This window comes from Aegilops tauschii, chromosome 3 (genome assembly GCF_002575655.3).
Source record: "Aegilops tauschii subsp. strangulata cultivar AL8/78 chromosome 3, Aet v6.0, whole genome shotgun sequence".
NCBI lineage: Eukaryota > Viridiplantae > Streptophyta > Magnoliopsida > Poales > Poaceae > Aegilops > Aegilops tauschii.
The window spans coordinates 588,177,030-588,249,118 of record NC_053037.3 but is presented as its reverse complement, the minus strand read 5'-3'; the positions used below and the strand labels follow the sequence as shown (position 1 = coordinate 588,249,118).

Below are 72,089 nucleotides of genomic sequence, written 5' to 3'. Positions count from 1 at the left end.
TCTGCCTAAGTTTAACAGTAGTGAACCGAACACCCGAACCCTAAACAACTCACGATCCCCCTGCTCCTCCCGTGTGTGCGGCGGCGGCGCTCCGCCCAGATCTTCCACTCGTCGCCGACTGCCTCCCCGCTCCTGCCCCGTTCGCGCCTTCCTGACGGCAAGACTCCTTTTTGCTGACCTCTGCTGGCTGCGGGTTGCAGCTGAATCCATCGGGGATTCTTCCTCAACTCTGCAGCACCTCTCGTTGTCCTTGTTTCAATCTTTTCTTTTGGACCTGAAAGAGATCTTGGACTGATGCAGATCCTTTAATCCCCAAAGCTAGTTCGGTAAACATTTATTTACGTACTCCTCGGTGTTGTTCAACTGCTATACTTTTCCTCTGCTTGTTTTCAAATTTTTCGGCCAAATTTCGGCCAATTTTTGTCAATTTTTATTTAAAATTCAAATTTTGGTTTTGTAATTTCGTCCGAGATTTTTAAAATAGCCGAATTTCGGCCATCTCGTTTGGGGGCGAAAAAAACGCAAACCGAAAATCAAAATGCAGCCTATGGAAAGGTTAAGAATGAATTTAGCAAGGCTGTGTGCCTCGATATTGGACGAGGCTTGCCTACTCCGCCTCCCTGCTCCCATCCTTGCTCCGTGCACGTTCCTTCTCATCTAACGGTTGAAGAAATTTTCCTCTACCGGGGCACGGATAGGAGCAGGGAGGCGGAGCAAGCAAGCCTTGGTCTCCCGTTCTTCGTAGATGAAAGAGCAGGATTGAAACTCGGTAGTAGTCTTAATGATCTCTCTGATAATAGTAGCATGCTTGCCACCAAAAAAATATTGTATGTCTTGTATTACATCCTTCCAATCAGATGCAACTACTATATTGCCAAGCCACAAATCCTTTGCTAAGGCCATTGCCTCACGGCAAGCTAAGGCCTCAAAACTTGCCGGCTCAAGCACATCAGAACATTTAATGGCGGGTGATCCCATATATAATCCGCTTGAATCTCTGCATACCGCACTATACGCGCTAGTATTCGCTGATCTTGCCACTGTCCCGTCCACCTTCAACGTTTCAAAGACAGCCGGCGGAGGGATCCAGCCCCGTCGACGTTGCTTAACTGCTGCTGGGCGCCGTTTGTGTTGCTTCACTTGAGAGGCCTCAAGTTTTGCTATATACCGTGTGATGAACTGATGCGTTGCAAAAGGACTTTGAAAAGTATGTTCATGAGTGGCCTCATGTCTCACGTACCATATCGCCCAAACTGTGACTAAAACAGTCACGAAATCTTTTTGCGGCAGTGATTCCATCAATGTGAAGATCCATCATTTCGCTTTAGCTAGGTCCCGAAGTTGTGTTTCTGATTTCGACCAAACCAGAATCCGCCAATGCCCATACACAACTGGACATGTTACACTCGATGAGTGAGTGCCACCATGAATCCTCACTCCCAAAAAGTACGCAGGTACTGACAGGAGACATCTTCCGGTGATGGACCAAATCGGTCGTCGGAAGTGATTGCCGAGCCAAACGCCACAGAAAATTATTCAGTTTTGATGGCACCTGAATCTTCCACATCGTGGTTCAAGATTTCTCTCCCGCTTCTATATTGGAGGGCCCAGAGCGTCCTTCCAACCACGCCTCTCGCCGAGTATCAACCAGCATCCTGTAGGATGATCTTACACTGAAAATTCCATTCTTCTCATGATTCCAAGACCAAAAGTCATCAAGTTGTTTAGTCCAGGGTGGTATGGGTAGAATAGCTTCAGCATCAAAATGAATAAAAGTGCTCTCAATCAAGTCCTTGTTCCATGTTGCAGAGTTGGAGAATAACAATTCCGAGACTAAATTTGGTGGGTTTGCGGAAATACATGCCACTGGCCTCATTGACTGATTTCTGGATAGCCAGTTATGGCGCCAGATCTTGGTGCTTTTTCCATCACCAATCCTTCGGATCAAACCCTGAACCAAAATGTCTATGCCCACAATGATAGCCCTCCATATCTGGGATGGACGGTTTCCCACAACAGCCTGCAGAATATCAGTGTCAGGGAAATATCTAGCTCTCAGAATGCATGCACTCAAGGTAAGGACCCTGGTTCCTGCAAAATTCGCCAAGCTTGGCGCGCAAGGATTGCCAAGTCAACTAACTCAATAACCTTGAAACCGAGACCCCCTTGATATTTGGGTCTGGTATATAGAGTAGCTAAAGCGTGTTGTACGAAGCGCCGCCTGCCATTTTCTTCGTTAGGAGCTGACTAGTTGTACGTGGGCTCGACCCATCTCTTGTTTTGGTTGGTTTTATTCGGTAGGCGATGTAACGGAATAGTGGAGTGCATAAAGTGCGCTATATCTGGATTTCGAGATGGTTGTATTTTTTTTCTATCTCGCGAATATAATGAAAATTCAAGGCAGTTGAAAATTGTTCAGGAATTTTAAATATATTATACAATATTACAGATAGTTCATGAGTTTAGTGTTTTCCTTGATTTTCCAAAATGTTCTTCAATTTAAAAATATTTGGTACCTTTTTAACAGGAATTTCAGTTCTTGCCAATTAAAACATCGTTGAAGAAAATTTAGAAATATTAATGAATTTAGAAACTGTTCAGAAATGTGAAAAATCTTCATGAGTTTTTAATGATTGCGAATTTGTAAATTTTCACAAATATATTTTTCCAGAACTAAGAATTTTTTCACAAATTCTTACAAATGTTCACGGATTTTAATATTGTTCGCAAATTTTAAAATATTCTCAATTTATTTTCTAGATTATAGAAAACATTCGCTAATTTAAAATGGCACTTTATATAGTGTGATCTATCATTTATGGTAAACCCATGCAGGAGGGAAATCACGAGTAGAGGAGAGCAATCTTTCACTATAAATATGAATTAGGTATAATGTGGAAGCCAAAAAGGAAAGCTTAAAAATTCAAATTTCAACATTCAGATTTGAGAGAATTTATAGACCAAATAGTATAAAAACGCATTCCAGAGTGCGATATAAAGCCTAGACAATGTTTCACATGATAAAATAACCATCATGGATTTCATATGTTGAACAAGTGCTACACTTACAAACCATAATGAATATACACGTCAAAAGGGCTATTATCAGTACGACACAAACCGTACTTCTGCGCTGTTCAGCACATGGCAAAAGGGCTATGATTCTGTTGGACCATGACCTAGTAGAATCTTGTTGTGTCAAGAAGTAGGGATGTTGAGTTGATTTTGCATGTTTAACGTTTATGCAAATGATTTGTTTCCGTATGCCTCCCATTCATAATGGATTACATAGCTCTTATCAGTCATAACTCCCCCCCCCTCCCTCTCTCCCTTACTCTGTCTGCCTTTATTCTTGTTGGTTCGGCACTCAATATTATCATGATAGCATGGCTATGAGGCTACCAGTAAAAGACTATAGAGGCAGAGCATCCTTTGTAAGGATAGTTATGTTGAGTGTAGAGAAGGTTGGTGAGTGTATCGGTTATTTATCTTTTTCTGTGACCAACCCTCAAAATTTGCGTCATACCGAAGCTTTAATTCCTCTCTTTTTTCTGCGGGTTTTAAGTCCACTTTATCCAAAGAGATTTGGCTACATACGTATGTGTAATCTACTCCATTGTCCCTTTCTTTCAACCCAGAGACTACAATCACACCCATCTAACAAACACAAACCTTGTATAAACCTTCCTGTCTAGACCTACGAGACTGGACATACATGTTTGATTAAACAGATAATGCTACTATATTTTTGCAATAACAGATACTGCTACTCTGTTTGCTACTGTTTCTTGAGTTTCCCTGTTCTTTCCACTATGCATAGAATAGAGGAGGTAAGACGCACAACATGAAGGTTGCCATATCGGGCTTTCTTCGGTGGGAGCTAATGAGTTGCATGTGGGCCTGGCCTATGTATGGCTTTGGCCGGTTTTCTTTGGTAGGCGCTCTAACCGAACAATGGAATGCATAAAAGCACACTATGTCTCGTTTTCGTGCCTTTTTTCTGGAGAAATATTTTTTCTTTTTTCAAAGATTAAAAAATGTTTTATGAACATATTGAAAATCTAATGTATCTAAAAATTTCTCAAGAAAATAGTCAACAATTTTACAAAGTGTTCATGAGTTTTAAAATGTTTCTTATGTTTTTTAAAATTATCATTAGTTGAAATTTTTTATGAATTTTTAAAAATAATGTGGAGTTATAAAAATGTTCACAGAACAAAAATATTCGCAAATTTCAATTTTCACAAATTTAAAAATCTTCATCATTTTTGAAATATTTTTGAGTTGATTTTTTTTTTGAGAATTTAGAAAATGTTCATAAATTTTAATAAACCTTGGAACTTCGAAAATATTGAAAAACCTTATTTTTCATTGAATAGAGAAAATGGTCACTTTTTAAAAAAAGTGTCCATGAATTTAAAATGGTACTTTTATAGAGTGCACTCTATCATCTATTGGAAACTCCAATGGGAAAATATGGAGCAGAGTGAGAACAATCTTCTAGTATGAGGATTAATTAAGTGCAAGGTGTAAACCAACAAGCAAGGGAAGCTTCAAATTCCCAAATTTAATACTGAGATCTTGGTCGGTGTGTAGATCAAATAGTCTTAAACAACTTAGGAGAAAACCCTTTTCTCAAATAGCCTATATACAACCGAAATAATGCTTTGCATGATAAAACAACCAAATTTGATTCCAGGCGGTGAATAAGAGCTACACTTTTCACATTTACACTATGTAATGAATATTTGCTACAATATGCGGATTAGTATTATTTTTTACTCCTAGTACAACACTTGTATCACACAAATTGTACTCCCAATCTAGCCAGTAGATGGCAAAGTGCTATGATTCTGTTGGACCATGGTTGAGTGGAATCTTGTTCTCTCGACAGCAATGATGTTGAGCTAATTTTGCAGGCTGACCATTATCTGCAGATGGTTTGTTTTCGTATGCCTCCAATTCATACCAGATTACATCGCTCCAACCCATCATAACTGTACCCCCCCTCTCTCTTTCTCTCTGTGTGTGTAAGAGAGAGAGAGAGAGAGAGAGAGAGAGAGAGAGTGTGCGTTTGTGTGTGTGTGTGTGTGTGAGAGAGAGAGAGTCTTCTTGTTTGTTTGGCACAAAAATAATATCGTGATAACATGGCTAAGAGGCTACAAGTAGAAGACTATAGAGGTGGTGCATCCTTTATAAGAATTGGTATGTTGAGTCTAGAGAAGGTTGGTCAGTTCATTGATTATTTATCTATTAATTTTATGACCAACTCTCATAACTTGCGTCATACTGGCATTTGAATTCCCCTTTATCCATGGAGATTTGGCTACATGTGTTTGCGTGTGTGTGATCTACTCGATGGTCCTTCTTTTAACCCATTGACTATAGTCACACTCATCTCCCAAACTAGTTGGAGATGGGTGTGTTCATAGCTTGGACCAAGGACCGTGGCCATGCTCACCGTTGTAGCTTCATAAACCATTGTAGTATGTGTCATTGATACGGAAGGACAATGACGGATAGGAAAGACCACATATGTTGGCCTAGAAGAGTAGAGGAAGAAGATTTTATGATTAATTCGGAGGACGTTGTCGATGACACTAAATAAATAGGGCAAGATGTGATCTATCTAAACCATATTATTTCTTGCAAATAATCCATTTAATTACCTAGCAGTCTGCTCATGAGGATGGAAGTTCAACCTGAATGAAGGATGCCCTCAATCCACGAACAACACTTTAGTGGGGTCACTGGGGTGTCTACATTAACAAAGTGATCTAACTAACTAACGTTATCAATCTTCGAAAAGTAATACTCCCTCCGTCTAGGTGAGTAAGTCATCTTAGGTTGTGCACTGTGACCAAGGAGAAGGAGAAAACGAGAAACCTTAATGTGTATTTGCTAACTAATAGCATTGCATGCAATGAACTAACCACTGCATGTCGTGTTTGGTAGTCTCAAGTCATTAAAAGCATGCACACCCCTCATCTCTTATTGGTTGATATGTCAAGAAACAAGAAACGAGGTAGAAGTTAATGCACCGCGCTTTAGTGTTTTGGGATTATTTGGTTTTCGTAAGATGACATACACACCTAGATGGAGGGAGTACGTAGAATGGTCTCCTTTCTTTTATATAACTACCCCAAAATAGATACAAATACTGCTTAATTAGTTATATATAACACGCGTGGTGTAATACACTTATTTACAACACGTTGACATGCACGAATGGTGCACCTCCAAAGTTGTTTAGTCACCCATCTCTCATTTTTCCATGGGTACGTGACAGCATCATAGCACTGTACTACTCCTGTTGAAGCTCAAACGACAGGTAGTATTCCCTAGTGCGTGTATTAATTCAATCATCCATCGTTGGTGGCAGTCAATGCATCCTTTCGTGTTCCGTCTCCATGACTTTTTTTGTGTATGCTGCCTACGCCTCTTCGTTTCTCACGATGCCATTAAGCCTGAACCAGCACATGGCTATATATACGATAAGATACTAGTACTCCAAAGAATCAGAACTCTGCGCAGAGAAGCCAAATACAATAGCTGTATCGCCAAGGAAAAATGGTAGTACTCGATCTGGTGCTACGATCGTTCATCCTACATTTGTTGTTGCTGACTGTACTTGGTTTGATCTTACTTTCAAACTATGGCATTTGTTGCTGAAATGTTAACTAGGTCGACTGAGATCTGTTTCACCTTTCTAGCTGTTCCACAATAGTCAACCTCTTGATCATACCTGCGCTTTTGCAATTTAGGACGGTGAGAAGCAGATCAAGTTCATGACCTACAACGTCTGGTCCCGCGAGGACGTTGTCGTCTACGAGAGGATGAAGGTCATCGGTGACCTCGTTCGGGAACATTCGCCGGACGTAATCTTCTTCCAGGTAAAAAGAAAACTCACTATTACTGGTCATCGCTACTGATTCGCCTGCGTAAATCCATTCTCATCCATCGATGATCTAACTTTTCTTGGGATCGATGCACAGGAAATCACGCCCTACATCCACTTCATCTTCGAGAGCTTTGCATGGTGGAAGGACTACCACTGCTCACCAGTGCCCCCGGGAGAACAAACGGTGAACCATCACTTCTGCCTGATGGTACAATACTCGGAAATTTTCAGTTCCCCGTCCTAGAAATTTGTCTGATCCGGAGAATTAACGCAGAAATTCTGTCGCAGCTGAGCAAGCTTTCAATGGAGAGCTATGCGCGCTGGGAGTACGGTACTTCGCCGACCGGCAAGTGCTACCTAGAGGCCGACATTACCCCTGGATCAATGAAGCCGATCCGCATCGCCACTACTCAGCTCGAGTGCCCCGTGCCACCGGCGTCGATGCACCTCAGGGATCGGTACATGCAGGCCAAGCACTCCGTCTCCGCGCTGAGCAGCGGGGACAACGTTGTGTTCGGTGGCGACATGAGCTGGGACGACAAGGCCGACATGCCGTTCCCTCTCCCTGCAAGCTGGTGCGACGCCTGGGAAAAACTGAAATGTGGGGCTGGAGGTGATAGTTGGACGTACAGTAGTTTGTGGGTGGAGAAGCCCCGGGAGTTCGGTGGCTTCGAATTCCCTCACTTCAACAAGCGCTCAGACCGACTTTTGTGCAAGCTACAAGACTACACTCTGGAAACAATTGAGCTGATCGGGGTTGGTCATCTTGAAATATATTGTTACCATAAGGACCACGGCAACGGCCACTTGAAGATAATGCCGAGTTGTCATCGCGGGTTGGTTCTCACAATCGTCCCCAAATGAGGTTTGTTGTTAAGTGCACAATGAAAGTTACATGCACCTGATCTGGATATCTGATGGGATTGCTTGCTTTTCGCCACGGATGTCACCAGCATATTGACATCTATCTATCCGAATAATTTTATTTCAGTAAATTATGCATCGAGGCTTAATTTGTACAGTTTGTCTAATTCACATCTAGATGTTTTTTTAAGGATGTCACATCTAAGCTTTCATAAATATATGATGCAGCAATAAGAAACAAAAAAACTAGGAAAAAAAATAGACCACAAACAAAGTGAACATCAGTTTAGATGTGACATAACTAGTCACATCTAGATGTGTCCTAGACAGACCCTAATTTGTATATGGTCCCATACATGTATGTATTGTTCAGTTTTTGTTTCCCAATCTACCACTTACCACAATGAACACCATTTTATTTACGCCCCAACTCATCTTTGCCGCTACCCAAGTTGTGGTTGGATCGTTAGGACAATAGTATCTTCGGCCCATCAGGTCCAAGTCCTGCTGCTCGCATATTCTTGAATTTATTTATTTCGGGAATTTCGGCGATGCTTTTTCAGTGTGAGAAGATGTTTCCGTCGACTGCAAGGTGCCTCAGGTGACTTCGTCAATCTTAAGATAATATGTCGATCGGCTAAGTCTCTCGGATGTGCTCATAGAGGTAGGGTGTGGGTGTGTGTATTCATAGGGGGGAGTGTACCTGTGTATATATGAGCACCTGTGTTTGTCTGTTATACAAAAAAAAACTCATCTTTGTCGTGCTCTTGGGTACTCCCTCCTGTATTTACATCAAAAGTTGACCATGAATTTAGTTAGCAAAATACAAGTTATATCTATTAATTAGATTCACATCTAATTTTTTAAATAATTTTTGTTATATACACCCATCGTTCTAAAATGTTCGGTGTTTAAGTTTTTTTAAAGTCAAACATATTCATGTTTGACCAAGTTTTTAGATAAAAATATCAATATCTACAGTACCAAATTTGTATCATTAGGTTCATCGTGAAAAGAATTTTCATATTTATTTAATTTGTATTGTAGATGCTGATGTTTTTCTATAATCTTGATCAAACATTCATAAGTTTGACTTGCATGAAAATCAATTCAACTATAATGTGTTGATCAAATTCATGGTTAAAATATGACCCAAAATACAAGTGATCCTTACGTGCAGGATACCTCTTAAATTGCCGAACACATGTAAGTTGTGTCAGACCGATTTTTTGTGCAAACTTCAAGACTACACTCTGGAAACAATCTTGATATTTATTGTATGAAGGACAGCAGCAACTACTTGACGGTGAAGCCGAGTTGCCACCGCGGGTTGGTTTTGACCATCGTCCCCAAATGAGCTTTCGTAAGTGCACAGCATGATCTTCGAAAAATAATAGTGCTCAGTGAAAACTACGCCCACTTGATCTGGATATCAAATCATGCATGGATGCTGATGCGGTCTATCCATTTATGCACTTTCTTCAGGCCCCAGTCCATCTTTTGTTGTACTCTAATGACCTCTTATATTGCCGAATCCATGAGGTTGTGCCACTGGGTGTAATTGTTCATCATATCATACAAAAGCTTCTTTACTTCAATACATGTCCAGCTCATAAGTCTTCAATTGAATTTAAGAAATTCACCCAACTGAACCATGCACCGCGTTGATTGCTTCACTTGGTTGACACATGTTCCCGTGGGTGCACACATACCTTATCTATTCGCTAGAAACATCTCCTGACCCCCCTCGTTTTACACTGTTCCTCGCCTCACCTCTTTCGCCATCGTGAAATCTTCTCTTCCACCTCGTACTACCCTTCCCCATGCCCTCCACGTGCCTCCCAAAAAAGTGAGGAAGAGAGCAAGTGCCCCCATGGTGGGATCATGCTGCTGCAAACCTTGTCTGTTCTGCGAGCCAGGGGTGGCGGAGTTGCGAACATAGACGTTGTAGCACGGGGCGTCCAAGTTGCGAGCATGGACACCGATGGACGGCGGGATGATGCGAGTTGACGTTGTTGCACAAACCAATGGCCGTTGCTGCAAAGAGGGTCGTCATCATGTTGTCGATGACCCTTGTTTCAACAGTGCCAACGTGTCATTGTGTTGTGAACCAGTGTTTGTAAGCCGGTGATGTGGGGGGTGTTGTCAAGGACCGATGGTGTTGCAAGGGTCGCTGGTGTTGCAGCTGGTGCTGCGGAGGGCCATCGATGTTACAAGATGCCACCGACGAGCCGGTGCTACAAGGGGTTGTCGTATTCTAATGTTGTTAGCCGATGCGACACGACACCACTGGCGAGTCGATGTTGTGAGGCCCCGCTGCTACAAGTGGTACACGCACCGCTACGAGGACTTGCAACAAATGATGCTGACTATCGGGTGCAGGATGCCTACTGTTGCTGCAAAGGGGCACCATTAAGTGATGCATGGGGCCAACCCACCGGTGCTCCAAGCAACATCACTGTACCATAGGAGGATGAGCAGGGACTGCCGCTAAGGTACATGTTGCTGCAAGCCAACAGGTTTGTTGTTTATTGCTAACGGTGCCGACGTCCCGAGCCATGGCTTTTCATGATAGTGCATTGCGACATGCATATACATTGTAGATATCGGCAATACTATCGAGGACGGCGACACTTGACGCTGTGTTGCAGCAGGTGATCTGCATCTTTGCCGGCGAGCACATCTCCAGAGCGCGGGAACATCAGGTGAAGAGCGGGAACGGGGAGATAGGTGATATGCGAGACATAGATGCTGCAAAGGTGTGGGAGAGGGGATGTGGAGAGGGACGACCCAGTACGTCACACAATCACTTTCTGTGACAACATCAAACAACTCACAACCTTGCTGATCCCTTGCCAGGATTAGCGTGAAGATGGGCCAAAACATGAAGTACATCATGTAAACTAATCATCAAGACATGATTTCAATTGCCAAACCTGAATTATTTTCGTAGACTGAACCGTGTAACAGCCCATGGTAATGCCCTCATTACAAATTGATTGTTATTTCTTTTTGCATCAACATCATGCTGCACTTAATTAAGAAATATTTTAGAGATTTTATTAAACCCTAAGCCTTATTTTGTATTGCTATTCTCTTAAATGGTGAAATAATAAACCCTTCACCCTTTTGATATTCTGCATCAAGGCTCACCTTAACACTTCGCAGCTGGCCATGCTACATTACCATGACTAGTGGCTCGGGCGCCACCTTGTGGCGCCTCATGAGGCAGAATGTGTGCACTATTCGAGCTTTCGTACTTGTAAACGTCTCTGTATGGCAGCATGTGTAATTCAACAAAAAGAAGAGGTAGTCCAGATCAGCATACTGGTTAAAAATATACCGTATATTGTGGGTCATCAAACGATCGCGTATACTTGTGGGTCGTCAAACATGAATGAGAATATTCATTATGTTGTGATAGTAATATTTGAAACATATTTTGTAGATATACAATAATGAAACACAATAAATCATATTTGTTTTCAATTTAAGTTATCATATTATTATCCAAATATTCATGTTCCATACAACCAAATTTAAGTAAATTTATTGCAAAACAATCCCGCAACAACGTGCCAGGTATCATCTTTTTTTTACTATTTACTTTAGGGCAAAGCCCCATAGCCTCAAATTATATTAAAAAGGGTCCAAAGAATAGTCTACAAATATATACAGAAAGAAGGGGGTGTGGGAGGGGGTAGTTGCATGACTTACATGTAGACTAGGGCCTATAAAGTTATCTGCATGTCTAAGGCAGAGAAGAAGTCCAAGCCATAAGAGAGGGCTTTATAGCAGATTTTAACCTATGAGCCATAAGAGAGATATGATGAATAAACTTCCTTCTCCATGATGCAAAGTAGGCCTCTCATGTCTGAAACCATTTCCTAACTATCCATATGTTACATGCAGCAACTAGAGCCACTTCCATGAATAAAGGAAATCCCTACTAGCAGCAACAAGACAATTCTTGGTATTACAAACCAAGCCCCCATGAAATTGCATGCAAAAAAGAGATTATCTCTGGTCTCCACCTGATGTTTGGGACACAATACATAGAAATTCTCATCATCCTCAGATCTCCAATGTCTGCGAAGAAGCATATTTCTTGAGTTCAGTCGATCATTGAGTAGAAGCCATCCATATTTGGAAGTCAAAACTATTGGTTAAATAAAAAAATTCATGTGATTTTTGCAGTGAGAGGTAATCCTCATTAAAGACAATCCGGCAAAAGGAAAATGACAAGGATGGAAGAAATGTTGCTTTTGCGATGAAGATAAAACATTACATCGCATCTTCTCTTTCTTGTTTGGTTGCCACATCTATGTGGCGATAAATTTGGGTATCATATAACTTGTCGCCCTCAAGTAGCATAACCAATTTGTTTGGGAGCTGGTTGGTTGGACATATCAGAGTGGGAGTTTGTGCCTTATTGTGGGCAATATGGAATTTCCATAATCACATTATTTTTAGTTAAACAAATACTCAAAAATATTGCTTGTTGTCCTTAGATCTATCACATGGATCCATACGTGGTCATTACCTCATCATGTGGACATTCAGGAGCACATGGCCTTTTAGTTCAACCATTTGGATATGGTCGCACGGGAATTACTCAGTTGATTTGACTAGTGTGCCATTGATAGAATATGTGAATGAGTCATGTAATCTTATATTCCAACAGGTTGTGATCCTTTTTTGTACATTTTTCTTAAAAAAATTCAACGTTTGACTTCTATTCAATAATTATGATTGTATGGATCACAATGATGTAGAGATGGGGCTATCCCCTTTCCGATATTTCTCCAGCTCGATCTTTATTTCTTGTTGAGATTTCACTCTTGCTCAATCCGTGAATACTGCGTGCGATGCATATCGCTAGCCAACGAATAGCCTTGCTAATACCTACTAATTAAACTAGGCCTAATCATTTATTTTGAAGCTACACCGCTAGAGGGATACTATGTACCAGCACATCAGGCCCTTGTAAAAGATTTGACACAATTTTGTATTCTTCCTTTACCTATGCCTCCCATGCCTGCATACTTGATGTGATTTCCCCTTGAAGATAAACAAGGTGAAAATGTCATTCCACCAAGTTTCTTTCATAGCTTTAGCACATGATAGATGATATTGGAAGACTTTAGAGATTTTTTGGCACAACTACAAACGGGACAATAGAGGAAGATCCTTCCGTCTCGATGACAAATGAAAAGTTCCAGATGTATATATGTAGCCCTCAAGTTTTCTTATAAGGTGGAGGTGATGCTTGTTTCTAGGCTAGTTGTTAGGTAGGATAAGTAATAGAGCTACAGCTTCAATGGCACCTACTATCGATGCCATTTCTGCACTTGTTTTGGGTGAGGTTATATTGGTGAAGGTAAATAGATAGTAGATTTAAGGCATGCCACTATATCAATGTGTAGCTCACCGTAAAAATGACGAGGCAGATTTAATCTAGAACAAGGTTTTGTAGCTTCGCCTAGTTGACATTGTAGCAGTGACAACAGCTGCCAACAAGTAGTGTGGAGTAGTCATACTCATAATATATTACTGAATTTAAAAAATGTTCAGAAATGTTACATATCTTCATGAGTTTTTAATGACTGTGAATTTGTTAAATTTCACAACATCTATTTTTCTAAAACTTAGAAATTTTTCAGAAATCCTTACAAAAGTTTACGTATTCTAATATTGTTAACAAATTTTAAAATATTCACATTTTTTTAAAATATGGAAAACTTTTGCTAATTTAAAATGGTACTCTTTTATAGTGTGATCTATAATTTACGATAAACCCACGCAGGAGGGAAATCATGAGCAGAGGACGAGAAAACTTCCACTGTAAAGATGAATTAGGTATAATGTGGAAGCCAACAATGAGTGCTTTAAATTCCAAATTTCAACATTCGGATATGAGAGAACTTATAGACCAAATAGTATAAAAACCCATTCCAGACAACCCTCTCACTTTGCTAACTATCTCAAATATGCCATATAAAGCCTAGACAATGTTTCACTAGATAAAATAACCAACATGAATTCCAAACGGTGAACAAGTGTTACACTTACGAACCATATTGAATATACAAGTCTAGAGAGGATTCTAATTTTGTTTTCCTAGTACGACACAAATGATACTTTTGCCCATATCAGCACATGGCAAAAAGGGCTATGATTCTGTTGGACCATGATCTTGTAGAATCTTGTTGTCTCGAGGAGTAGCGATGTTTAGTTAATTTTGCATGTTTAACGTTTATGCAGATGATTTGTTTCCGTATGCCTCCCATTCATAATGGATTGCATAGCTCTAATTAGTCATAACTCCCCCCTCCTCTTTCTCTCCCTTACTCTGTCTGTGTGTTCTTGTTGGTTTGGCACTCAACATTATCGTGATAACATGGCTATGAGGCTAACATTAGAAGACTACAGAGGCGGAGCGTCCTTTATAAGGATAGCTTTGTTGAGTGTAGAGAAGGTTGGTGAGTGTATTGGTTATTTATCTGTTGTTGTAACCAACTCTCGGAATTTGCGTCATACCGGAGCTTTAATTCCTCTCTTTTTTCTACAGGTTTTAGTTCCTCTTTATCCAAAGAGATTTGGCAACATATGTATGTGTAATCTACTCCATTGTCCTTTCTTTCAACCCAGAGACTACAATCACACCCATCTAACAAACACAAACCTTGTATAAACCTTCTCATCCAGACATACAAGACCGGACATACACGTTTGATTAAACAAATAATGCTACTGTATTTTTACAATAACAGATACAACCACTCAGTTTGCTACTATTTCTTGAGTTTCCTTGTTCCTCCCACTATGCATAGAATAGAGGAGGTAAAAGTAAAACGCGCAACATGAAGGTTGCCATATCGGGGTTTCTATGATGGGAGCTAGGGAGTTGCATGTGGGCCTGGCCTATGTATGGTTTTGGCTGGTTTTCTTCGGTAGGCACTCTAGCCGAACAATGGAATGCATAAAGGCAGAGGGAATGGGAAAAGAAGTGTTACTTTTATTTTCATTTTCCCCTTAAAAGATAGACTTTGAAATAGGAGTATTGGAATAATGCTAAATTCAAAGATTTATTTCTTTCTATAGTATAAGAAAAACAATTTATTTCTATTTCTATAGTATAAGAAAAACAAATAGTATAAGAAAAACAAATCGAATCAAATTCATGGATTTACCACGACCTCGGTACTATGTCTGGTTTTCGTGCTGTTTTTTATTTTTATTTTTGGTGAAATATTTTTTATTTTTTTACTTTCTCAAAGACTAAAAACAGTTTCATGTATATATTAAAAATTTAATATATCGGAAAATTTCTCAAGAAAATAGTTAACAATTTTACAAAGTGTTCATGATTTTTAAAATGTTGCTCATGTTTTTAAAATTGACATGAGTTTAAAATGTCATGAATTTTTAAAAAGAATGTGGAATTATAAAAAATTTCGCAAAGAACAAAAATATTTGCAAATTTCAATGTTCACAATGTTAAAAATCTTTAGCAGCTTTAAATTTTTTGTGAATTGAAGAACATTCAAAATACTATTTTTTGAGAATTTAGAAAAGTTCATAAATTTTAGTAAAGCTGGGAACTTCAAAGATATTGATAAACTTTTTTTGCAAGAATAGAGAAAATTTCACATTAAAAAAAATATCCATGAATTTGAAATGGTACTTTTGTAGAGTTGACTCTATCATCTGTTGAAACCCCAATGAGAAAAATATCGAGCAGAGGGAGAGCAATCTTCCACTACGAGGATGAATTAAGTGCAAGGTGTAAACCAAGAAGCAAGTGAAGATTCAAATTCCCAAATTTAATACTGAGATCTTGATGGGTGTGTAGATCAAATAGTCTTAAACAACTTAGGAGAAAACCCTCTTCTCAAACGAAATTGTTGTGCACACGATTGTTTGACAAACGATTTTTGCATGATGCTCCCATCGATGGCTGCTGCATGCAAAACATACGTGATAAATGGCTGTAGTTCTCGGTCGTCTGAAAATCATGCACAAACGGTCGCCCGTGTAGCAGCGCTCCTTCTCAAATAGCCTATATACAACCAAAATAATGCTTTGCATGATAAAACAGCTAAATTTGATTCCAAACGGTGAATAAGAGCTACACTTTTCACATTTACACTATGTAATGAATACATGGTGCAATATGCGAATTAGTATTTTTTTAACTCCTAGTACAACACTTGTACAATACAAATTGTATTCCCAATCAAACCGGAACATGGCAAAGTGCTATGATTCTGTTGGACCATGGTCGAGTAGAATCTTGTTCTCTCCAGAACCAATGATGTTGAGCTGATTTTGCAAGCTGGCCATTATTTGCAGATGATTTGTTTTTGTATGCCTGCAATTCATACCAGATTACATCGCTCCAGCCCATCATAACTGTAACACCTCTCTCTCTCTAGAGAGAGAGAGAGTGTGTGTGAGAGAGAGAAGAATTCATCTGGCTACTAGCTATGTACACGTCAGGTCTGTGGTGAACTACTCACGCATCATCGGAAGACAACAAGGATGATGTAGCAGCCCTCCGTGATGGATTTCCCTCCGGAAGAGTGCCAAAAAGTCCTTTGGGTGGTCTCTATTGGTGTCTGGGCGAAGCTGGGTCGTGGGACTGCTTTGAGTCATAGTTCGACCTACAGTAGTTCCTGGGTGGAGAAGCCCCGGGAGTTCAATGGCCACAAATTCCCTAGCTACTTCGGCAAGCGGTCTGACCGATTTGTGTGCAAGCTACAAGACTACACACTGAAAACTATTGTGCGGATCGGGGGAGATCATCTTGGGATTTATTGTACGAATAAGGACAACGTAGAATCCTTGCCGATTATGCCCAGTTGTCACCGCGGGCTGGGTCTGATCATCGTCCCAAATGAGCTTTTGTGACTGCATAATGATCTTCCAGAATCCTGAAAATAGAAGTGCGCTATGTTCACTTGACCTGGATATCAGTTGACATTGGTATTGCCTTTTGTCACGTATGTCGCCAACATATTGGCATCAATCCGCATATAGTTATTCCAATAAATCATGTATTTGGTTCATTTGGCGAGTATTACAAGTCGAGCGGTGCTGCAAAGGGGCGGCATTCGGTGCTGCATGGGGGCAACCCGCTGTGGGTGTATTAGCAATTTTTGATTAACTTAATCCATGAATAAATCATGATGCTAGCAAAAATAGCATGAAGCTCATACCAGAATATAAATATGTGAGCACGTACCGAAAATAGAACCAAAACATCTATGAAGACAGTAAGCACGCCTAGCATATGAAGGAAGTAAATAAGGGATGAACATATCATACACTCTAGTAGGCCAGGCTAAAGCGGCAGTGGCGGCGGCTTCCTCCGCATTCTTCTTCTTAGCGGGGCGGCGTCCGCCATGTCCTCATTGCCGGGGAAGTAGTCAAAGATGAGGACGAGAAGACGAACATGGAGTAGTCGCTCCGCAAAAACCTTACCTCACATCTCCTAGTGCGGGGTCGTAAAGAGAGGGGACCCGAAGGCCTACTCTCCCAAACTTCCATGCAGGTGGGATGGGACGGGATCGCCGGAAGCAGCAACGGTGAGTGAATGTCAGTGACGGCTAGGGTTATGCACGAGGAGGCTATGCAAGTGTGTCGGCTAGCTTGGTCAATGCCTCCAATATCATAGTCCATTTGTTAGGGGGTCATGAGCCTTGGCTTAGGCCCATGGCCGAGTCAACAATAACCCACAATCCAAGGTCTTAGATTAGTGGCCTCTCCATTAGCGACTCATAATTAATCTCTAGTTAATTATTCATTCCTGATCAACAAAAAATAGGCAGACACATGACATAGGTCTTAGCTCAACTCAGATCGTTCATGAAACACAACGCACGGGTGGGCAAGGTGTCTCGTGGAAAGGTGGGCGACAGAAGAATAACGCGCATGTAACACTCGTCTTCTCAAGCTTCAATAGCATGTGAAAGAGAAATCTTTATTAAGAGGTCTTAACTTTCCTTCACTAGCGTGGTGGGACTAAACTTTCAACCATGTCATGACACCCACATGGGCCTTAGAGATTAACTACAAATATTGTTTATATGGGCCCAATGCCTATCCATAATTCAACGACCCCCCATAGGTTCTCGGAAGCACATTATGCTGCCCTTTGTTTTAAACACTATTTTGATATATCCAAATTTCCAGTGGGGCACTAGTAGAAAAAGGGTCAAATGTCAAGCACATTCGTGCCGATTTGGTTTTGAGCCGGCACTAATGTGTGCATTAGTGCCGGTTCGAACGGCTACGCATGAATGCCGGTTCGTGTTGAACCTTAATACCGGTTCGTGCCACGAACCGGTACTAAAGGGGTGGTGGCAGGCTGGCGTCAGGCCGGGGCCCCACGATCACCTTTAGTACCGGTTCGTGGCACAAACCGGTACTAAAGGGCTAACCTTTAGTACCGGTTCGTGCCATGAACCGGGACTAAAGGGGTCTGACCTATAGTCCCGGTTGAAGACACAAACCGGGACTATAGGGCAATTTTCAAACTCTACCCCCTGTGGACCGCCTTTTCAGTTTTAGAAAAAACAAAAGAAAATGATGGAAATGTCAAAAAAATAAAATAAAATAAGTTTCCTATGTGATATGTGGTCTAGTTGTTGGGAAAATTTAAAAATATGAATTTCGACTTTATTTGCAAAATCTCTCTGGAATTTGTAAAATGGGCATAACTTTTGCATACGAACTCGGATTAAAAAGTTTTTTATATGAAAAATCATCAACTCAAAAAGTTACATCCTGTGGAAAAAAAGTTACGGGGCTTTTAAGATTTAGAGTGGAAAAAAATGGAAAAAATTTCAAACTTGGTCAAATCTGGTCAAACTAATTATTCTAGAATATTAGTGTTACTAAATAATTATTTCAGTTTTTTTGAATTTTGATCAAATCTGGTCAAATTGTGGTCAAACTGTGGTCAAACAATGGTCAAACTAATTATTCAAGAAATATTAGTGTTACTAAATAATTATTGTTTTTTAAAACAATAGTTTCAAACTCAAACAGTGAAATGTGTGACTTCATGCTCAAGGTAAATTCCTGAGGGTTAATAGGATTGACATCTTACTATTGCCAGGAAAACAACAAGTGCAGACTTGGAAACGAGGGAGAATAGAACCCGGAAGTTAAGCGTGCTCAGGCTGGAGTAGTGAGAGGATGGGTGACCGTTCGGGAAGTTAGATGATTTGGAATGAGTGATCCACACTTGAGTAGTTAAGAGGGGTGATTAGAGACTAAATCATCAAATAATTCAGAAAATTGAAAATCGAAAAAAGTCAATTTTTTTCCAAAATTTTCAGATTTTTTTTTCAAAAAACTAAAGGTCCCCCATACCACAGCGCGAGCTCACGCCACGTGGTGGGCCTTTAGTGGCGGTTCGTGCCGAACCGCTATTAAGGGGGGGGGGGCTTTAGTCTCCACTCCATAGTGCCGGTTGCAGAACCGGCACTAAAGGCCCTTCACGAACCGGTGATAAAGGCCTGTTCTGCACTAGTGGGGATCGGTTAAGGTTCAACATCCAGCTAGAGCAAAGTGTTACACTTCTCCACAACTGAACAATCGACTATGCCTTGAATTGTCAGTTGTCGCGAAGAAGTTTAAATGATTGGCTGGCAAAGGTTAACGCCACTGGTGGAGCATATTAGCCACACTGTTGACCTATTCATGAGCTTTTTATATATTACCCTATCTCAGAGGTTGTGACAAGCAGTCTTATAGCTTGTTTTTCGTCCTATTTCACGAGATTTCCAATCATATCGGTTGGGTTACCACCAGGGCAACTCATGTGGATCTCATACCCCTCTCTCCAAATGCATTTTTTATCACAGTTCGTGACCGTTGTTTAGTGAAGGGTTTTCCCAGATTCTTAGCTAATTGGATGTAATCCAATGCTATTACTCAGAGTTTCTTAAATTGTCCTTTGAAATCTTTGCCTTGACAATTACTTTCAAATTATCATAGTTCATAAGGATAGCCAGAATTGTCTTTTTAACCATCGGCAATTCCATCAAAAAAGTTGTGAAAGCCTTCCACTTATGTACAAGATTTATCTATTGTTGTGAGTTCTGCTTCCATTATTGACTTCATTAAGATAGTGTACTGGTAAGACTTGTAGGAAACAGCGCCATCACCAAGGATAAACATCTATCCACTTTTGGCTTTCCTCTCATTAGTATCAGAGGTCCAATTCGCATCAATATACCCTTCAAGTACCGTTGGGTATCCGGCATAGTGAAGTCTGTAGCTGACAGTACATCTCAGATTTCGCATAAGTCTTTCAACGAGTGCACAAGACAGGGTCGCACGATCTGACAGAGGGCGAACCATGCTCGACATATTCCTCCGTCTTTGCATCATTGGCCCTTGGTTGATGCTTCTCCTCTTGAGCGCCGAGGGGGAGGGGGTTAATAAAGATGCACAACACTAGTGCATCCTCGGCGTGGAAAAGAGCATCGTTAAGAGAATAAATGTGGGGGTCGCAGAAGGGAATCGACAAAGACTCACCACAATCGCGCGTCCTCGTCGGTGGCTGCGTTCAACAAGACGGCATCAGCCTGGTGCTGGCTGCGGCGGGGAGCAACGCGCGTATGGAGGCATCCTCCATGCCCGCCATGGCGGCGTGGGAGAGCAGGCGACCCTCAGCCTTTTCCCGCGAAAACACCTCAAGCCGGTCCATGCGGACCCAGAGCGCGGCGGCCTAGTGCTCGGTGTCAAAACTCTGCTCGGTGTCGATTAGGAGCGTGCGAATGGAGGCAGCCTTGCTGCCCATCGTGGCAGCTTGAGTAAGTAGGCGTGCTCGATTCCGCCCACGACAACATCTCGTGTCGGTTGCCGCGGACCCCAGAGTGCCTGTCGTTGGCGAGGAGCGCGTGTGTAGTTTGCCTTCATTCCCGCCACGGCAGCGCGGGCGAGCAAGCACGCTTGCCTCGGCTTATGAAAGCATCGTGTGTCGTCGTCGCGGACTCCAGAGTGTGGTGGCCTGGTGCTCGTCGTCGGTGAGGAGCGCGCAAATGGAGGCGGCAACTAAACCCTGTCGTGCTTCGACACCCGCCCACTATCGGACCTGAACTGGAGTAAGACATGCGGCGGGGGAGGATAGCGTCCACGGCGATGAAACTTTTTACCGAACGATTTCCAGCGCTAACCAGTCTCCTCTCCATGCCTCAAGATTAGTGCCCCTAATCCAATGGGGTAGATAGGACTTCCGCTATCCACCTCTAAAAATCTGACATGAGATTATTACCCTTCTGGATTGTTTTAAAGCCATCAATAAAAATGTACACAGACCAATCAGTACCATCAGATCATTCCCACCTCCTAAAATCCAAGAGTCTACGTTACTCTGATGGTCTGCCATTACATCTAACGGCTTAGATTGTATGTTCTGCCATGGTCTGCCATCGTGTTACCGCTACCCGTCCCCCCGGTTGGATGAGGCTACGACTGTTCCTCAGATCATGCCAAGGGTGCATTGTCCCAATCAATCCTTAAATCACGCCTCCTGATCGATCCACGCCACTGTCCAAGTCGTAGCAGGTCGGTCCACAAATCCCCTCGCGCGTCCTGATCAAGCACGAGGGGTCCCAGCGCATGGCGTCCTGGAAGGACCATGAGGGCGGGGGCATCTCAACCACAACGTGTGTTGATGCCGCTGCACGCCTCGGCGAGCGCTGCGATCAGATCCTCGGCGGTCGCGCCTCCTTCCGTGAAGCACTCCGACTGTAACTCCGCCCGCCCCGGCGGCGACCTAGGCACGACGCCGGTCAACCCGCCCAAGCACTCCGCAGCCTTTCAGATAGGGTCTCGGATTTTTTATGCACCGTTGGTAGGATTTTGGGTTTACTCCACGCTATCGATCCTGTCGGTTGTTAATTCATCTCGAGGCCTGAACCAGTTTGCGGATGTCACCCACAAGGAGTTTAACGCCGGCTATCTAGGACTGAGCACCGGTTTAGTAGGCACCGGGGGGCAGCCGCACGCTCCGAGGACGGCGTTCAGGTATGAGAGTGCCGTGGACCTGCCCGGGATGTGAACTGGAGGAAGAAGGGGGGCCATGACGCTGGTCAAGAACCAGGGGAAATGCGGTAAGGAGACAAGACACTCTCTGAACACTGCCGTCCACGCCGTTCATCTCAGGCTTTCAGTTAGCACATTGTAGACCATCTATCTGAAATTGTATTGCAGGAAGCTGCTGGGCCTACTCGACCGTGGTGGTCGTGGAGGGGATGAACCAGATTATGATTGGCAGGCTTGAGTCGCTGTCGGACCAGGAGCTGATGGACTGTGACAACACTTTCGACCATGGCTGCGGAGGGGGGCCTCATGGACTTCGCCTACGCCTACATCGTGGTCGTGGAGAACCAGGGGATCCACACCTCATGGAGGAGGGCAACTACAAGGAGAAACAGGTTGGCACTTGGCACGGGGAATAAACTAACAAACTCTCTAGATGAAATTCAGTTGCACTAGCTTTTTGTTACTCTAACAGTGGGCATTAATTTCCTTCATTTGATCCCGTGCTCAGCCGTGCGGCCGTGCCCCACTCCAAAGTTGTCACCATAAACGGACGTGCTGGAGAACAGCGAGATGAGCCTGCTGAAAGTGCTGGTGCACCAGGCCGTCAGCGTGGGCATCACTGCAGGGAGCAGAGACTTCCAGTTGTACAAAGGGGTAAACAAAATGATCAAGTGTTATCTACCCTGGGCAGTGCGGCATGGTACAAAAGAACAACTCACAGGGTGTGTGTGACTTGAGTGCAGGGGGTGTTTGAAGGAACGTGTGAGACTCGGCTCGATCATGTGCTAACGGCCGTCTCATCCCGCGGGCACAACCCATCATCATGAAGAACTCATCACTAGTAGAAAAAGGGTCATCTGTCCCGGTTGGTAAGGGCCTTTTGTCCTGGTTTTTTAACCGGGACTAAAGGGTCGTTACTAATGCCCTAACCCTTTAGTCCCGGTTTGTGCACGAACCGGGACAGATGGGCCTCCACGTGGCCGGTGCGGCGAGCCCAGGCAGGAGGGCCTTTGGTCCCGGTTGGTGGCACTAACCGGGACCAATAGGCATCCACGCGTCAGCAATTTCAGGGGCTGGGGTTTTTGGGGGGGGGGGGGGGGGTTGGGGGTTTTGGGGGGTTAATTTAGGTGTTTCATATATTGTGTTAGCTAGCTAATTAATAGAGGGAAGTGTCCTCTCTTATCTCCGTGCTTGATCAACGCTACGTACTATATACGTATAAAGAGGACTAGACACGCTAGCTAGTAAGCAAATGAAGGAAACAGAAGATCGTCATGAACATAGGCATACAGAGAGAAGTGATATCGACCACCTCTCCTTCTCCGAGAGATTGGTCGAACAACAAGTTCTCGTATATCTATCCGACACTACCGGCTACATATATACAATAATTATCTCTTACAATATAATCTCCTAATTAAATTGTAAGAACACAGGGTCCACATAGTATTCTCCGTTTTCAGCGATCACGTGGTCAAGGAAGAATGCCGCCAATTCCTCTTGAATTGCTCGCATACGATCTGGTGCTAGGAGTTCATCCCGCATCCGAACGATCTAATTTGAAGAAGGGGGTCAATACATATATATATGAATAAATGAAACTCAACAAAAATGATGGTAATAAAATAAAATTATGAATATTATTGCTTACGCACTTCATATTGTTCGTCAGAGTAGCCCCGCTCACTGGTCGTGTGGCGGATGGACTCGCAAACGTAGTATCCACAGAAATCATTCCCTTGTTCCTGCCACAACCACTTTACAAGAAATAGAGGTCAATCAAACTGATAAGCAAGCATGCTAAATGGTATTGATGAAACTAGCGCTTGAATCACTAGGAGATGCGCGGAACATGCTACTATAGTACTTACTTTCGGGTGTCTAAATTGCAGCTTCTTCGGCAGTCCCGGAGCTTTTTTGGTGAATTTTCTCCAAACCCTGTCAGACAAAAAAACAATTACTTGATATCTGGAAATGAACAAAGTTGCTGATATGGTGGATAATGATCGATTTAACTTACTTCTCGAGCATCTGAGTCATGTCCGCATAGTCCTGGGGATCTTTTCGTCTCGAGTCTAAGACGGTTACTACTCCCTGCTCAAGCTTAATCTCTAGGAGAATATAGTGGAAGCTGCGCACGCATTCATAAGTCATCAATTACATTACTATAACCTGGACTAATAAGGGAAACCGAATATGCACAAGACAGTAACACTCACTTGAAGTTGTAAGGAAAGAGTATTATATCTTTGTTTTCATTCATTACCAACGATCGTAGCAAGTTGGCCTCGGTATTTTCGGCATGATATTTAACCTCAGTTGCATCTATGAGATTTGTGTTAATGAACCCAATATCACCGATTTGTCTTTTCTTCAATTCGGCGATCTTCAATCTGCATAGTATAGTGAGGATAATGATAAATACATGCAATGAAAGAGCTGACCTATATAGAGAGACTTAATGACAGAAGTAGTACTACTTACAGACAGTAGCAAGTGACCGTTGATTTATCGAGGGCCTTTTGATTGAAAAACTGGAAGAACTCCTCAAATGGAACATTCAACAGTTCAATTCCAACGAGGTCATGCTCCTCTTTAACTCTCAGCGTCAAAGTATTCCTCCCCTCAAATGGAACATTCAACAGTTCAACTCCAACGAGGTCATGCTCCTCTTTAACTCTCAGATAAATACATGGAAGTATTCATCGAACACCTCATGTGCATAGGAGGTGAGCTAGAGCACCACAAAGCCCTCCCCTCGCCGGCCAGAGAAAAACAGAGCACTGGAGTGCTCTGCTCGCGGGCGAGGGGTATATATAGGCACCTCATTGGTCCCGGTTCGTGGCATGAACCGGGACTAAAGGGCAACCTGTGGTCCCGGTTCAAGCCACCAACCGGGACCAATGGTGGTGGGCCAGGAGCGAGGCCCATTGGTCCCGGTTTGTCCCACCAACCGGGACCAAAGGGGCCAGACGAACCGGGACAAATGCCCCCACGAGGCCCGGCAGGCCCCTGGCCTCACGAACCGGGACCAGTGCCCCCATTGGTCCTGGTTCTGGACTGAACCGGGACTAATGGGCTGACCCGGCCTGAACCAAAGCCCTCTTTTCTACTAGTGCGTCGGCGGGGGCTGGGGCGAGCAAGGGTACTTAAGGATCAATAGGGGCACCAAGAGACCCGAGGGCGTCTGTGACATCTTCAGGATTGCATCGTACCCTACCAAGAACAACGGTACGGGCTGGGGGTGGGGGCCTGATTTTGTCGGCAACATAGATATCTTTACCAAAGTTGGGACTAATAGGCTTACACAGATTGCACATTCTGTGGTCCAGCCGTCCCAAACTGCTTTCATGCCAGACAGAAACATCCTAGAAGGGGTTGTGGTTTTGCATGAAACGCTCCATGAAATCCACACGAAAAAACTTGACGGGAGGTTTTCAAAGTGGATTTTGAGAAAGCGTACGAAAAGGTCAAATGACCTTTTCTTCAGCAGCCTTTGCGTATGAAAGGTTTCGATCAGGCCTGGAGAGACCAGGTAGATTCATTCACGCAAAAAGGGAGTGTTGGAATTAAGGTTAATGATGATATAGGTCATTACTTTCAGACACACAAGGGCCTGCGACAAGGAGATCCGATGTCGCCGATTCTATTTAACATTGTCGTAGATATGTTGACAATCTTAATAGGAAGGGCCAACACTAGTAGAAAACAGGCCATACGTCCGGGCCAGATAAGTCCATTAGTCCCGGTTCGCTCACGAACCGGTACCCATGGGCCCATTTGTCATGGTTCGTGAGGCCAGGGGCCTGCCGGGCCTCATGGGGCCATTGGTCCCGGTTCGTCTGGCCCCTTTGGTCCCGGTTGGCGGCACGAACCGGGACCAATGGGCCACGCTCCTGGCCCACCACCATTGGTACCGGTTTGTGGCCTGAACCGGTACCAAAGCGTTGTCTTTCGGGCCGGGTCAGGCCACAAACTGGTACCAATCCAGCCAGGGGAGAGGGCTTTTGTGTGTAAAACATTAAAAGCGAAAGGAATTTTCATAAAATAAATAAAAAAGCAAAAAAAGACAAGAAAATAAATAAGTAGAAACAAAATCAAATAAATAATTAGAAACAGAAAAAACTTTAATAAATAAGTAGAAACAAAATAAACTTTAATAATGTAAAATAAATAAAATATAATAAAATAAATAAAAATAGCAACAACAGGTAGAAACAAAATAAAATAAAAAAGCAAAAAAGAAAGAATTTTCATAAAATAAATAAAAGAAGCAAAAAAGAAAAGAAAATAACTAAGTAGAAACAAAATAAACTTTAATAAATAAGTAAAAACAAAATAAACTTTTATAAAACCTGTAGTATTATTGAAACTAAAATTATATAAAATTTATGAACTAAAATTATCAAAGTATTTTCTGTTCAAAACAGTAAAAGAAAAAAGAATTTTCATAAAGAAAACTTTTTGTTAGAAACTTTAATAGCACTAACAGAAACTAGTGATTCACACAAATTTCAAAAACTAGTGATTCACACAAATTTCAAAAAATTCAAATTGGAAAACAAATGGCACTAACAGAAAGTTTATAATTTTTATTACCTAAAAGCAAAAGGAACTAAAAAATAAAGAAAAAACAAAAGAAAATAAATAATGCTAAAAACAGAAGAAAAAAACTGGGGAAAATAAAAAAATGCCACCTACTGGGCCACTACGGCCTGAATACGACTAGAAACCCTACCATGGGCCAGGATTCAGGCCCGCAGAAGGCCCAGTAGGCCCAACAGGCATAGCAGTGACAATTAGGCCCGTAAGCCTGCAATCGAGAGGAGCTCGAGAGGGGTGCGACAGTGGGGCTTATAAACCACTGCGCACCACTCTCAACTAGCGAGGTGGGACTAAAGTTTTGGCCACGGGCAGCACGATCTTTGGTCCCGGTTGGTGGCACCAACCGGGACTAAAGGGGTGAATTGGTCCCGGTTAGTGCTACGAACCGGTACCAATGCACCCCTTTGGTCCCGGTTGGTGCCACCAACCGGGACCAAAGGCCTCAGCTTCCCGCCCTTTGGGCTACTTGTGACGCCATCGATTCAATCGTACACTAATCATACACGCAAATGTTCTAGGGTAACGCGACAGAAAACAAAAATTTTCCGACCTACGCACCAGCCCAGGACCACGATGGAGACTTCATACATGGTTTGATCTTTTTCGTTACCGACTCGTAGCGCAGCGGGAAGTAGAGTCGATGACGATCGGCGGTGCAGATCCCCGCAGCTAGGAATTACAACCTCCCAACCGCGAGGATGTATACCCTTATCTGCTCCTCAGACAGCCCTCCGGGAGGCGGTCGAACAGCCCCCCGGACGGTGTCGCGGACAGCCCTTCGGGAGGACCTTCGAAACTCGAACGGTCACTCGGACAGCCCTTCGGGAGGACCTTCGAAACTCGGACGGTCACACGGACAGCCCTTCGGGAGGCACTCACGAACTAAGACCGAAACTACGATCTTTCTACAGAGTTGCACACATACGGTGTCATCTATCCGGCAGGGCTTCGCCGTCCAGAACTAGTTCTTGCCGGAACCCAGACAGCCTTTCGGCTCTACAAAACTATTTCGCTGGGAGGGAGAGAAGAAGCCAGATAAAGCATGGCATGTGTATGAGAGCAAGGGATGAGAGTGGAGTGCTGCCCCTCCACCTCTATTTATAGGAAATCCCAAGGGGTAGGGTGGTTTTACAAGAAAACCCAAAACCCACATGAAATGGAGTCCTTCACAAGGACCTAATGAGTGAAAACAAGGGACAAGTGGGGCCCCATGGATGAGCTGCACCCATGAACGTCCCACCCCTTGTGGGGCCCCCTAAAAGGAGGTTCCCACCCTTCCATGTCATCCCTAGATCTTTTGGGCAAAGCCCCAAAAGGTGGCTTTCCATAAAATATCCCAAAAAGCACTTTCACTATTCACGACGAAATTTTTCAGCGTCCGTTCGAACTGAAAATATTTATGTGGGCTTAGAACATTTCCAGTACCCATCAAAATAATTTTCAACGCGTTCCGAAACAATTCCGGTTTAGTGATTTTCATCTGCGAAAAGCATCTGAAGTGGTTCCGGCAGCTCCGGAGCATATCCGGTTATTATCCTGGAAAATTCCAGAAAGCTTCCAGAATGATTCTGTCACCCTCCAAGAATTATCAGGCATGTGCCGAAACCAATTTGACTTAATGGTATCCCCTGAAACAACTTTTCAGTTTCACCGAAACTCATCCGATGACCTCTCTCTGCGGAACCTTTTCCGTTGTCCGAAACTTTTCCAGTGTCCGAAACTTTTCCGGTGATTTTCTCTCAGACTCCTTGTCTAGTATTCAACAGATGGATGACCCTTAAGCGTGTGACCCTATAGGTTCGGTGAAGTATAGACATGACCGGAACCCTTTCCGATCAATGATCAACATCGGAGCCGTGGACACCCATATTGACCCCTATACCCACACGAATGAATATTCGAGCTCCAGTTGCCGTGTGCTATTCCTGTTGCTTCACGATATGTTACAAATACCCGAGGTGAGACATGTTGGCATTCCCGTGGATCAACAACTTGTCCACTATGGTAGTTACCTCGTTACCGGTATTGTTCTTTTTTCTCGTTACCGTGTTCCGGCATCCCCGTGATCAAATCACAAAGTGTCTGGCCAGACAATGATGGATACCGTAACACCGAGAGGGCCCAGAGATATCTCTCCATCGTCGGAGGAGCAAATCCCAATCTTGAGCTATCAAGTTACTTGACATACTTTTCCATGAACCCGTAAGCCGCCGTAATAGCCACGCATTTACGGATGACGTTTAACAAACCCCAAAGTTCATGAAGCAAGCATGAAGAAACTCGATACTCTCATGGTCTAAGGAATCATACAAACGTTAACCATCTCTGTGTTATTTACCATTAACTTGTGATGAATGAATCTCATAGCATAACATCAATCCGGATCGATTCAACACAAATGTTCTCTTAACATTGTGCCCTCAAAGTTGCTGGCATAGACATGCCCATGATTGGAAAAACATAATCATCATGCAACACTTGAGCTAGTCTTAGAGGCATGACTAGGAATACATTTTACCGTTTATTATTCCACACGTGCACATGGGTTTTCCCCAGAGCCTTTATGGATATACGGGCTCGGGAACCACAACAGTTATAGCATGGAACACAAACATAATAATGAACATGGAGATAAATAATAGCATTTATTATTGCCTCTAGGGCATATCTCCTACAGACTCCCACTTGCACTAGAGTCAATAACCTAGTTTAATGCTAATGCACTTCACACCTGTGACACACTGGTGTAAATATGCTTCGCTTGTGGTATAGCCTGATGTCCAACGAAACTGACGTCTTCAGCTCCGTGTGTATCTTTGCATATCCTCGCGTTTTCACGCTTTTACAAAATTCATATTTTGTGCGGACCTGGCTTTGTATATATGTGAATCATTGGTCGAAACCTGATTCCTCAGACTGAGTTATGGAGCAACTATCTGCAATAGAGTCCCATTGACCAAAGCCTTCTCGGAACCATACTAAGTTCATGAATGAACTATATGATTCAACATCTTGTTTGTGGCTTCCAAAGCGTCAACATACTTAGTCATTTGTTATAGAATTCGCCACAGTATCCTGTTGGGAACAATTTCCAACTACCGTGCCACCATATTGTGTATTACACAAAACCCTTAACTTAAATCGAAAATCGCATGGAAAAAAGATGAAGACTGTATCGATATAACATTTTACAATGAACTCTTCATGATCTCCGCTTGCGAGAAAACATATCATCAGTAGTTACTCTAGTACTGAATGACATCTTTCACTACCGTCCCACGATCAGTACTTTGATCACTTTAGTATCCATACTCGCAACACCTTGGGAGTATCAGACATATCTGGTTGTTTTACATACCATGTAATACATGATTAATCCAAACACAAAAGTGTGTGGAATCTGCATCATGTATTTTGCTCATCAGTGTTTTGGGACACTGATTCTTGCAAAAACTCTTTCCATGTGACTTCGGCAAGAATCACTCCTTGTCGTTCTTAGTGCTAAACGGTTTTAGCATCTTGTCAATATGTATTTATTGCTTAGCCCTATTAGGTAAATCTATCTCCATAGATCATTATGCCTAATATTGAGGCTGTTTAGCCTAAGCACTTCATCAAAAATCTATTTTCAAATGAAGTCCTAATTCGTGTCAAGAAATTTATTTCCAATTAACAATGTGTCTAGCACACAAGGTTTTTAGAAATATTATTATGCTCCCACTTACTTTCTTGAATTACAAGCATCTTCGTTACCCATTGATGAAGTCAAACCCCTTTGACCATTTCATCAAAGCACGAAGATTCCAACTCCATTTTGCTCTCTTCTGTCCATCACTGGAACTCTGAAGTTTGCACCCTTACTAGCATCCTCTGGATAGACAAAATGCTTTGGACTGTAACACATGCAAGTCCTTGGTTTCATTTCCATCAGATGGAAATCCTATTGTCATCCATGTTTCATATCTCATGATTGAAATATGTATTAATTGCTAGTTCAACCCGAACCGACTTTAAGCATCGCTACGATGAAAACAACCTCATCGTAGTCAACTCTTGAACTTGTTATTTCAACAAGTCGAGCTTTATGGATAAAACATTTTTATCCGTATTAGTTTTAAGTTCCATAAATATTCGTTAGACTATAAGTCTTCTGAAAGGTGTATCAAGGTTTTAATCTTGAATCACTTATATGGAAACTAACTCGGGTTGTATTGGCATTTAGCCAATTCCGGAGTCAGTGCCCATCAACGCTTCCTTGTGTATCGTAGGTATAATATTGTCTAACAACAATATCTCGTTTGCGCACCTGTGAGGTTTGCACGAGCCTTGCCTACGTGGTTCAGCTGCAAGTTCGACCGAAGTTCATACATTTTATTGTAGAGACTTCCGTATCAGTCGCAGTAGGAAACTCTGGAATTACTTCCAAGGTCTCTTTCCTTTGATCTGATGAGGAAGATACTGTTTATCTCGTCGAGTTGCACTATTCTCCCACTCACCTTTTTGAAAGAACCATTCTCTTTAAAAGCACACCATTTCGCGGCAAAACGATTTGCCTCGGTATAGTGAGGGAGGAATACCCAACATTTTGGTATAACCTACAAAGTAGCACTTGTCTGATTTGGAATAGGTTTGTAACCTTTTACACAAGCCCCATATTCCAAATGTTAAGAAAAGATATAACATGGTTGAGCGTACCATACCATGGCTTCATTTCAACAGACCCGATGTAGCTCTTTTCAGTGTAAAAGCCGCAGTCTCTAAAGCATCACTTTAAAAGGGATAATGGCAAATTTATTTATGTCATCTTTGACCTTACCATGTCATAAATGGTTAGATTACATCTCCACGGACTTTCCACTTGCAGTGGTGTTCCGGGAGGTGCAAGTTATGAAACCCCTTTCACAACTCATCAGACATTCGCTAAACATGTAACTCAAATATTCCTTTGTGCAATCAAATTGCAGAAACATAATTTTCTTGTTACAACAACTTCTACTTCATTTTTGAAAACCTTTCGAATGATTTCAAAAGATCCAGACTTACGTCTCATCAAGTAAATATCCATATATCTACTTGAGTCATTTCTGAAGATAAATAAATCCACCACTTGCAACAACATTTATTGAACTACACACATCAAAATGTATGATCACCAATAAGTTTGTTGCTCGTTCCTTATGGCCTGTGAACGGTATTTCAGTCACTTCACTTTTCGGAGAAAAGTTGCAAGTGTCAGATGATTCAAAATCAAATGACTTCAAAATCCATCATAATGGAATTTTGCATGCGGGTTTCTCCAATGTGACCAAATGCAGTGCCACACATGTGTGGTATTCTCATAGTCTTGCGACATTTAGCGTCAGCGTTATGGATGTATCATTTTACCATCAATATTCATAACATACATCCCATCTTGGATGGAAGCATGGCCCTTCATGTTATTCATAATACTGAACAACAGTTGTTCTTTTATGAACAACCCTTTTGCAATAAACATTGTGCAATGGGCTAGAGTGTAGGAAACTCTAAAATGAATTATGAAAGTAAACATAGAGGTAATATATTAATATCATTATTCATAACATACATCTCATTCATAATGAAAGTATGGCCCTTATGTTTATTCATAATACTGAACATCAAAAGTTCTCTTATGAACAACCTTTTTGCAAGATACCTTATGCAAAGGGCTAGAGTGTGAGAAACTCTAAAATGAATTATGAAAGAAAATACATAGGTAATACACCGATGGAAGGTATAGTAACTTTTACTATGTTCCCAACATGTATTAAAACCTCATTCCTGGCTAGTCTTTTTAGGCCATAGTAGCTCTTACATTGATTCGCAACAGAATGCAATCGAGCGGGTATCTTTGTGATTAACTCACAATACCCAAGAATTAGTGATTAACATGGTTAACCATAATTCCCAAGAACTATATCTTTGACCAGCCTACTATACATCAAAAACTTGTATGACATTCATACATGAGCTGGATATTCCAGTCATCTTTCTTTCAGCCTTTATACTTCTAACAATTTAACTATTAGTATTTCTCCTACTCGCAAAAGAAGCACCCAACTTAAGAGTGGCGTTAGCCCCGGACTTCCTAGGCGTGTAAGTCATACTAACACCCTTTGGACACTTCCTTTCTCTTTAAGTTGTTGTTTTATTCACCTTTCATTATATGACAGGCGTTCTTCTGGATCCCTTTCCCAACAGTCAAATGCATAGTAAACACTTTTACTAACACTTGCAAACAAACATTGCTTTGTTTGTATCTGAAAATAATTTTCAGTTCCATGAATATCATATAACTATCCCAACTTTCGAAGTTTGGGTTTCATGGAAGCAAACATATTCCACTTGACCGTAACAGAATTCTAGCTTTTGGATCGAAGGACGAGAGTCACATGATCCATAGCATTAGCGGGAGGATACAGAAAGCATGCGATAGGACAAAGTCCTTCTCGCCACTTTTGAGGACAATCCTCACATTACATTACCAATCGTAAAGTTTTAACCAGATATTTAACAGCTATTCAATTTTAACAGGGAAGGTGGAAACGCGAGCCATTATTCTACAACTATTTTACAAGAAACACTTAGACGGTGTTCATAATTAATTGCACTGAGAATTAAACATGTTAATTCAATAGTGAGCTCCCACTCAAATCAATATCTCTCAAAATTGATTATGAGTGATACAAGACCCACATTTCGATTCAATGCCATTGATGTAACACCACTGATGACGAAAAATCTCAACCGGTAGGCCAACTTGCCAATCACATCTTTATGTGACTCTTGTTCATCTTTCGATGCTTGTGTTACGAGCTCATGCCGGTCATGCCTGAACGTCAAGATAACCAAGTGATCTCGCTGCGAGGTCTCAACTCACCCACCTCACACTTCTCTAATCGTTCATACCCGTGTGACACGGCGCACCCCGAAAAGATAGGTGCCGTGATGGTGCTACACTTGGGAGAACACTAACTACTTTGATATTTTTGTGAGAGATCACCCTAATAAAAAGCGACTACCGCGCAATCAAGAAGGGTGCATCATAAGGGATAAACATCTGAGGCAATTCATAATAGCATGATATGGTATAGCCCTTTCTGACGGAGAAGTCTTTCATTTCTTCGTCTTCGGCATTTGCGTCGGCGTTCACCTTCGCTAAGATTGCCACCACCTTGTCGATGCACCGGATAATATTGCTATCTCTATAGCTAATAAAATAAGTGCATTACTTAAGGTTGACACGCAGGTCATTAAAGTGACAATCATATGGCTCCAGCCATCATGCCGAATCATGACACGCAGGTCATGTTAATCAATTTACATCATATAGTTATCTCATAGATAATCAAATTATTATGAGCACTGCTATACCACATCATATGCATATGCAAACCCTCTTGCAAAACAAAGTTAGACGTCTCTAATCGGTTCATGCAAAAACTTGTTTTACGTGGCTTCTAAGGTTTCGAAACAAACCGAAGCTACCAACGTCCATCATCAAGTATGATAATTCAAGCGCTAGATTAACTTATCGGGGTGTATGAAACACGAGATAATAAAATCTCGAGCCCCACACTGAACTTCGTCATACGCATGACCCCCGTGCAGATCATATCTGCATTGCCCTTTAGTCTGCGAAACATCCATCTTTCTTTGACTAAAGTGGAACCCAAAGAACTGTTAGCACTTCGTTGATCTGTCAATCAGCATGCTGAGGAGCAGCATGAAAGGATCGTGGATTGCCAGAACTTTGTCAGATTCCACAATGCTGTCAAGATCAGGACTGCACCCTTGAACGTCCCACCCCTTGTGGACGCCCCCAAAAGGAGGTTCCCACCCTTCCATTTCATCCCTAGATCTTTTGGGCAAAGCCCCAAAAGGTGGCTTTCCATAAAATATCCCAAAAAGCACTTTCACTATTCACGACGACATTTTTCAGCGTCCGTTCGAACTGAAAATATTTATGTGGGCTTAGAACATTTCCAGTACCCACCAAAATGATTTTCAAAGCATTTCGAAACAATTCCGGTTTAGTGATTTTCATCTGCGAAAAGCATCTGAAGTGGTTCCGGCAGCTCCGGAGCATATCCGGTTATCATCCCGGAAAATTCCAGAAATCTTCCAGAATGATTCTGTCACCCTCCAAGAATTATCATGCATCTGCCAAAACCAATTTGACTTAATGGGGTATCCCCTGAAACAACTTTTCAGTTTCACCGAAACTCATCCGATGACCTCTCTCTGCGGAACCTTTTCCGTTGTCCGAAACTTTTCCGGTGTCCGAAACTTTTTCGGTGATTTTCTCTCAGACTCCTTGTATAGTATTCAACAGATAGATGACCCTTAAGCATGTGACCCTATAGGTTCGGTGAAGTATAGACATGACCGGAACCCTTTTCGATCAATGATCAACATCGGAGCCGTGGACACCCATATTGACCCCTATACCCACACGAATGAATATTCGAGTGAACCTCCAGTTGCCATGTGCTATTCCTGTTGCTTCGCGATATGTTACAAATACCCGAGGTGAGACATGTTGGCATTCCCGTGGATCAACAACTTGTCCACTATGCTAGGTACCTCGTTACCGGTATTGTTCTTTTTTCTCGTTACCGTGTTCCGGCATCCCCGTGATCAAATCACAAAGTGTCTGGCCAGACGATGATGGATACCGTAACACCGAGAGGGTCCAGAGATATCTCTCCATCGTCAGAGGAGCAAGTCACAATCTTGAGCTATCAAGTTACTTGACATACTTTTCCATGAACCCGTAAGCCGCCGTAATAGCCACCCATTTACGGATGACGTTTAACAAACCCCAAAGTTCATGAAGCAAGCATGAAGAAACTCGATACTCCCATGGTCTAAGGAATCATGCAAACGTTAGCCATCTCTGTGTTATTTACCATTAACTTGTGATGAATGAATCTCATAGCATAACATCAATCCGGGTCGATTCAACACAAATGTTCTCTTAACATTGTGCCCTCAAAGTTGCTGGCATAGACATGCCCATGATTGGGAAAACATAATCATCATGCAACACTTGAGCTAGTCTTAGAGGTTTTCCCCAGAGCCTTTATGGATATACGGGCTCGGGAACCATAGCAGTTATAGCATGGAACATAAACATAATAATGAACATGGAGATAAATAATAGCATTTATTATTGCCTCTAGGGCATATCTCCTACAAATGTGTACGATCAAGATCAAGGACTCACAGGAAGATATCACAACACAACTCTAGACACAAATTAAAATAATACAAGCTTTATGTTACAAGCCAGGGGCCTCGAGGGGTCGAATAAATAAGCTCGAAAACACAAGAGTCAGCGAAAGCAACAATATGTGAGTACAGACATCAGTTAGACAAGTCTGCCTTAAGAAGGCTAGCACAAAAGAAACTTCGATCGAAAAGGTAAGGCCTCCTGCCTGGGAGCCTCCTAACTACTCCTGGTCGTCGGCGGTCTCCACGTGGTAGTAGGCACCCTCGGGGTAGTAGCAGTCGTCGTCGAAGGTGGCGTCTGGATCCTGGGCTCCACCATCTGGTTGCGACATCCGAGAAGAATGGAAAGAGGTGGAAAAAGAGCGAGCAAAGCAACCGTGAGTACTCATCCAAAGTACTCGCAAGCAAGGATCTACACTACATATGCAACATTATCAAAGATGGGCTGTATATGTCGACTGGGCTGCAGAAATGCCAGAATAAGGGGGGAGAGCCTAGTCCTATCGAAGACTAGCATCTTCAACATCTTCCGCGGTCTTGCAGCATTAGAAGAGAACAGATCAACATAATGTTAAGTAGTAGTAGTGTTATCAACCTCGGCTAGAGATCCTTTCTAGACTCCCTACGAGAAAGCAATCCCAGAGCCATTTCTCATATCCATGTCTCATCTCAAGTATCCAGTTCTAGTTGTATCGATCGGGATACAACTCCGAGTGTACGTTACCGTAGGACAGGCTATCGATAGATGTTTTCTTCCCTGCAGGGGTGCACCAACTTAGCCACCACGCTCGATTAACCCCGGCCGGACAAACTTTCCTGGGTCATGCCCGGCCTCGGCCAAACAATACGCCGCAATCCGACCTAGGCTTAATAGAGAGGTCAACACGCCGACTAAACCTATGCCCCCAGGGGTCATGGGCCATCGCCCCGGGAACTCCCGCACGTTGCGAACGCGGCTGGTGAGCAGACCTAGCTACCTCCTTAAACAAGGCAGGTGCTTACCGGTCCAACCTGGCGCGCGCCGCTCAGTCGCTGACGTCTAATAAGCTACGGCTGATGCATACGACGCAGAACACCCATACTATGCCCACGTGATGGTTAGTGCTATCAGGCCAGAGGCCCCTCGAATCAAATATCCAAATCGTAGTGGATTAGGAACGCGTGATAACAAGCAGAGACTCACGAAAGATGTGACCCCGTTGCCCCGTCTCGAGGACTTGCGGCAAGGTCTAGGAATGCCCGACCACGCCTCGTAATTATCTCGCGGGCACCCTCCAGGTCAACCTGACTCCTCATCACTCGCAAATATGCTCGCGCGGGTACCCCTCAGGGCCGACCCGTCTTTAGTAACAGGGTTTAGTGTAAAGTCATAGTAACCATAGTAACCGTGTGTCCAAACATCAAGGGGAAAACCCGAGGAATCACCCCCGGTGAATTCCACTCGATGTAATCATCAAGGTGAACGTAAGAGGGACCACCCTTGAGGTCCACACTTGAGGGGTTGCACGACAGAGTCGTATCGGAAGTGGTTAAAGAGGAAATCACCCTCGATGACCACGACCGAATAGCTACACTACAGGGTTAACATCAGAAGTGCTGATGAGGTCTCACCCCCGGTACTCGATAGTAACCCAGTAGTGTCGAGCAACTAAGGGGAAGTGATGTGCGGTGCCGGGGCGTGGTCTTCGATCCCGTTGATCGGGTCTTCAATGATGAAGCAGGGGCAACAAGGACAAGGTGGGGGGTCACTGACGGATCGTTAACCAACCTATACTAAGCAGTTTAGGATAAGCACGTAAGGTACAACATCAGATACAAAAGCAGGCTATGCATCAGAATAGGAGCAAACAATAACAGTAGCAAAATCTAATGCAAGCATGAGAGAATGGAATGGGCGATATCGGGATGATCAAAGGGGGGGCTTGCCTGGTTGCTCAGACGAGAAGGAGGGTCGTCGTCGATGTAGTCGATCACAGTGGAATCAGCAGCGGTCTCGGGGTCTACCGGAGAGAAGAGGGTGAAGAAACAGTAAATACATAGCAAACAGATACATGACAAGTCAACAAGCAGAGCTAGGGGTGATCTAACGCAGTACTATGCGATATAGGTGCAGGGGGAATTCAACCGGGAATGTTTTCCCGGTTCCGGACCTGTGTCAGATAGATGACCGGAGGGGGAATGTTCCATGTTCAGATAGTTAGAGGCATGTGACAGGTAAACAGACGGCGTATTCGGATTCGTCTCATCGTTCTGAGCAACTTTCATGTATAAAACTTTTTCATCTGAGCTACGGTTATTTTCTATGAATTTTCAGAGATTAAACATTTTCTGGAATTATCTAAATTAACAGAAATGGAATTATGACGTCAGCATGACTAGAGGATGATGTCACCAGCCAGCTGGTCGGCTGACCAGGTCAAACCTGACCTGTTGGTCCAGCGGGACCCACTGGTCACTGAGAGTGGCTATAACAGTGAATTAACTAATCGAACTAAACTAATTAGGGGTGTGGGCCCCATATGTCAGTGAGACATTAGACTAATCTAATTACTAATTAAACTTTTAATTTCAAATTAGATTAATTACTTGCGGGACCCACACATTAGTGGCCCACGGGTGCCCAGTCAGCAGTTGACTGGGTCAACCCAGTCATCTGGGGCCCGTGGGGCCCGCATTTAGTGCCTGTGAGTTGGGGCCCGGAGGGCCACGTCCGCGGGCGGCGCCGGAGACACGCCGGCGACCATTTCCGCGGCGGAGCATCGTCGGACTTCGCCGGAAAAACGCTACGGGGCACGGGGAGAGGTGCGGCTAGGCGCGTTCGATCGGGCGTCCGACGCCGCAAAGATCTACGTCGGTCCCGTGGGCTAACTCGGCCGGAGTGGCGCGCTACATCGACGGCGGCGGGCAGCGCGTTCGGCCGGAGTTCGGGATCGGCGCTATAGAGCGCGTGCGAGCGAAGTAAAGGGCTAGGCGAGGTCTATGGCGCTCCAGGAGCTCGTCGGAGCTACTGACTCGAGCGGAGGAGCTCGGAGGCGAGCCCTACGACGGCAATGGCGGACGGCGGAGCTCGGCTTGCGGGTGAGCTAGCTACGGCGAAAATCATGGTGGGAGGAGAGGAATGGAGGAAGGGAGGAGCTCACCGTGCGACCAAGAAAGGCCCGTGCGAGCTTAGGAGCAGCAGAAGTTGATGGAGACGACGGCGGGCGCCGGCGACCGGGAAGGAGAGGTGAGGTCGATCCCGAGCGTGCGGTCATTCCCGAGCTCGATGACGAGGTGTAGTCGAGGCAGCCGAGCGAGGAGGAGCGGTAGGGCGCGTCGGCGAGGCGAACGTAAGGCGGTCGCCGCGTGGACGACAGAGAACGGCGGCGACCGTGTCGGTCTCCTCTCCAGAACGAAGGAGATGGAGAGGGGAGAGGTGGATCTACACTACATATGCAACATTATCAAAGATGGGCTGTATATGTCGACTGGGCTGCAGAAATGCCAGAATAAGGGGGGAGAGCCTAGTCCTATCGAAGACTAGCATCTTCAACATCTTCCGCGGTCTTGCAGCATTAGAAGAGAACAGATCAACATAATATAAAGTAGTAGTAGTGTTATCAACCTCGGCCAGAGATCCTTTCTCGACTCCCTGCGAGAAAGCAATCCCAGAGCCATACTATCCATTTCTCATATCCATGTCTCATCTCAAGTATCTAGTTCTAGTTGCATCGATCGGGATACAACTCCGAGTGTCCGTTACCGTAGGACAGGCTATCGATAGATGTTTTCTTCCCTGCAGGGGTGCACCAACTTGCCCACCACGCTCGATTCACTCCGGCCGGACACACTTTCCTGGGTCATGCCCGGCCTCGGCCAAACAATACGCCGCAACCCGACCTAGGCTTAATAGAGAGGTCAGCACGCCGGACTAAACCTATGCCCCCAGGGGTCATGGGCCATCGCCCCGGGAACTCCTGCACGTTGCGAACGCAGCCGGTGAGCAGACCTAGCTACCTACTTAAACAAGGCAGGTGCTTACCAATCCAACCCGGCGCGCGCCGCTCAATCGCTGACGTCTATTAAGCTTCGGCTCATGCATACGACGCAGAACACCCATACTATGCCCACGTGATGGTTAGTGCTATCAGGCCAGAGGCCCCTCAGATCAAATATCTAAATCGTAGTGGATTAGGAACGCGCGGTAACAAGCAGTGACTCACGAAGGATGTGACCCCGTTGCCCCGTCTCGAGGACTTGCGGCAAGGGCTAGGAATGCCCGGCCACGCCTCGTAATTATCTCGCGGGCACCCTCCAGGTCAACCCGACTCCTCATCACTCGCAAATATGCTCGCGCGGGTACCCCTCAGGGCCGACCCGTCTTTAGTAACAGGATTTAGTGTAAAGTCATAGTAACCATAGTAACCGTGTGTCCAAACATCAAGGGGAAAACCCGAGGAATCACCCCCGGTGAATTCCACTCGATGTAATCATCAAGGTGAACGTAAGAGGGACCACCCTCGAGGTCCACACTTGAGGGGTTGCATGACAGAGTCGTGTCGGAAGTGGTTAAAGAGGAAATCACCCTCGATGACCACGACCGAATAGCTACACTACAGGGTTAACATCAGAAGTGCTGATGAGGTCTCACCCCCGGTACTCGATAGTAACCCAGTAGTGTCGAGCAACTAAGGGGAAGTGATGTGCGGTGCCGGGGCGTGGTCTTCGATCCCGTTGATCGGGTCTTCGATGATGAAGCAGGGGCAAGAAGGACAAGGTGGGGGGTCACTGATGGATCATTAACCAACCTATACTAAGCAGTTTAGGATAAGCACGTAAGGTACAACAGCAGATACAAAAGCAGGCTATGCATCAGAATAGGAGCAAACAATAACAGTAGCAAAATCTAATGCAAGCATGAGAGAATGGAATGGGCGATATCGGGATGATCAAAGGGGGGGCTTTCCTGGTTGCTCAGACGAGAAGGAGGGTCGTCGTCGATGTAGTCGATCACAGTGGAATCAGCAGCGGTCTCGGGGTCTATCGGAGAGAAGAGGGTGAAGAAACAGTAAATACAGAGCAAACAGATACATGACAAGTCAACAAGCAGAGCTAGGGGTGATCTAACGCAGTACTACGCGATATAGGTGCAGGGGGAATTCAACCGGGAATGTTTTCTCGGTTCCGGACCTGTGTCAGACAGATGACCGGAGGGGGAATGTTCCATGTTCAGATAGTTAGAAGCATGTGACAGGTAAATAGACGGCGTATTCGGATTCGTCTCGTCGTTCTGAGCAACTTTCATGTATAAAACTTTTTCATCCGAGCTACGGTTTATTTTCTACGAATTTTCAGAGATTAAACATTTTCTGGAATTATCTAAATTAACAGAAATGGAATTATGACGTCAGCATGACTAGAGGATGATGTCAACAGCCAGCTGGTCGGCTGACCAGGTCAAACCTGACCTGTGGGTCCAGCGGGACCCACTGGTCACTGAGAGTGGCTATAACAGTGAATTAACTAATCGAACTAAACTAATTAGGGGTGTGGGCCCCATATGTCAGTGAGACATTAGACTAATCTAAGTACTAATTAAACTTTTAATTTCAAATTAGATTAAGTACGCGCGGGACCCACACATTAGTGGCCCACGGGTGCCCAGTCAGCAGTTGACTGGGTCAACCCAGTCATCTGGGGCCCGTGGGGCCCGCATTTAGTGCCTGTGAGTTGGGGCCCGGAGGGCCACGTCCGCGGGCGGCGCCGGAGACACGCCGGCGACCATTTCCGCGGCGGAGCATCGTCGGACTTCGCCGGAAAAACGCTACGGGGCACGGGGAGAGGTGCGGCTAGGCGCGTTCGATCGGGCGTCCGACGCCGCAAAGATCTACGTCGGTCCCGTGGGCTAAATCGGCCGGAGTGGCGCGCTACATCGACGGCGGCGGGCAGCGCGTTCGGCCGGAGTTCGGGATCGACGCTACAGAGCGCGTGCGAGCGAAGTAAAGGGCTAGGCGAGGTCTATGGCGCTCCAGGAGCTCGTCGGAGCTACTGACTCGAGCGGAGGAGCTCGGAGGCGAGCCCTACGACGGCAATGGCGGATGGCGGAGCTCGGCTTGCGGGTGAGCTAGCTACGGCGAAAATCACGGCGGGAGGAGAGGAATGGAGGAAGGGAGGAGCTCACCGTGCGACCAAGAAAGGCCCGTGCGAGCTTAGGAGCAGCAGAAGTGGATGGAGACGAGGCGGGCGCCGGCGACCGGGAAGGAGAGGTGAGGTCGATCCCGAGCGTGCGGTCATTCCCGAGCTCGATGACGAGGTGTAGTCGAGGCAGCCGAGCGACGCGGAGCGGTAGGGCGCGTCGGCGAGGCGAACGTAAGGCGGTGGCCATGTGGACGACAGAGAACGGCGGCGACCGTGTCGGTCTCCTCTCCAGAACGAAGGAGATGGAGAGGGGAGAGGTGGATCTGGGGCAGGGGAGGCGCAAGTGGAGAGTGGGAGTGGCGGTAGGTGAGGGGGGACTCGAGGAGGCGGGGAGGCGTGGGCCCTTATCCTCTCGCGGGGGGCGTCACCGGCGAGGTGGCTGGGCGGCGACGGGCGCGCGCTGTCCCGCCCGGTCGGAGGAACGGGAAGCGACCGGGGGAGGGGGAGGGGGCCGGCCTAGTTGGGCCAGTTGGCTCGGGCCAGGCACTGTGCACTTGGCCCAGTGCACAGTGGCCTGTGCTCTTTCTCTTTTCTTTTTCCCTTTTGATTTTCCCTTTTTTTAGCAGCTTTTGCATTTTCATTTAGCCACAATTGACTTTGCAAAAATATGCCACTGGCCAAAACAATTTTAAACAATTAGTGGGCACTGCCACAGAACATTTGGGGTCATCAGGAGTTGTCCAAGCATTTTTAGAAAAAGAAAAGGGCATCTTAAATACTGCTGGACCAGATAATAAATTCCCAGGGGCAATTTGGGAATTCCAGAAATGTTGGCTTCAGCATGACAAATATCTAGGGATTATTTTCCATAGGATGAACTATTTTATTTGCATGAAAGAAGAAGCAAATATTTGACATGCAATTTGAATTCGAATTTGAAGCAGATTTTGGACAAGTGGCATTTTGGCATGATGACATGACCATCATTAGGGGGAGATTACTGTAGTGTGATGCTGGGGATGTTACACTGCTGAAAAGAGACCATTGGTCCTGGTTGGTAACGCCAACCGGGACTAAAGGGGGGCATTTGTCCCGGTTCTAGAGACCAACCGGGACCAATGCTTCGTCTATATAAATAGCGCTTGCGAAATTTTCGTCTCAGTTCCTCATTCTCCCGCCGCGCCCGTCGCCGTCGTCGCCCCTGCCTCCGACATTGTCCCGCGCCGCCCCGACGCCGTCCTGCACCGCCCCAACCCCGTCGCCCGCGCCCGTCGCCGACGCCGCCCTCTGCCCCGACCTCGCCGTCGCCGCCCTCTGCCCCGACCTCGCCGTCGCAAGGAGGATGGTCAGGTAGGTGGCCTCGCCCCGCATTTTGTTGACGGGGGAGTGTCTATCCTACAGTAAGCTGATGATACTATCATCTTTATGGAGCATGATTTGGCTAAAGCTAGATATATGAAGCTAGTTTTATGCTTGTTCGAACAATTATCGGGGTTGAAGATTAATTTCCACAAAAGTGAATTGTTCTGCTTTGGAAGAGCTAAAGAAGAACAACAAGCATACAAAGAATTGTTCGGGTGTGAATTGCGATCTTTACCCTTCACGTATTTGGGTATACCAATTCACCATCGCAAGCTCTCTAACAAAGAGTGGAAGAGCATTGAGGATCGATTTGAGAAAAAACTGAGTTGCTGGAAGGGCAAGCTTTTGTCATACGGAGGACAGTTGATTCTAATCAATTCGGTTCTCACGAGTATGCCTATGTTTCTATTGTCTTTTTTCGAAGTACCAGTTGGAGTTCGGAAAAGGCTAGACTTTTATCGATCACGCTTCTTCTGGCAGAGCGATGAATTAAAAAGAAAGTATAGACTCGCTAAGTGGGATGTCATTTACAGGCCGAAGGACCAGGGGGGTCTCGGCATTGAAAATTTAGAGGTAAAGAACAGGTGTCTTCTTAGCAAATGGATGTATAAGTTATCTGTAGAGACGGATGCCACTTGGGCGCAGATTCTTCGTGCTAAGTACCTCCAGTCCAAAACTTTGTCCCAGGTGATGGTAAGACCGACTGATTCGCCTTTCTGGAAGGGACTCATGTGTGTGAAATCAGCGTTCTTCTATAGGACAAAGTTCGTAGTTTGAAATGGTACTTCCAAAAGATTCTGGGAGGATACATGGCTAGGGGAGGTTCCCCTTGCGATCCAATATCCTTCTCTCTATAATATTGTTCAGCGAAGAGACGCTTACATTGCAACAGTATTACAGTCAAATCCTCTTAATATTCAATTCAGGAGGACGCTAGTAGGAAATCGTTGGGAAGCTTGGCTGCATCTTGTGAGACGATTGATGGATGTCCAACTCTCTCAACAGCCAGACCAAATTACTAACTAAGAATGGGGAGTTTCCAGTTAAATCCATGTATTTGGATATTATCAACGCTAGCGTCATTCCTAGTTCGAAACATGTTTGGAAAGTCAAAGTGCCTTTAAAATTCAAAGTGTTTATGTGGTTTGTCCACAAATAAGTCATCCTAACTAAAGACAATTTGGCGAAGCGCAACTGGACGGGCTCTAAAAGATGTAGTTTTTGTGATAGTGATGAATCAATCAGACACCTCTTTCTTGATTGCCCTTTGGCAATGATTTTGTGGAGGTCTATCCACATAGCTTTTAATATAACGACCCCGAATTCCATTAACACGTTATTTGGGACGTGGCTAGATGGGATTGACGTAGTAACAACGAGACATATCTGAGTAGGAGTATGTGCTTTACTCCGGGCAATCTGGAATTGTAGAAACGATTTGGTTTTTAACAGGACAATAAATGTTCATTTCTTGCAGGTTATCTTCAAGTCCACTACACTCATCCGTATGTGGTCGCTGCTCACTCCGACGGAGGCCAGGGAGCATTTGGTTACTGGTTCTATCCGATGGGAGACGGTAGCTCGGGCTATCTTCAACCGGTTTGGATGACGATCATGTAATAGGATAGGTGTTTAGTTTCCTATCTGTTTTTTGTCTGCCGGTTGTGGCTATCCATTTTTGTGCTTTCATGCTCCTTGTTGAGCTTTTTGTTCCTTTGTATGAGACTACGAGACCTCTGTTGAACCTTTTGAGTTTTAATAATATGGCCGTATGCATCTTTCTGATGCAGAGGTCGGGGTAAAGCATTGAGAAAATTCATACTAGCACGTGGATGCAACACTGCACCATTTTTTGTAAAGCATCTTTCATAATTATGTCTCGCTGCAAGAAAATACATGGCTAGATGACGTAGTAACAGCGAGACATATCCATGAGCCAAATGCTTTACCCCCTTTTCGAAAAAAACTCGGTTCATTGCAAGTGCTAGCACGTGGATGCAACACCATTTTTTGTTTCACGAACATGGAGCAACATAATTCATACTAGCCATATATAAAATATTTGGCTCACTGCACCATTGAGAAAATTTAGTTGTTCTTGGTAGTTGAATTCAGTCATTGTACCACTCTTCTATTTTTGGCAAACACAGTGAGCAAAAATTGTACATTACCCATGATTATAGTATGCTTTATTAGTACTCCTGATTCTTTATGTTATTTTGCAGGCTTGCCCTCAGCTGGGGCCTTGCTCATGGTTCTGTTTAAATAAGGTATTTCATCGGAAATCATATGGCTTAGGTTATATCTCTTTTACCGGCCAGTCCAACTAACAGGTTGTATTTATTTCAAGGCACATATCCTTAATTTATTCTTCAAGTTTTGCACTACATCAAGGTGAAAATTTGTGTTGCTCCGAATTAAACATCTTCTCTTTACAAAGGTTATGCTTACCATTGGTGAAGTCATCTCTAGAGCTTTTGTAGAGCTTGGTTAGAGCTAGGAATTGAGCTTACCATTGGGCAGTAGGTTATATGTGGAACATAAAATATTTTTTTGGTTTAACCATTGGTGAAGTCATTTCTACAGCTTTTCATCCAGGTGGTGGAATCACTACAAGAAATAAATAAGGTTCTAATTCATAGAAATGGTATTATTGTTATGATGGTGTATAGTAGCAAAACTCAAATTAGGGCTCTAATACTTGGGCATTGAGTACAATTGTTCATCCAGGACATGTTGAATTCAAATATTTTTGGACAAAATACTTGGCTAATTTGACCAACTAGCATGCAACCATTATTCAGGTATATTTTATAGAAAAGGCTAGAACCTGACTTTATAAATAAAGCCACCAGGTAGAGTTAAACAATGTAGCAACACACAGAAGAGTATCAGCGCCCATCAAGAAAGTTTGGAAAAGCAAAAGTACATGGCTCCTAGGCCAGCACACGGCACACAGGCCAGAGACTAAGAGAGAGACGACAAATGGACCACCAAGTTCCTAGCCGCCGGACTGAAGCTGTAGGAGAGAGGTGGTAGTAGCTCGAATCTTGGTAGACATAACATCAAAAGCATCCCGGTCCACCTCCTTAGTCAATAACCTCCACTGCTGCAAGAATATGCATGATTTAAATAAGTAATCAGAGGGTTTAGCAGGGAAGATATGCTCGATGGTAAACTTGTTTCTAGTGGTCCAAAGGGTCCAACACATGGTTGCGAATCCCACCTAGAACAATCTCCTCTAGGCCCCAACCAGGTTGGAAGCCAAAAGATGAAGATTTGACAAGGAAGCAGGCCTCCACGGGACATGAAGCCAGGACCTGATACAACACCAAAAAATTTTGGCCAGAACACAGCTGAAGAAAATATGGTCTGTATCCTCCCTTTGACCACACAAAGCACATCTATCGGAGCCCGGTCCATATCGCTTACGGATCTGGTCAGCTGCCGGTAACCGCCCTCTAAAAGCTTGCCACATAAAGACCTTAATCTAAGGGGGAATACGAGCCCGCCAGATCACCTTGAACTTGGAACTAGTATAGTCGGAAATAAGCTTCGCGTAAAGCGATTTTAAAGAGAAGCGACCATATGCATTATGGGGCCAAATCACCGAGTCCTCCTCCACCAAGAGCACGGGGAAGAGGGCAACAAGGCGCTGCCAATCTTCCAACTCTGCAGGAAAAAGGGACCGGCGAAGCGCTAGGTCCCAGTTGTTTACTGAGAGCTCAAAGATAGAGATCTCAGGGTTCAGGCAAAAAGAGTACAGGACCGGAAAGGAGACCGCCAGCGGGGCCGTACCGCACCACCAATCAAGGCAAAAACGCATGGACCTACCATTGTGAACAACAAATTTGACGAGTGATTTGAACACCGGCCGAACTTTAACTAGGTCTTTCCAAAACTGAGACGCACCCACAGCTGGAGCAATCATAGAACTGGAATTAGGGAAATACTTTGCTTTGAGAATGTTAAACTAGAGTGGGTTCTTAGAACTAGTCATGATCTTCCACCACCATTTGATAATAAGGCACTTGTTCATCATCAAGGTATTGATAGTGCCCAACCCCCCGAAGGTTCTTGGACCTGCAAATGTGTTCCCATTTCACCAGTCTATACTTGCGTTTATTATCAGCCGCATTCTAGTAGAAAGCACCCATGTGCTTGTCAAATCCGGCATGGGTGCCGATAGAGAGTAGGTAGAAGCCCATAAAAAACATGGTAAAGGAAGACAAACAAGCATTGATTAGGGCGATTTTACCATCTTGAGTATTATATCTGCCACTCCATGGCATGACACGATTGCCCACTTTGGCAACCGCAGGAGCAAAATCTTTTGCCAAAAGTTTATCAGAAGAGATAGGTAGCCCGAGGTATTTTAGAGGGAAGGAGCCTAGAGAAAAGTTCAGTAGTTGAGAGATGTGCAGGGCCTCAGCACCTGAAACCCAGTCACGATCACTTCACTCTTTGCGAAATTAATCTTAAGCCCCGACAAGGCCTCAAAACAAAGCAATAAGAACTTAAGGTGGGAAATGCAAGCATCATTTAATTTGACCATAATAATCGTGTCATCAGCATATTGGAGGTGAGTGATTCCCTCCGGAATGAGGTGAGAACTGACAGGGGAGATGTGCCCGGTGGCAGCAGCCCTAGATAGGATGTTGGAGAGAGCGTCTGCAAAGATATTAAACAAGATTGAGGAAGCCAGATCGCCCTGCCCGAGGCCCCTGGAGTTACGGAAGAAATTGCTCACCATGCCATTCGCTGACACCGCTGTGTGACCACCCTTCACCAGTTGCATGACCCTGTGGACAAAGGCTCCTTCAAAGCCTTTTGCCAGTAGGACCTGCCGTAGAAACTACCAACTAACCGAGTCATAAGCTTTCTCAAAGTCCAGCTTAAGAATTACTGCCTTGCTGCCTTTCTTACGAATGTCATGGATAATTTCATGAAGACAAAGAACCCCGTCCGGGATGAATCGCCCTTTAACAAAGGCAGATTAATAAGGGGAGAGAGTACAATGTGCAACAGGTGAGAGACGAGAGGCAAAGCCCTTGGCGAGGAACTTCGAGAAGTTATTAATAAGGGCAATAGGTCTAAATTGAGAGATCAGGTCTGCGCCCTTGACTTCAGGAATGAGGGTAATGACATCGTAGTTAAGCCTGGAGATGCCTACCGTACCCGAACAGAACCCTTGAATCACGACACAAACCAGAGTACACAGCTGGGGCTAGAATTTCCTGAAGAAGGGAATGGAGAAGCCGTCTAGACCCGAAGCCGAATTAGCATTGGCCTTGTTAATAGAATACAGGATCTCCTCCTCACAGAGGGAAACATTAAGGCTTCATTTTCCTCAGCGAAGACCTTATCATCGTCATTCCAAAAAGAAGGGGCAATCATAAACCCAGATTACGGTTTGGCCGAGAGGAGGGAGGAGAAAAACTCCACCACGTGGTCCATGATGAGGTTCTGGTCCGTGGTTCTAACCACATTAATGAGAAGGGAGTCAATCATGCAGCGTCTACGCCTCCCATTGGCTATAGCAAAGAAATATGTTGTGGGGGAGTCACCCTTTAACAACCAGTTTACAGTGCCCCTTTGGCGCCAATAGATCTCGGCCTGACGGTGCAACTGCACCAGGGCCTCCTCAAGGGAGAAGCGCAACGCCCACTCCTGGTCCGAGAGGCCCGTCCCATCGGCTGCCGCATCAAGAGAGCTGATTTTCCCTGTTAGGAAAGCCTTGTCCCTACGCTCCTTGGCCGCTCGGTTGCATGCCCATCCACGAAGAAATTTTTGGAGAGAGTATGAGCAATGATGCCAGTCGTCCATCGGCCGGAAGGAACGCCTATGCACGGAGAGCAAGGTCGAGATATTAGATGAAAGCAAGTCACAGAAGCCGTCTACTAGGAGCCAAGAAGCATCGAATTGGAAACGGGGAGGGGTTAAAGGAGTTTGGAGCCCATCGTCCTGGATGACAGGAGCGTGATCCGAGCTAGCGATGGGTTTAGCTTTGAGCAGAGCACGAGGAAACATGGTGTCCCAGTTTGGACAGACGAAGACACGATCAAGGACCGATCGGATGGGGGAAATTTGGTGATTCGTCCAGGTGAACCAAGAGCCCACCCTAGGGATCTCGCGAAGAGCACAGTGGCTGATGAAATCATTAAAAGCATCTGCACGGGGCCACGAGAAATTGGTAGTGTTCTTATCCGTCGGCGAACGAAGCAAATTAAAGTCCCCACCAGCCAGGAGGGGGATAGAGCACGATTCTGTTTTGGAGGTGAGTTCGTCAAGGAACAAGGAAGAAAGGGAGTGGTCAGCCGGACCATAGACTACCATGACCTCCCAAAGAGCATTCAAATGGCGATGGTGCACAACTATACTAGCCCAGAAGATACAATGATCAAAAGCCACAAAGTCAAAAGCGTCCCGTTTAGAGCCAATGAGGATGCCACCAGAGTGGTCGGATGAGGGAAGAAAGTTCCAATCAAATATGCCCGCTCCCGCAACTGCAGAAAACTCATTGGGAGAGAAAGTACTTTTGAAAGTTTCAACTAAACCTACCAAGTCGATGCTATCTCCTCTAACCACATCTCTTAATTGATCTCTGCGCCCCTAGCACCAAAACCCCTAATATTCCAAAAATGAACTCTCATCTAAATGACAGGTTTTTGATGCGGAGGCTCGACCTACAAGGGGTCACGCGGGATTTAGAACGCTTAGCAGCACCCCTTTTGACAGGAATCGGAGGAGTCTAGCCCCTACCAGCCTCCTCAGATGCTCCTTCGGCCACTACCGAAGGAGGGGTTGGGGACGCTGCAAGCTCCTTAGCTTTGGCAATGGCGGCTTGGGCCACCTCATTGGCCCTAACCAAAGCGAGAGTGGCGGAAGGGGAACCCGCTCCACACTCAAAGGAAATTCCCACATGCGAAAGCACCTTAATCAAATGATCATCCGAGTACAAGGGACGCACCAACCGAACAGGGGATCTAGGAGATGCAACAGGAACAAGCGGGGTTGGGAGGGGGTACCTATGGGGGATCTCTGGCTGCCGCTCGACGCGCCGCCTTATTAGACACCCGCTCCACGCGTCCCGGACCCGGCCACTCTTGCGAGCAGTGGAGGACGGGGACCGAATAGGCGTGGTACGACCCACCAGAGGAGGAGACGACGGGCCAGAAGCAGCGCCCAAATCAACAATTAACTTATTTTTAAGGTTTATCAACTTTTTTTGTTGGTTGGTGTTAACATTGTTGAATAGGTACCTGGTTTTCTGCACTGGAATCTTATTTCAACTGAGATCTATCATTTCAGATTGCTAGCTAAAGAAAGAAACATGGAAGTATAGTACCATGTTGTATTATGCATGAACGTAATCTTGCATGTTTACCATTTTCGTACACTCGCAGTAAGTACTAAAACTACATAGCAATATGAGCCATGCTTGTAGAAGGATCTTGTCTTTTTAGTTAGTAACATAATACCTTTTTAGTAATGAATATGGATAAATAGGAAGCAGAGAACAAAATCTCGGTGAAGACATTTCAACGGAGATGCCATAGTGTTCTACAAGTGGATTTATTTCTGTTTCTATATCCCCTAACTGATGTATTTTACCGAAAAACTGCTTTATATACAAAGCAACACGGCCGAACCAATAGAAGGTGATGAAGGAAACCTATTGAGACTTGATGGGTACTTTAAATGCACACCGTTGATCTAATCATGGGTACTTTATATGCATGTTTGTGATGGTTTACTTAGGCAAGTGCAAATTGAGACGTGCTGCACGTGCAAGCTTACTAGTATCAGGAAAAAAAACTGAAGTTTGGGTGTGCAAGGGTAGAACACCCCAGATTTAACGCTTAACTGACATATCCAATTGTGTAGGATGAGGGCGTTTTAGGGCCGTCCCTGCCCGGCACACGGCTAGCACGGCCCAAACGCTCGAGAGATTAACTCCCTCTCCCTCTCTTCACCGGTGTCACTTTCCTTTACCATATCTTGATGGCGAAGACATGTCCATCGGAATGGAGGAAGATTTGTTTCCGAGTAAATTACATCTACAGTCCTCATACTAGTTGGCGTGTACCAAGATGGTCCTGAAACTTGTGGAATGCTCCAATACGGTCATTGAAGACGAGAATACGTCACATGTACAGTCCTGATGACGCTTTCTATAGGCGCGGTTATCAGACCAATGCCACATCAGCGTACACCACATGGGAGGCCTAGCTCTGGTTTGTTAAACTTAGAGCTGAAAACCTATATATGCGATTATGTGTACCTCTTCAAGGAATTATACCATTTTTAGTAGACTCTTCAAGGAATTATCATGACGTCGTTTTCTACCAGTTTCTTTAAAAAAATAAGAATTCAAGTTCGAATTCATTTTTATTTTCCCATTTGAAAAAAAAAATGTAAGGAAAAATTGCTTTCGCCATGAAACTTAAGAGAAGTGTTTGTGCATATGAGTATCAACATGTTTTTGGAAACGTTGGACGTGTTAAAATTTTGAACATGTTTTTGTAAAATGTTTGTCATGCATTATTTCACGTGCATTAAAACAATAGTGTAAATTTAATCTTACATATGAGGAAACACATACAACTTAAGCATTTTAAATACATTTCTAGAACTTATTATTATTACACAATAATTTTTTAAACACGTTGACTATTGCTCAACATGTTGTCAATTTTTTTAAATAATTTTTCATTTAAAAAATACAATGAAGACACAATAATTGTGCGTGTTTATCCATCTAATTTAAGATACAGAAATAAACACAAACTTACACAGAACAAAAACGGTTGTTGGGGAAATAATTGGGCAAAAAGATAACCAATTTCTAAAATCATGCTGAACATTATTCGAAATACATGTTGTATTTTTTAAATAATTATGTAATATAAAAATACAGTGAGGATACATAATACTTGCGCGCGCTTGTGGTCATGAATGAAGATAAATATATTTTCTTTCATTTATTTTTTTAAATCCGTACAAATTTTAGAAAAAATTCATGAAACCTAATATTTAAGATTTAATAAAGATTTAAAATATACAGCAAATGGTATATTAATAATTATTTTACTTTTTATATGGGAAAAATGGACACAAATCTTTTTCGACAAATGACAATTTTATTATCTCAAAATGTAGCATCAAGGGGATACAAAACATTAAAATGGACACAAACCTAGGAGAATATAAAAAGGAAATCGTAAGAAAACGCATCTGCGCAATAGTAGTTCTAGCTACTCGTTATGCCTGTCTAAAAAAAGCTACTCCCTCTGTCCCAGAATGTAAGAACGTTTTTGACACTGTGCTAGTGTAAAAAACGTTTTTATATTTTTGGACGGAGGGAGTATTTTCGTTACGCGGGTAGCTGTGCTTGGTCATTTGGCTAGCTTGTGTTGTCAATTTGGAAGGAGGTGTCAGGTTATAATCCCAGCGTGCAATTTATTTTTCCATCTTATTCCTCTTTCGCATGCTGATATGTGGGTCATGTATCTCTATTGTACACTCATGTGGTACTGTGCATATCAGGAGACATAGTCAGGACCGTATGTGTGCCATATTTTCATCTTCAAGAACCGTATTGGAGCACTTGGCGAGTTGCAGGACCATTGTGTTGCATGCCAACTAGCACAAGGACCATAGGTGCAATTTACTCTATGTTTCCATGTACCACAACTTGTCAACTACTCAATCGTCTCTTCTCTCTCTCCATGTCGTGATGTCAAATCAACAGCGCAACTGAATCCCGTTTAAACCGCCAAATAACCAGGATCGATCCCCGCTCTTCCTTTAACCCTTCCCCGCTATCCACCACTCGCAGCGGCAGCAGCGCGCGCCACGGAACCGCCTTCTGTTCTGTGTACAGGTGGGTATTTTGACTGTGAGTTGCTGCTGGCCGTAGGATCAACATGGACGCTGGATGGTAGGGGGCAAGGCGCGCGCTGATTTGACTACAGCAAGGCACGGGATCTTGGCTTTACACCCTACAGCAGTCCTGCCCTACAGATCCCTCTCTACTGCCGCAGATCAATCCGATCTACCCCTCACCCAAGCCCCTTCCACTCTTCCATGATCTATCTCCACGACTCCACCCACAAGCAAAGCGATCACCTGATATGGTTTCTTTCCATGGCCGCCGCTCCAATAGCAGCGGGGTTCGACCGATTCACCATGCCGCGGGCGGCCCCAGGCCGGAGAGGCGCTGCAATGTCTGCGGCGCCGTGTGCACCAGCAGCGTCCTACTCGGGGGCCACATGAGGAAGCACTACATGGGCAAGCCCATCACTAGTAGAAAAAATGGGCTTTTACCCCGGTTCATGAGGGTCGTTACTAATGCCCTGACCCTTTAGTTCAACAGAAGGTCGTCCACGTGACCGCTGCGGGCAGCCCAGGCAGGGGGGCCTTTGGTCCCGGTTGGTGACACCAACCGGGACTAATAGGCATCCACGCATCAGCATCTGGCTGGAGCTGAGGTTTTTTTCTGAAAGGGGCTGATTTAGGGGTTTTGGGGGTTAATTTAGGTTGTTATTAGGTAGCTATTAGAGAGAAGTGTCCTCTCACCCGCTGATATATAATAACTCTTCATGCGCGCATCATGCATCATCATATATAATAACAAGTCCTACTAATCATCATCATACAACTTCTACTCGTTATTAATAACCAGTCATACGATCATCATCCTCATAGTCATCGAACCAACCCTACTTAATTGTTCTTAGCACATGATCATCAGTATTAGGTAGGACGGAAATACCCTCTTTAAGGTAAAATAGCATAAAACAATATAGACCCTGACTCTCCATTATGGAGAATGGAGATCATCCTGTCTCCAATTCTTGCGCTTCGCTTCCTTTTGCTTCCAAAAATCTCCTTGCGACAGTCCATACATTTTTTCCATTCTTTGATTTGCATGTCTCCACTTCTTTCAGAAATCCGGTATGGACAGTTGAGATTCGTAGGATGACCTGGTTGTATGTTCAAAACATCAAGCCTACCATTCTGATACATCAAATGAGGCACACAATCCTCTGGGATTATCTGTTGAAAAACATAGTAATAACTTCATAGTTAGCAATGATGTACTAGTTTTAGAAGTATGCAAAAGATGTACGGATGTCGTAATAGTAAGAAATCTTACCAGGGTATCTCCATAATAGTTACCGTAGTTCAACACGTGCACTAGTGGCACGTATTGACCATAATGTGGAGGAGTTTTACAATAGATATTGTAATTCTCAAGATCAGTACAAAATCTGAACAGATGAGTTTTGTCCTTATAAGTTAACTCAGAGCCATCGGTGTAGTAGGTTCTGTCTACCATGTTCCGCACATTGTTTGAACAATCAAAATAAGCTGTCAACGAAAATAAGCTGTCAACTATTTTGAAATGAACAATATAAATTAGCTAATAACTAAGTTTGAGAAACTCACATAGCGGTAGAATTGAAGGCGTATCAACAAGGACCCAAATGTCCATATTGTCTTGCTCGATGTCTGGATCACCAAGATCCATGGTGTTGCATACCCTCATCAAAACCATACATCTTGCAAAATGCTTCCCAATTTTTGCAACCAAAATGGGTTACGCTCTCAGAATTATACAGATTTACTTCAAAATCTATATCATGATGGGTCCTTAGGTGAATTTTCTTTGTTTCCATACTTTCATGGTCTTCAAAACCCGTCCTCTCCAAGACGTAGCGTCTTGCATGGCATGGGATAAGCTAGCCGAATTGTAAAAGATGAAAAGTACACGTTGAAATAGTTGAAGTCGTGCTTAATTACGAAAAAATAACACTTGTCGTCATTGCGTACCGTTTCAACATCGAAGGTCTCCTCCAGCTTAATACTGAAGCGCCGATCTTCGTCCAGGTGAGGCCTGTCGCACTGACCTCGGTCGTCGTGGCACCAGTCGCACTCCGGGAGACTTTCGTCGTCCGAGTACGACATTTCCTATGTTCATATATGGTGGAGACTCGACAGAATTACAGTCAACCCGAATATCGTTGAATTATCTTTCTAAAAGAGGATTTGGCTAGTCTCACCTCGATGTCGGAGGGGGCGGTGACGGGGACGACTGCGGGGATGATGGAGGGGCCGGGGGCTCCTAGATTTCTGCGAAAACAAAAACCCTATAAGCTACTCCCTCCGTTCCTTTATATAAGGTGTATTTGTTTTTTGATAAAATTCCAGAATGTAAGGTGCATTCTTCTAATTTCTCATAATTCCCTTGTTAGCCCTTCAGAAAAAGGGAAAGTATCTCTCTTCTGATTGTCTGTATCTCTCCTTGTAGCACAAGAAGGAAAGTATCTCTCTGTCGATTGCATGTATCTCATACTTTCCTCGACTAATAGATTTACTTGCCACTAAAAAATAAATTTGTCAAGGGTAATTTCGTCCTAACATGTCTATAATGCCGTGCCTTGTTCACCGTGCCGAAAATAATACACCTTACATAAAGGAACGGAGGGAGTATCAACTAATCATATATATGCATACGCCTTGCATAGTGCTCTCCAATTTTAGCATTCAAAGTAGGAGTAGTTTTCCACTTTGAGCATTCAATAAGCAAAACCAAATCACAAAATAAAGTAATATTCAAATTAGGATGCATTCAATTATAAGCAAAACTACATCATCTCCATGCATCCATACATCGTCGAATATTATCACTAATACACCTCGAATACTATCATACATATAGCATCGCTAGTACAGCTAGAACTGTAGCGCCCGACAGATATCGGCGCGGGCGGTGGACACCCAAAGGGACGGAGCCATCACAGGATCATAGCTCCAGTGAGATCCCTGAAGAACCTGCCAGGTATTGTCGAACCTGCCCTCCAACGCAACCATGTAGCGACGGGCGTGCTGGTCCTCCTCGCTGACACGGTGACGTACCACCTCCGCGGTGTCCGGAAACCTCGGCACCGTCACTGGCCCACGCGACCGCCACCAAACAAGGATCGGGTCACGACGAGCTGGCTCCTCACCAACCTACGCCCACCGGAAGGTAGCACCTCCCAAAACCAGCCCGGCGGAGCCCAGTCCCGGACATGGCCCCTCTGATCAAGCCGGCCTCCTCTGCCGAGTCGACGACGAGGATGCGGGATAGGCATCGTCGACATCGATGCGGGAATAATTGCTTTAACTAAAAAAACAAACTAGTTCTATTAATTTCCTTGCTAAAAATAAACTACTTCTATAGTAAAATAAACTAGTTTGGTTAAATCAACTAGTTCAACTACTAATTAAGCACTTACTATAAATAAAATAAAGTAGTTTTATTAATTAATCAACTAGTTCAACTACTAAGCACTTACTATAAATAAATAAAATAAAGTAGTTCTTACTAAAAATAAACTACTTCTATATATAGTAAAAATTAATAAAGTAGTTTTATTAATTAATCAACTAGTTCAACTACTAAGCACTTAATATAAATATATAAAATAAAGTAGTTCTTACTAAAAATAAACTAGTTTAACTAGTTCTATTTTTTTTCTAACTAATTCTATTAAACACTTTCTCTTCTTATTCTATGAACAAAATTACAACAGAAAAAAAACATAAAAATTCTATGAACAAGATAAAAATTCTATGAACAAAATTACAACAGAAAAAAATTATAAAAATTCTTAGAAAAAATTGACATATTCTTTGCATATATATGAACACACAAACATTTGCATATTCAACAATAATATCACAAAAAAAAAATCTATGAACAGAAAAAAATTCTAACATTTGTATATTCTAACAGAAAAAAATCTATGAACAAACAAATCTATGAACAAAAAAAGCTAGCTCACAAAGGGGGCGGCGATCGACGAGGAGGCAGGGCACGGGGGCGACGGTGAGGGGCGCGGCGACGGGCGACGAGGAGGCAGGGGGCGGCGACGGCGACGGTGAGGGGCGCGGCGACGGGCGACGAGGAGGCAGGGGGCGGCGACGGCGACGGTGAGGGGCGCGGCGACGGGCGACGAGGAGGCGGGGGCGGAGGTGAGGGGCACGGCGACGGGCGACGAGGAGGCAGGGGGCGCGGGGCGGCGACGGCGTCTGGGCGGCGCGGGACGGCGTCGGAGGCAGGGCGACGACGACGACGGCGAGGCGCAGAGGGGCAGCCTGGCGCCGTCGTCGAGGCGGGATCGAAGAACTGAACAAAAACTTCACAAGTGCTGTATATATAGACGGAGCATTGGTCCCGGTTCGTGACAGCAACCGGGACGAATGCGACCTTTAGTCCCGGTGGGTGCCACCAACCGGGACCAAAGGCCTCTTTTCAGCAGCCCAAAGGGCGGGAAGCGGCGGCCTTTGGTCCCGGTTCGTGGCACCAACCGGGACTAAAGGGGGGGCTTTGGTCCCGGTTGGTGGCACGAACTGGGACCAAAGGTGGCATTGGTCCCGGTTCGTGCCACCAACCGGGACCAAAGGCCTCTTGCTGCCCGCGCCGCGGCCAAAAGTTTAGTCCCACCTTGCTAGTTGAGAGGGCTCGAGAGTGGTTTATAAGCGCTGCTGCGCCCACCCTCTCGAGCTCCTCTCAACTGCAGGCTTTCGGGCCTAATCTGTCACTATGTGCCGGTGGGCCTACTGGGCCTCCTGCGGGCCTGAATCCTGGCCCATGGATGGGTTTCTAGTCGTATTCAGGCCGTGGTGGCCCAGTAGGTGGCACTTTTTTTCTTTGTTGCTTTATTTATTTTATTTTGTTTCTACTTACAACAAAATACTTACTGTTGCTATTTTTATTTATTTTATTAAATTTATCTTTTTTAATTCTTTTTGCCTTTAGGTCACAAAAATTATAAACTTTCTGTTAGTGCCATTAGTTTTCAAATTTGAATTCTTTGAAATTTCTGTGATTCTTTTTCCTGCTATTTAATATTACTGTGTTTTATGATTCTATTCAAAAACAGATTTTGTTATTTTAGTTTCTAACAAAAAAATCTTTATGATAATGCTTTTTGCTATTAAAATGTCCAACAAAAACATTCTTTATGAAAATTCTTTATTAAACTATCAGGGTTTCGGACGGAAACTCATCAGTTACGAAGGGATTTCATTTTTTTGAATTTATTTGAACACCAGACTTTTTGTGTGTTAAAAATTCACCATTCAAAGCCACATCATCAATTTTCAACCCTTTCTGACTTCATTTGTTATTTTTCATGCATTTACTGATTATTTTGAGCTATAAGACCCTGAAATTGAAAAGCATTTCAAATGAACTCTGAAAAGGTTGAAAGTTGGCATGGTATCATCATTTCACCCACATAGCATGTGCAAAAAAGTTGAGAGGGTTACGACAAAAACTGGATGCACTTCGTGTATAAAACGGACAATCTCTTTCGAACTATTAGGGTTTCGGACGGAAACTCATCAGCTACAAAGGGATTTCATTTTTTTGAATTTATTTGAACACCAGACTTTTTGTGTGTTCAAAATGCACCATTCAAAGTCACATCATCAATTTTCAACCCTTTCTGACTTCATTTGTTATTTTTCATGCATTTACTGATTATTTTGAGCCATAAGACCCTGAAATTGAAAAACATTTCAAATGAACTCTGAAAAGGTTGAAAGTTGGCATGGTATCATCATTTCACTCACATAGCATGTGCAAAAAAGTTGAGAGCGTTACGGCAAAAACTGGATGCACTTCGTGTACAAAACGGACAATCTCTTTCGAACTATCAGGGTTTGGGACGGAAACTCATCAGTTACAAAGGGATTTCATTTTTTGAATTTATTTGAACACCAGACTTTTTGTGTGTTCAAAATGCACCATTCAAGGCCACATCATCAATTTTCAACCCTCTCTGACTTCATTTGTTATTTTTCATGCATTTACTGATTTTTTGAGCTAAATGACCCTGAAACTGAAAAGCACTTCAAATGAACTCTGAAAAGGTTGAAAGTTGGCATGGTATCATCATTTCACCCACATAGCATGTGCAAAAAAGTTGAGAGGGTTACGGCAAAAACTGGATGCACTTCGTGTACAAAACGGACAATCTGTTTCAAACTATCAGGGTTTCATACGGAAACTCGTCTGTTACAAAGGCATTTCATTTTTTGGAACTTATTTGAACTGCAGATTTTTTGTGTGTTCAAAATGCACCATTCAAAGCCACATCATCAATTTTCAACCCTTTCTGACTTCATTTGTTATTTTTCATGCATTTACTGATTATTTTGAGCTATAAGACCCTGAAATTGAAAAGCATTTCAAATGAACTCGGAAAAGGTTGAAACTTGGCATGGTATCATCATTTCACCCACATAGATTGTGCAAAAAAGTTGAGAGGGTTACGGCAAACACTGGATGCACTTCGTGTACAAAATGGACAATCTGTTTCGAGATATCAGGATTTCATATGGAAACTCGTCTGTTACAACAGGCATTTCAAATGAACTACGAAAAGGTTGAAAGCTGGCATGGTATCATCATAATAGTTGTGGAGAGAAAGTCTTCACTTTTTCTTCGCTTGTGTCCTTTGCTTATTGCGCCGTAACCATGGATAATCTTCATCGTTTATCAGGATGCTTGGGTCAGCCTTGACTTTAAAGGGAGGAATTTCATGAAACTTTTCATAATCTTCAGACATGTGTGTCTTGCCCTCCACTCCCACGATGTCCCTTTTTCCTGAAAGAACTATGTGGTGCTTTGGCTCATCGTATGATGTATTCGCTTCCTTATCTTTTCTTTTTCTCGGTCTGGTAGACATGTCCTTCACATAGATAACCCGTGCCACATCATTGGCTAGGATGAACGGTTCGTCAGTGTACCCAAGATTGTTCAGATCCACTGTTGTCATTCCGTACTATGGGTCTACCTGTACCCCGCCTCCTGACAGATTGACCCATTTGCACTTAAACAAAGGGACCTTAAAATCATGTCCGTAGTGAAGTTCCCATACGTCCACTATGTAACCATAATATGTGTCCTTTCCCCTCTCGGTTGCTGCATCAAAGCGGACACCGTTGTTTTGGTTGGTGCTCTTTTGATCTTGGGCGATCGTGTAAAATGTATTGCCATTTATCTCGTATCCATTGTAAGTCAATACAGTCAAAGATGGTCCCCTGGACAACGAGTACAGCTCATCACAAACAGTGTTGTCACCTCTGAGAAGTGTTTCCAACCAACTACTGAAAGTCCTGATGTGTTCACATGTAATCCAGTCGTCGCACTGCTCCGGGTGTTTGGAGCGCAGACTGTTGTTGTGTTCATCGACATGGGTCACCAAGGTAGAGTTCTGTAGAACTGTGTAGTGTGCTTGAGACCAAGAATATCCGTCCCTGCATATTATTGAGTCCCCTCCAAGCGTGCCTTTTCCAGTCAGTCTCCCCTCATACCGCGATTTAGGGAGACCTATCTTCTTAAGGCCAGGAATGAAGTCAAGACAAAACCCAATGACATCCTCTATTTGATGGCCCATGGAGATGCTTCCTTCTGGCCTAGCGCGGTTACGGACATATTTCTTTAGGACTCCCATGAACCTCTCAAAGGGGAACATATTGTGTAGAAATACGGGCCCCAGAATGACAATCTCGTCGACTAGATGAACTAGGGCATGCGTCATGATATTGAAGAAGGATGGTGGGAACACCAGCTCGAAACTGACAAGACATTGCGCCACATCACTCCTTAGCCTTGGTATGATTTCTGGGTCGATCACCTTCTGAGAGATTGCATTGAGGAATGCACATAGCTTCACAATGGCTAATCGGACGTTTTCCGCACTACTAGGAAAAGGCCTACTAGTGGCGCACCAGTTTTGCCTACTAATGGCGCACTACTGGTGCGCCACTAGTACCACGCCACTAGTATTTTTTACTAATGGCGCACCACTGGTGCACCATTAGTATCTGGTATACTAATGGCGCACCACTGGTGCGCCATTAGTATAGGCCACGGTGCGCCATTGGTATTTTTGAATTTTGAAGGCGGGAAAATAGTAGTGGCGCACCGTCTAACCCCCACCGTGCGCCATTGCTATTTTTGAATTTTGAATTTGGATCTGGATCGCGATTTTTTTGCCCATTTTTTGCTCGTTTTTTTTGCTCGTTTTTTTTTCAAATTCTGTTCTCGTTTTTGGATTTTGTACGTTATTTTGCCGTGTTCTTTTGCCGGAGAGGAGTTCGCCGGAGAGGAGGGCCGAGGTCACCGGAGAGGCGCTCGCCTACATCGCCGGAGAGGAGGAGGAGGTCGCCGGAGAGGAGTTCACCGGAGCATCGGAGAGGAGGAAGGAGAAACCATGAGGGGAGGGGAGGAGATGAGGGAGGAGGAGCTCACCGGAGAGGAGGGAGGAGGAGCTCACCGGAGAGGAGGGAGGGAGGAGCTCACGGGAGAGGAGGGAGGAGGAGCTCACCAGAGATGAGGGAGGAGAAACCGTGAGGGGAGGGGAGGAGAGGAGGGATGAGGAGGTCGCCGGAGAGGAGGAGGAGGAGGTCGCCGGAGAGGAGGAGGGTAGTATGGTGGAGGAGAGAAGGGGAGATGGAGTGGAGGAGAGGAGGAGATGGAGTGGAGGAGAGGTGGAGTGAAGTAGAAGAATGAAGAGGTAAGGAGGAGAGGACCACGCCCAGCCATATATACGGCATAGTAATGGCGCAGCGTGGGCACGTGCGCCATTACTAACTTTTTTTTATTTTTTTTATTTTTTTTGAATTTTGAAGGCGGGAAGATAGTAATGGCGCACCATGGGCAGGTGCGCCATTAGTAAGTTTGATTTTTTTTTTGAATTTTTTTGCCTCTCCAGATCTTAAAAGCCCCGTATCTTTTTTCTGTTAGGTTTTTAAGGATTTTGAAAATGTTTAACGGGGTTCCCCTGTTAAATTCGGATGTATCTTTTCGAGAAGATGATTTTTCATATAAAAAACTTATTCTCGAGAGATTTTGCAAAAGTTATCAGTATGCAAAAGTTATGCCCATTTTACAAATTCTCGAGAGATTTTGCAAAAAAGTCAAAAATTCATGTTTGTAAATTTTGCTAACAACTAGACCACATATCACATGGGAATCTTATTTTCTTTTATTTTTTTGACATTTCTACCATTTTCTTTTATTTTTTTGAAACTGAAAAGGCGGTCGGGGGGGGGGGGGGTGCATTCGGGGGAATGTTTGGGCCAAATTGCTAATGGCGCACATTACTAGTTCAACTAGTAATGGCGCACCACTCCCACGGTGCGCCATTAGTAGTTTAAAAAATAAAATAAAAAAATTGAATTTTTTTGAAACATAATTACTAATGGCGCACTGTGGGAGTGGTGCGCCATTACTAGTTTAACTAGTAATGGCGCACTATCCCCTGGTGCCCATTACTAGTTTTGAAAAAATAATAATTTTTTTTTACTAATGGCGCACCGTGCATGTGGTGCGCCATTAGTATTTACACACTAATGGTGCACCAACACATGATGCGCCATTACTATTTAGTAATGACGCACCACATGCACAGTGCGCCATTAGTGTCCATGTTGGCTATATCTATTTTTGTAGTACTGCCGGTAGAAGCCCCCTCAATGCAACCGGAAGCAGTTGCGTCATAATCACGTGGCAGTCATGAGACTTTAGGTTCTGGAACTTTTTCTCTGGCATATTTATTATTCCCTTTATATTCGATGAGAAGCCAGTCGGGACCTTCATACTGAGCAGGCATTCAAAGAAGATTTCTTTCTCTTCTTTCGTAAGAGCGTAGCTGGCAGGACCTTCATACTGCTTCAGAGGCATGCCGTCTTTTTCGTGCAAATGTTGCAGGTCCTCCCGTGCCTCAGGTGTATCTTTTGTCTTCCCATACACGCCCAAGAAGCCTAGCAGGTTCACGCAAAGATTCTTCATCACATGCATCACGTCGATTGAAGAGCGGACCTCTAGCTCTTTCCAGTAGGGTAGGTCCCAAAATATAGATTTCTTCTTCCACATGGGTGCGCGTCCCTCAGCGTCATTCGGAACAGCTAGTCCCCTGGGACCCTTTCCAAAGATTACGTGTAAATCATTGACCATAGCAAGTACGTGATCACCGGTACGCATGGAGGGCTTCTTCCGGTGATCTGCCTCGCCATTGAAATGCTTGCCTTTCTTTCGACATTGATGGTTGGTCGGAAGAAATCGACGATGGCCCAGGTACACATTCTTCCTGCATTTGTCCAGGTATATACTTTCAGTGTCATCTAAACAGTGCGTGCATGCGTGGTATCCCTTGTTTGTCTGTCCTGAAAGGTTACTGAGAGCGGGCCAATCGTTGATGGTTACAAACAGCAACGCGTGCAGGTTAAATTCCTCCTGCTTGTGCTCATCCCACGTACGTACACCGCTTCCATTCCACAGCTGTAAAAGTTCTTCAACTAATGGCCTTAGGTACACATCAATGTCGTTGCCGGGTTGCTTAGGGCCTTGGATGAGAACTGGCATCATAATGAACTTCCGCTTCATGCACATCCAAGGAGGAAGGTTATACATACATAGAGTCACGGGCCAGGTGCTGTGATTGCTGCTCTGCTCCCCGAAAGGATTAATGCCATCCGCGCTTAAACCAAACCATACGTTCGTTGGGTCAGCTGCAAACTCAGCCCAGTACTTTCTCTCGATTTTTCTCCACTGCGACCCGTCAGCGGGTGCTCTCAACTTCCCGTCTTTCTTACGGTCCTCACTGTGCCATCGCATCAACTTGGCATGCTCTTCGTTTCGGAACAGACGTTTCAACCGTGGTATTATAGGAGCATACCACATCACCTTCGTAGGAACCCTCTTCCTGGGGGGTTCGCTGTCAACATCACCAGGGTCATCTCGTCTGACCTTATACCGCAATGCACCGCATACCGGGCATGCGTTCAGATCCTTGTACGCTCCGCGGTAGAGGATGCAGTCATTAGGGCATGCATGTATTTTCTGCACCTCCAATCCTAGAGGGCATACGACCTTCTTTATTGCGTATGTACTGTCGGGCAATTCGTTATCCTTTGGAAGCTTCTTCTTCAATATTTTCAATAGCTTCTCAAATCCTTTGTCAGGCACAGCATTCTCTGCCTTCCACTGCAGCAATTCTAGTACGGTACCGAGCTTTGTGTTGCCATCTTCACAATTGGGGTACAACCCTTTTTTGTGATCCTCTAACATGCGATCGAACTTCAGCTTCTCCTTTTGACTTTCGCATTGCGTCCTTGCATCGACAATGACCCGGCGGAGATCATCATCATCGGCACTGGTTCCTCTTGATCTTCAGCAGCTTCCCCCGTTGCAGCATCATTGGGCACATCGTCTGGTTCCTCTTGATCTTCAGCAGCTTCCCCGTTGCAGCATCACCGTATTCAGGGGCACATAGTTGTCATCGTCCTCTTCTTCTTCGTCTTCTTCCATCATAACCCCTATTTCTCTGTGCCTCGTCCAAACATTATAGTGTGGCATGAAACCCTTGTAAAGCAGGTGGGTGTGAAGGATTTTTCGGTCAGAGTAAGATTTCGTATTCTCACATGTAGGGCATGGACAACACAAAAAACCATTCTGCTTGTTTGCCTCAGCCACTTCGAGAAAATCATGCACGCCCTTAATGTACTCGGAGGTGTGTCTGTCACCGTACATCCATTGCCGGTTCATCTGCGTGCATTCCGCTAAACCTAGACAAATCTTGAGGAAAATGGAGCTTTGAGGTCGAGCTTCGAGAGGAGAAAGCTTAACTACTGTGGCTCGGGCATTTCTTCGAACACCTCATGTACATAGGAGGTGAGCTAGAGCACCACAAAGCCCTCCCCTCGCCGGCCAGAGAAAAAACAGAGCACTCCAGTGCTCTGCTCGCGGGCGAGGGGTATATATAGGCACCTCATTTGTCCCGGTTCGTGGCATGAACCGGGACTAAAGGGTGAACCTATGGTCCTGGTTCAAGCCACCAACCGGGACCAATGGTGGTGGGCCAGGAGCGAGGCCCTTTGGTCCCGGTTCGTCCCACCAACCGGGACCAAAGGGGCCAGACGAACCGGGACCAATGCCCCCATGAGGCCCGGCAGACCCTTGGCCTCACGAACCGGGACAAATGCTCACATTAGTCCCGGTTCGTGACTGAACCGGGACTAATGTGAATGTTGCCCTGTGACCAAAGCCCTGTTTTCTACTAGTGCATGGTGCCGAGGAAGAAGGCGCGCATCCTCTTTCCAATGCCCCCGGACTTCGGTGTCGCGCGGCCCCCGTGCAGCCGCCTGCCATGGAAGCGCCCGTTCTGGCGCTGGCGACCGAGGTGGTGGCGCGGCCCCCGCAGACGGGCTGCCTGAGGATCTTTGGCGTGACCATCGTGCAGCAGGCGAAGGAGGAGGAGGAGGAGCCCCAGGCCCCCGTCGACGACAAGCAGTGATCGATGATACGGCAAGCATGCAGTTTGATATCGAGTAGAGTATTTTCATGTGCTACGATCGAGTTGTTAGTACAAGGAGTATTACTAATCATACGTATGAAAATGTTAGGAGATCGGTACCATTAGAAGATTTATTAGGTCTATTTGCAAAAAAAAAAGATTTATTAGGCCAGAAATGTCTGAAGTTGTGTAATAGTTTGATCGATAGGTCCTTGTTGAATTTGGATAAACGTGTCTTTCATTGTTATGCTCCTTTTTGTTTTTGCGATCACAAGAGACGCACGTCCTTTTTTTGTATTAGGAGGGCATGCACCCACGCGCGCGCGCAATCACACACACATGCACACCCTCATCTTGATCAACTTATTTGGGGGAAAAATGTAGTTCTCAAGTTCTTTAATTTACTTCTCGGGCTGGGACTGACGGTACTATATATGTCTAGCACTACACGGTACATGCTACCATTGTGGTTACATCACGTAGAAACACACTCACAAGAGTGACACACTAGTAGAAAAGGGGGCTTTTGTCTCGGTTGGTAAGTGCCTTTAGTCCCGGTTTTCGAACCGGGACTAAAGGGTCGTTACTAATGCCTCTCCCCTTTAGTCCCGGTTGTTACACGAACCGGGACTAAAGGCCGCGGCCACGTGGAGCTCCACCTTTAGTCCCGGTTGATAACACCAACCGGGACTAAAGGAAATTTTATGATCTTTTTTTTAAATTTGCGATTTTTTTTTGATTTTTAAATTATTTTAACCTCTAATCTCTAATCACCACCCCTCATCATTGCTCAATTTATCCTCTAATCTTTAATCACCCCTCATCATTCCAAATCATCTAACTTCCCGGACGGTCACCCATCCTCTCACTACTCCAGCCTGAGCATGCTTAACTTCCGGGTTCTATTCTCCCTCGTTTCCAAGTCTGCACTTGTTGTTTTCCTGACAATAGTAAGATGTCAATCCTATTAACCCTCAGGAATTTAGCATGAGCATGAAGTGACACATTTCACTGTTTGAGTTTGAAACTATTATTTTAAAAAACAATAATTATTTAGTAACACTAATATTTCTGGAATAATTACTTTGACCACTGTTTGACCACTGTTTTGACCACTGTTTGACCAGATTTGACCAAAATTCAAAAAAACTGAAATAATTATTTACTAACACTAGTATTCTAGAATAATTAGTTTGACCATTGTTTGACCACAATTTGAATTTTTTTGCCTCTCCAGATCTTAAAAGCCCCGTAACTTTTTTCTGTTAGGTTTTTGAGGATTTTGAAAATGTTTAACGGGGTTCCCCCGTTAAAATCGGATGTAACTTTCCGAGTAGATGATTTTTCATATATAAAACTTTTTAATCCGAGTTCGTATGCAAAAGTTATGCCCATTTTACAAATTCCAGATAGATTTTGCAAATAAAGTCCAAATTCATATTTGTAAATTTTCCCAACAACTAGACCACATATCACATGGGAAACTTATTTCATTTTATTTTATTGACATTTCCATCATTTTCTTTTGTTTTTTCTAAAGCTGAAAATGCGGTCGGGGGGTGGGGGGTGGGGTGTAGAGTTTGAAAATGAGACCTTTAGTATCGATTGGTGGCACCAATCGGGACTAAAGGTCTAACCTTTAGTCTCGGTTGGTGCCACCAACCGGTACTAATGGGCATCGCACCCTTTAGTCCCGGTTCGTGGCACCAACCGGGACTAAAGGGCCCAGGTGAACCGGGATTAATGGCTTAGCCGCACGAATCGGGACCAATGCTCACATTAGTCACGGTTCGTGACTGAATCGGGACTAATGTGAATATTGCCCTGTAACGAAAGCCCTGTTTTGTACTAGTGACACGGTGTCACTACCAAGAGTCCAAGCAGGTTTGGGAAGAGATTCTAGGGATGTCACTAGCATCATAGTGGTACGAGAAAGAATCAATAATATCATCCCTAGTCAGTTCAACATCACCAAAGTTTTTGCGACACCGATGACCTCGGCTGCGTGCCCCAGCGGCCTCTGGCACCACTGCCGCCTAGGATGTTCTCCAAGCGGCAGCGTTTGATCCCAGCCATGTTCACATTGTTGTACCCGGACCGGACCAGTACGGCCGCGGCACATCAGGAGCCCTAGGGAACACATTAGTGCGAGGCCTTTGCACGCGAATTCTGAAACATTTTTCTGTTTGATTCGCGAGCATTTTCTATTTTGCGCCTGATGCCCTGGTTAACATGCACCTCGAACAAAAAATGCACACGCCCACTCATACATAGCAAAAAAACAGGAGTGTACGATCATCGGTTTTGAAAACATTCCAGAAGGTTTTGTTGCCTGGTTTTTTCTATTTTTTTCACGTGTTCTATTTACTCGGTTCACCTGTTTTCCTTGCCTTTTTAACTAACTTTTCAATTTTATTTTAACTTTGTTACAAATTAGATATTTTAAACAAAATTTTAATAAGTGGATATTCTCTAAATCAGCCAACAATTTTCAAATCTTTGAACACTTTTTCATATTCGTACACCCTTTTCAAATTTCGTGCACATTTTCTCAAGTTCGTCATTTTTTTGAAAATGCGCCAACTATTTTCCTACTACGTAAAATTCTGTGAACATTTTTGAAAAAAAAATGATTTTCCTATAAATTACACATAGTTTTTCAAATTCCACGAACACTTTTGTAAAATAGTGATTTTTTCTATAAGTTACTCATATGTTTTCCAATTGTGTGAACATTTTCCAAATTGTGCGGACGTTTTTCTATTTGAGAACCTTTTTTCAAATCTACTATTTTTTTGAAAAATTTGTGGTCTTTTTTCAAATTAGAAGTACTTTTTTCAAATTCCATGAACATTTTATGATTTCACCATTTCTGAACTTTTCTAAATGTACAACTTTTAAAATCTGTATAAAACCAAAAATCTATTTTTAGTATGTATAAAACTTTTTCTAAATGTATTAACCCCTCGTATAATTTAACAAAACGCGCAACATACTCTTCCACCGTTCTGGTTTCCAAAATTTGGAACAGTTTTTCTGAGAACATTTTGGTGCTGGTTTTTGCCAAGCATGTTCTGAAGAGCAGAGCAAAATCTTGTCCACCTTGCATTTGGAAATCGGCGCACGGATTCAAGGTAACTAGCAGCGGCCCCTTCAAATTGAGGTGCGGCCATAGAGATCCATCTATGCATGCGAGTGTTCCAGAGACAAAACCGGTCTTCGCAATAGTTTTGCCAAAACTGCGGATTTGCTCCGTCAAATTTTGGAAGGTCAAAATGCAGAGCAAACGAAGGTGATTCGGTAGCATCAGCAAAAGTAAAATCACGAGGTGAGGAAAATTTTGAGGACGGAATAGAATCGAGAGCACCTCTGACCGCGGAATGGAGATATAGGCTATGTGCCTTCCCCCGGTGATCATCATCGAAGCCAAGGGCATCGACAGTGCTCTTGCGACTGTGCCCAGCGTTGCGTGAAGAGGAACTCTCGTTTGCCTTGCGGTGCTGCTGAGCGGGTCAGTCATGTGCAGATCTGCCTTGATCTGGTCAATGTCTAGTGCCAGCTGTTCTCAAATGTCGTCAACCCTCGCCGACATGAGACCATCAAGCGTAGAATTGTTCGCCTGGAGTGACTTGCTCATGGAACGGAGCAATGATTCACCTTGATCCTTGAGTTTTTTCTTCAAGTCGATGGCGAATTCCGTGCGAACAAGTTCATAGACAAAGCGACCTTCGACGCCCAGCTCCTCCATGGCTAGTTTGCACCGGCGATCATTGAATCGAGTGCAGTGGTCGTGATGACCAGGACGATGGGTATGAATACGAACTGTGAACTACTAACTAGATCTGGCTCACAGGAGCTAGGAAATTCATGAATTCAACTGGAATTTAGATATAGAGGTAGTTGTTCCTCCCATGCACCCACTCAATTATCCAGATTACAACCAATTTGGCCCAAGCCGTTTGAGTCCTATTCAATTCTAAACACAATACGGCGGGTATTTGTACTGTAAATAAATTACACCCCCTTAACTTGTCTAGTTTGGGGTAGAAAGCCACAAAAAATGTCTCTTGGGCATTGATGATTTGGGTCGGTATTCTTCTATTGTAGATGTCTGGCGCTTGTCGGCACCCATTGGTTCAGGTACAGGAGCGACAGCTTCAACAATCAGTCTATCCTCATGAAGGTCACTGACAAGTAGAGAGATGAAAAGAGAAGCTCAATGTAGGTTGCTCGAAGAGTCGAAGGAGAGCCACAACGACCAGCGGGGGAGGTAATCAATCTGTTGTAGCCTCCATGTGGTCAACCCTTAGACGCTCGATTCTCCTACGGAAATTCGCAAGGGCACGCATTTGCGGGAGCACGCACCCACCCATCCCTGCTCAGCAGCCCGATTTTCATGGCGATCCACAAAGTAATTGAATCACGAGGGCACATCAAGTTTTAAGTTTTAATCTTTGAAACTAATGATTTTGCTTCTGCAACTTACGATTTTCGCGGTCGCTAGTATCAAGTTTCAGAGTTAAATTTTAAGCAAAAGTTTTGCCGGCCGCGGGTGCTAAAATTGTGATTTTGTCTGTCGCTCGTACTAAGTTTCAGTAAGTTAAACTTAATAGATTTTTTAAAAACTGATCAAAACATATTTAAAATGGATCTTATTTGAGAGGAGATTTTAGTTTGAACTATTTGCTCAGAAGATAAGAAAGATCAAAATCGAGAACCAAAAGAAAATGCACGCGCAAGGGGGCACCTGTGTGCCATAAATCCTCTCCCGGTTCTCCTAGCTATACCTAGAAGACTAGCTCTCCTCTCTCTCTAGTCTCTACTATCTGGATTTGCTTTCCATATGGTACATACATATCTTGATTCTTGATGGCGTAGAAAGATCGATCAGATCCAACTAAGATTTGTTTCCATGTAGCACAACCTCTATCTCACCCCCCTCTCTGCCGTGCTGCCAAAAGAGCAAGTTAATCCCGTTTAAACCGTGCGGTAGGAGGTAGCCTCTCTCGTATCTCTTTCTCCGCACGCCAGTACGCTCCTCTCTCTCTCTCTCGCCCCATACGAGTTGTAAACTCGACCGTTCAATGTAAGGGCAGGGCCCAGTGGAATCCGCCATCGAAACTAGGGCGATCATGAGGCTGCACGCAAGCACTACGTGTGTGGTTGCCCGTGGGTGGTGCTGGCGGCAGTGGATACGGTGCGGCCGTGCGGGCTCATAGGTTTTCTATATAGTCCGTCCGTCTGAAAATACTCGTCGAAAAAAAAATGATGTATATAAAATTAAAATGTGTCTATATACATCTATTTCTCCGACAAGTATTTCTGAACAGAGGGAGTACATACGTATGCAACCGGACTTGCACGATATTTAAAGTTTTTGTTGAGTATATTGATTATGGGAGTACCTAGAACTCATTTAGATGAGATATAATTTGGTCTCATTCACTTTGAAAACAAGAACAGATATAACTCACGTCAGCACACACGCATCTTATAGCATCACATCCAATGGCTATAAAAGGTGAATAAGACCAAATTATATCTCATCTAGATGAGTTTTAGCAAAACTGATTGATTATTAGAAAAGATTAGATAGACTATAGGATTCGGTCATGCCTTGTCTTGTACTTCAAGTTGATTATTATACTCCTATATATATTCTCACGAGGCTAAAGCAATACAACAAGGAAAGCTTTTTTTTTCAACCGACTGATTACTCTCCATAATCAACCGCGTCCCACGCTGTCGGATGTCCTGATCATGCGACCACGACAACCCATCACGTGCCCGCCTTTCCAACCTAACTCTTTGGAAAACGATTGTTTTCATCCGGTTGATTTCTTCCTCCCGTAAACCGCTCCCTCTGCTCGACACGTGTCGTACTGGCCCACGCACCGCTCTCCATTCTTATCCCTTCGCACGAACCACAGGCCGCACAAACCACGCCTTTTCCTCTGCTTCATCCCCTACCTTTTTCTCCAGCTTCTGGATCTCGCCATTTCTCTGCTTCGGCAGCTCATGCCCGCCGTTACGCACAACTAGCTGCTGCAGGGAGGGGAGAGTGCTGCGGTCATGGAGTTGCGGCACACGGGGGAGAGGGCGGAGGAGGAGGCAGCCAGTGCTGCAATGGAGCACCGCTGCGCCGGTGGCGGCGCGACACTGAAGCTTCCCCGGTGGCCAATCGGGGGTACTGCGACGGGAGATGCGACGGCAGCCGGTGCTGCGATGGAGGAGCACCCACACAGTGGGGCGCTGCAATGAAGCGTGCGGCGACCGTCGGGGGGCACGTAGCACCGTCACGCCGGTGGCGGTGCTGCACTAAAGCTTTGCCGGCGGCCATGCGATGGGGGCACTACAGAGAAACATACCGCGGCCGTCGAGGTGCTGCGAAGGAGCACCGCCGTGCCGGTGGCGACGCTGCACTGAAGCTTCGCCGGCGGCCACGGGTCCTACGACGGGAGGTGCGACGGCAGCCGCGCGGTGGGACGATGCAGTGAAGCATGTAGCTGCTTCAATGGAGCTTCGCCGGCGCACGGCGGAGCTGCAGTGCAGCGCGTCGT

The 72,089-nt window shown here is 44.4% G+C and overlaps 1 pseudogene; it reads left to right on the top strand.

Annotated features, from left to right (window-relative positions):
• Positions 1–21,422: 21,422 nt before the first annotated feature.
• Positions 21,423–65,529, top strand: LOC109732340 (cysteine protease XCP1-like; annotated as a pseudogene).
• Positions 65,530–72,089: the final 6,560 nt, after the last annotated feature.